Source organism: Hakea prostrata, chromosome 4, assembly GCF_041222555.1.
Source record: "Hakea prostrata isolate BN-2017 chromosome 4, UWA_Hpros_2, whole genome shotgun sequence".
NCBI lineage: Eukaryota > Viridiplantae > Streptophyta > Magnoliopsida > Proteales > Proteaceae > Hakea > Hakea prostrata.
This window is the reverse complement of record NC_142603.1, coordinates 48,987,056-49,039,398: the sequence shown is the minus strand read 5'-3', so window position 1 is coordinate 49,039,398 and position 52,343 is coordinate 48,987,056. Positions and strand designations below refer to the sequence as shown.

At 39.9% G+C, this 52,343-nt stretch overlaps 2 protein-coding genes and 1 pseudogene across 3 annotated transcripts; 2 read left to right on the top strand and 1 right to left on the bottom strand.

Annotated features, from left to right (window-relative positions):
• Positions 1-354: 354 nt before the first annotated feature.
• Positions 355-27,757, top strand: LOC149019312 (chaperone protein dnaJ GFA2, mitochondrial-like). The gene is made up of 18 exons (XM_089153339.1): positions 355-634; positions 727-820; positions 925-999; positions 1,127-1,218; positions 1,353-1,436; positions 1,528-1,566; positions 7,297-7,443; positions 10,850-10,897; positions 11,026-11,113; positions 11,263-11,327; positions 11,420-11,494; positions 19,195-19,267; positions 20,792-20,883; positions 20,989-21,060; positions 22,932-22,988; positions 23,179-23,227; positions 27,119-27,185; positions 27,279-27,757. Exons 1-18 carry the CDS (start codon positions 554-556, stop codon positions 27,376-27,378), a joined length of 1,398 nt encoding a protein of 465 aa, XP_089009465.1. The 5' UTR covers positions 355-553; the 3' UTR covers positions 27,379-27,757.
• Positions 27,758-30,575: 2,818 nt separating this feature from the next.
• Positions 30,576-34,283, bottom strand: LOC149019311 (FT-interacting protein 1-like). The gene is made up of 2 exons (XM_089153338.1): positions 33,782-34,283; positions 30,576-33,506 (listed from the first exon to the last, which is right to left on the bottom strand). The coding sequence occupies exon 2, from the start codon at positions 33,184-33,186 to the stop codon at positions 30,790-30,792; it is 2,397 nt and encodes a 798-aa protein (XP_089009464.1). The 5' UTR covers positions 33,187-33,506; positions 33,782-34,283; the 3' UTR covers positions 30,576-30,789.
• Positions 34,284-37,954: 3,671 nt separating this feature from the next.
• LOC149019310 (pentatricopeptide repeat-containing protein At3g26782, mitochondrial pseudogene) lies at positions 37,955-44,238 on the top strand (annotated as a pseudogene). The gene is made up of 3 exons (XR_016173044.1): positions 37,955-41,260; positions 42,466-42,727; positions 43,679-44,238. The product of XR_016173044.1 is annotated as a pentatricopeptide repeat-containing protein At3g26782, mitochondrial pseudogene (transcript).
• Positions 44,239-52,343: the final 8,105 nt, after the last annotated feature.

The window sequence follows — 52,343 nt, the reverse complement described above, 5'->3', positions numbered from 1 at the left end:
CCAAGGAAAGCCTGAACATCCTTAATATTTTGTGGAGTAGGCTAATGTGTGATAGCCTGTATTTGGTTTTATCCACTTTGAGCCCGTGGGCTGAAATAATATGGCCCAAGTAAGATATATCATGTAGTAGGTTGCCCAAATATACATTTGGTCCGTTTAACATACAATGTCCAAATTCATATGCAGCCATTCATAAAGTAAAGGTGCCAATCCGACGATTCAAAGAGATTAAACAGACCGGTCAACAATGAAGGACTTAAACGTAATTTACTGTTGTAGCAAGTGTCTAATGACTATTTTTTTTTTTTTTTTTTCGGTAATCTGTCTAATGACTATTGACTAACACTGTAACAGGTGACTTCTCTAGACGTTTCTGGCGGAGAAGGAAAGAAGCAGGTGCATCGCAGGGCGGAGCTCAAGCTCTGCACCTCATTCTCCTCTCAATTAGGGCTCTAAAGTGTTTACTTTAGAAAGGTTTTCTATCGATTATTTTAGTTTGCTCTCCTCTCAATTGGATTTGATCGCCTATTTCATTCTCGAGCTTGAGGCTCCAATGGTGCGGTCCGCTAGACTTGTCTACTTGTTTGCTCGACGCTCACTCGGTTCGAAGCTTGGTGACGGTTCTTCGATTATCGTAAGATATCAAATTTTCCCCCTTTCTTTTCTCTGCCCTTGATTGGTCTTTTGATTTGTGTTTTAACTGTTTTTTTTTTTTTTTACGTACAGTTTAATGATTCTTTCGAACGAGGGAGCTCGCGAGGATTTGTTTCAGAAATCTACAATTTGTCTCGTGTGTTCGGGAATGGGAACTTAGAAAATGGTATGTCTTATTTCTGGTCGTGTGGAATTTGGTTTCCTGTTTCTAGTTGTTAACCGAATTCTTTCTTTTTCATGTAATTGATTGCTGCTTTTGATACGCTGCAGTTAAGCGGAGCCATGGCATGTGTTGTGGAAGTTTACATGACAGTACGTTCTCAAAGAGATTGTTTCATGGGACGGGTACTGGAAATTTCTGCTTTCTTGTTTTCCGCGTTGTTCATTGCAAACCTTTGCCGTGTTGTTGTTGTTGTTGGTTTTCCTTTGGGCGCGCTTTTGAATGAATGTGTCTCTTTGTTAACCCTGTTAGGGTCAACCTGCATGGCTGCCAAGGACTATTATGATATACTTGGAGTAAGCAAGAATGCGAGCGCATCAGAAATAAAGAAAGCGTATTATGCAGTATGTCACCATTTTTGAATTGTCATTCAAGTGTAAAAAATAAATATATGTATATATATATATATTTTTTTTTTCTCTTTCTCTTTTCAGCAGTGATCATATTTACCACTTGCACCTCTCGTGGTCCTTTGCAGCTAGCAAAGAAGCTGCACCCGGATATGAATAAGGATGATGCTGATGCAGAGAAAAAGTTCCAAGAAGTTCAGAAGGCCTACGAGGTACTAGATATGCTGATATATTTTTTTTGGCAGAATAGGTCCTCAATAATATTCACAAGATGTGCTTAATGTTTTATCTTATTTTTTCCAGGTCTTGAAAGATGATAATAAGCGTCAGCTCTATGATCAGGTGCACCATTCTTTAGAAGAAAACAGTTATCAATTGTGTTGGCGACATTTATTTTCTTACAAAATGGAAGTGGAATATTGTATAATTTTAGTGGAAATAAATTTAGTTGCAAACAATTTATACACACCGCTACATTTAGGTAGCTTTTATTTTCTCCGCAAGTACATAGTCTCAAGTGATAACCTTGATTGTTCAATCTTATATTCTTATGTGGAATACAACATGAACAATCATAACAGATATATGTGTTGGGTAATTGTATATTTGTATTATAATCTTTTACAGATAACTGAAGTCAGAAAATTGCAATTCAATAATTTATGAAGATCCCTAGCTTAAATGAGAAGAAATCTTTGATCTGATGTTGAATTACCACCACTATAGCCGAATGAACAACCAATTGGTATCATACTTGTAGTGCTACCTTTAAGGGTAATTGATGCCCTTTACTACCAAGGGGTTCCACACTGCTGCTACCAAGATAAAAAAAATATCCAATGAAAACTTAAAGAGAGCCAAAATCTTCAAAACAATGATCTCTAATCTTATACAAAACTGAAAGAAAATTGGAAGGATAAAAGATGAAACTTTGATTGCATAAAGTGTATGTTATTGTAATAAAAAAGGTCAGGTTTGTTTAGACTCAAGAACAACTCTTGCACACCCTGTATTTTTTTGAAGGAAAACCTCCAACTGATGACAAATTTAATTGAAGAATAAAGTCTAGGGCCATGTTTTGGAATAATCCCAATTAAGTCTCTTAACCCACCTCCCCTCTCATGGTTATGACAATGAGTAGCCTTGAAGGTGCCTATGGGATATTAGGACCCTTTAGAGTCCAGCAATAGTAACCTATGCTTGAATTGTGAATTAACCTCATACAAAATTAATCCCAATCAATATTCTTCGCCCACTCCCTACTCATGATAATGACCAGTAACGGACTTTAATCATTTCCTTAATTCCATGGGTCCCACATCATAATGCATCAATAAAGACCATAGAAAATAAAAGATCATTATTGGAAACTTAAAATATTAAGGTTAAACTAAACCTAACATAATGCTGTGTGATGATCACCACCTTCCCCCTCTAGGTAGTCACAGCCAAAAAAATTGTTTATTCTGCTTAGCTTTCTTGGCTTATTGCCCGTGGAAGCTTGTGATTTCCTGATCATCTAGGTCTCACCTAAGACATCAGTTCTCTCAACTCATCCTTCATGATGTGGAACCCAATTTTAGGGTTAGGGTTCCTAACATAAATTCCCTGAAATTTAGGGTGCCCAGAATCTTCCAGCAAATCAGTCTGAAATATTATGGGTTGTTTGTGGATCTCTAAAGAATCTATGAAAAAATGCTAGAGACAAGTTGAGGATTGATATGGGTTATTGACAAGTCTTCCAAGGGATGGTTTGAGATGTCCAAAATTGATAGGGGATGGAAGTGATTAAGTTTGAGGCTTAACAAATTCTCTATGGGTTGATCTTGGATGACTAATATTATTCCTAGGGTTGGTAGAAAAGAAGGCTAATTAATTTGGATCAATATGGTTTGGATCTTGGGAAGGGGAAAAGGATATTTTGTATGCGTTTGGTAACGTTTCCGTTCTGAGAAACCAGTTCTTATGCAAAACCGTTTTTCATTGTTTCTGTGCTAAAAGACCATTCTTTGCTTGAAAATGGGCGTTTGATAAACCCATTCTAAAAATATTTTTATAACACTAATAGAATATGTTGGTGTTTTTTTTTTGTTTTTTTTTTTGGGTTGAAAAATAAATTGGTGTTTGATAAACTTGTTCTAAGGCTTCAATTTGAAACAATTTTATCACTTCCGTTTCTGTTCTTTGGTAAAAACATCTTTTTGGTGTTCTGCAAAAAGCGTTCTTTATAACACTTTTATGACTGGTCCGTTCTTAAAGAACAAGAAGAACAACCGTTTTATCAAATGCCTTTAACCTGTTCTTCCGTTCCCAAAGAACAGAAGAACGCCAAAAACGTTTTTCAAGAACGTTATCAAACGCACCTTTTCTATCTCTTTCTTGTTCTTTCCTCTTCTTTCTTTCTTCTCTTCTTTTTTCTGTTTTCTTGTTCTGCCGCAAGAAAGAAAAGACAGAGAGAGGGCCAAGGGGGTTGGAGAGGGGAGGGAGGTGTTGTAGGGTAAGGGAGTGGGTGGGGGAAGGGTCTTCAGGAATCATGGGGGCAGGAGAGGGGTTATTGATGTACCGAGGGTCTGTGAATGCTGCTGCCCATGCGCGGCAGCAAGGGGAGGGGCTGGGGATGCTTGCGCAGAACAGGGGAGAGGAGGGGAAGGGCTTGTGGGGTTACGGGAGGTGAGGGAGGGGCAGGGGGTGGCTGCGATTGAAGGGGGAGGGTTGGGGGGAGCCTGTGATGGTAGGCGAAGAGGGGAAAGGGGTTAGGGCTTGCTGTGCTTACTTGGATTTGTTTTGAGAGCTTGCTGAAATTTCTGAAGAAGCATGCTAGACAGAGTTGCTGATCATTGAAGAAGAAAGCTTACTTAAAATCTGCCGTGGCCACTTCAAACTGGAACTGCAGTCCTCAAACTCAATATTCTTATTCAAATAATCACATTAACTTTACAAAGAAAGAGTAGGCTTGACTCTAAACCGAAGTGAGACTCCTTTATAGATTAGGATACCATTACATTGAATCACAACCAACCAAATAAATAATAAAATATCTAATGGACTCTAATTGGCACATGCTGAAATAAAATCCTAATTAACTAAAGACTTTGACTGACACATGCTAAATTCTGTTTAACTAGAGACTCTTATTGACATCTGCTGGAATTAAAAGAAAATAAAGGCTCAAGAACCCTTATTTAGCTCAAATTAGACTTCTAACTGACTGAAGCTCTTCAGAAAATAAAAAAGAAAATTCTAAACATAAAAACTAGCAATTATTTAGGGCTGGTTTTGACCAAAATACACTCTTTAGGGTTTGGCCAGCCGTAGATGGGCCCACTTTAGGGTTTCGGCCAAGGGGGGTCAACAGTGTTCACATCACTTCATTTTTAATCACACTTACATATGGTTCTGTATGGCTAATTTGATTGGTTAGTGCTTATTTGGAAGTGTGACAGTTAGGTCTATGTAGTTGCTTTTCTAAGGCCCAAGATTTGAGGTCTCAGTTCTCAGCTGGCTTTGGTCAGCCAACCGAGATGCTCCAAATAACTCAGTGAGGTTTCAGCCATGTTGGTACATTGTGTGTATCAAAACTTTCGCACTTGGTTTTATGGTCATATGACTTAATTAGGTTATGAAACTTGCAAGACAGTCTATTTTCGGCCCTATAAACGTGATGGAACCTTAATTTTTGAAAGTCACATCCAAATGGTAGCTTCACTGAGTCCCTGGGATAGTAGTGAACTCAAACCCCCCCCGCCCCCGCCCCTGCCCCCAAAACTACACACACACACAGATATTCTATGATAAGGTCAATTTCAGTCTTCAGTATTAGAAAAATAATTCAAGTTGAACAGCTCAAATAAGGAATTGGACTGAAAAGCTATCCAAATCCAAGAGTTCCAAACCTTTTTTGGGGGTATGATTTGGATGCATAACTTAGGCCTTGTATACAACAGAACCTCAAGTAGAACTAATTGGAAGGCAAGTATCCATGTAGCTAACCCTATTTAATTGGGATGAGGTTGAGTTGCTGCTGTATTTGGAGCAATTAAGTTTGTTGGAACTGATTGGAAGGCAAGAATCCATGTAGCCGACCCTATTTAGTTGGGACAAGGCTTATTGTTGTTGTTGTTGTAAGTTTGTTGGAACTGTTTTCTTGCCAAACTAGCGATATTGAAACCAATTGAGTTTACCAAGAATTGGTCAAAGTTTCAAGGAATAAAACTTGAATTATGGTTATTTATATACCTGATCCAGGAAAATTACCAAAATTTTGGCTGAGAAAATATATTCTTTTTATTTTGCATCTATCTCAACTTGACCCTTGCCAAAACTGAGACAAATTGTAAGACTTAGTGAGACCTTTAACCATGCTGAGGCTTTAGGTTTCCAACAGTTTTCATATAAGGTTTGAGAGGGTAAACCATAAACAGTGGCTTACTTGTTGCTTTAATTTATTTGATCAAATTTATGTGCACATGTAGTAGAGTGTGTATGTTTTTGTTTACTTCATTTCATTCTTTTATTTTAGTGTTTCAAAATTCAAATACTTTGTGATACTGGGGTCAATTGACTCCACTATAATCTGGTTTGGGTGATTTATCCTGTTTTCTTATTATTAATTATTAATTAATCTGTCGTTGTAATTTCAATTAGTTCCGAAGTTATTTTGGAGATTTATGTTGTCAAAAGGGAATACGGGGACCCATGAGGCCATCAATTTTGAAATATGGTAAAGTAGCTGTGTATGGACCTCTTTTATGGTTTCATGATTGGCATGTTTTAATGCAAGACCTGAATAGTAAAGAGTACCCAAACTTCTTCCTGACTAGACTAAACTTGTAAGGAATTCTGTGATTTCGAATCTTCAGTTATTGACCTGTGACGGAAATCTAGTTTGAGAAGTACGGTTCTGTATATGAAATTTTGTCTTAAAAAAATTAATTACAAAGGGGGTGGATGACCCTCCCTTCTAAATGATTACATAGTTGGTCATGTGGGTGGCAAGTGGAGACAGGTCTTTGTTGTGAGTGTGATTGAGCACAATATAGTTATCAAGTCAAGCTGAACAAGGACAAAAGATGATCAAGAATTGAAGTGGTAGTCGCTACATGATGCAAGAAAGTAGAGTATGACCTTAAATTATTAGGGGGGACGCTGTTCTCTCTCAGAGGTGGGGGTGACTTTGCTGTTGGACTTCCTTCACATTGTTGACTCTTCAAACCTGTTCCCTCAACTTTGTTAGCTCTTCTTTCAGTTTGTGTCTGACGATATATGACTTCAGGCTGAAGGAGAAATGTTATTCTTGTAGACTGAGGTTGAGTTGATCCCCTCTGCTTCCTGATTTTGTGCACCTGTCGTGCTTCCTATCGCTGTGGGTGTTCCACATCAGCAAATTTATTAATCTCTAATTTTTAAGGCCAAAATTTGAATTTAAATTTGAGGTTGTCTGCTAACCACTGGATCAGCCGCCTGATTGGTGGTGCACCCACAGCTGTAAGATCCATCATGGGCACACAAATCTGGAGGTAGAGGAGCTCAGTCCGATCGAGGTATCTTAATGAAGCATAATATTCCACAGCTTACATGCAATGGTTAGATAAGGTTGCTGGGACAGGGACCAAAAATTGGAAAAATAGAAGATTAAAATAATGTATTTGGGAGAGGTCCTTTTACAGGCCGTGTGTTATGTAATGACGACATCGAGGGGAAATTAGTTAAGATGGTTGGTTATGTGGATGTTAAGATTATTGAGTCAGCATTGAAGAGCAAATTTTACCTACCCCCCCCCCCCCCCCAAAAAAAAAAAAAAAAAAAAGAGGAAGGGAAAAAGAAATGCTGAAAGTTGAAAGTTAAAACACTGGTGGGAAAGCCCAAAGGATTTGGAAGTTGAGACGGTGAGAAACGCAAGGCGCTGCTTCTGAATTGTTCTTCAGCAGAAAGAGATACTGAATTATTTGGTTTTTTGTGACCATGCTGTATTCGTATCATTAAATCAATTGTTCAGTTCTTTTTCTTCTTCTCGCCTGTTATTTCTTTTAATGCTGATTAAAATTTTCCCGTCTCTTTGGTTCAATTTAATAGGTTGGTCCTGATGCATTTGAGCAAGCTGCTGCAGGGGGTGGCACTGATGGTGGTCCATTTGGGGGTGCTGGATTTGGTAGCCCTTTTGATGACATCTTTGGCAGTGGCTTTGGTGGTAGTGGTGGTGGTGGTGGTGGATTTAATGATGTAAAAACTCTTCCCTCTGTTTCATAGTGTTGAAATGCCATTCTTGTTGTCAGGGTGTTGTGTTGGTGACAAGGTGGGCCTTTGATGGTCAGTGAAACTATTAGCCTTACAAGACCCATTCAAAAAATATTTGCCTGGAATATGGCGGAACCCCGGGAGGTTGGCTTCATCCACTAGGTGATTCCTCTCCTGGGTGTCATGGCGCCATTGACCATGACTTCCTTGTACCTGTTATAGCTATATTGGAATTTTTCTTTGCGTTGTTTTTCTCTTTTTTAATCTCATTCGTTAGATATCAAGTTTTTTCCTGAGTGTGATGCATGATAATTTGATCCATAATGTTGACAATGTGTGGTAATTGACAACAAGAAAAAAAAAAAAAATGCATGCGCAGTGTGCAAGTTTCCACTACTGTGGGGTCTGGGGAAGATCATAATGTATGCAGCATTCCCCTGCTTCATGGAGAGGCTGCTTCCTATCTTAAACCTAATGCCACTAGTATGCAGTGGAGCAACCTTTCTGTTGTGCCAAGGTCTGGCCTGGTAATTGATGGCAATAAGTATGCGTTAAAAGAAGGGGCTTGTTTGTGGTACTTGAGACCCTTGTTACTATAATTTTAGTATTATACTGACTGGGAAGTGAATGAAAAGAAAACAAGGAAGGTCGTGGATTTTGTCAGGCTGTTGCCACCTTTCTTGCCTTTTCCATAAAACCAGTGTCGTTATGTATCAGATGGATGAAGACACATAAAGTTCTTATTATTTGTCCATTTCTTTTATCTTTGGTCTTCATAAAGTTCAAACTGTTATTCCAGCATGATGATTGAAGCTTCTGTTGGTGGAAGTTGTCACAACCTCTGTGTTTAATTAGGTGATGTTTAAATATATGATGGCTTTTGTTGTAAATAGAATAAGAAGAAAAGAAGAAGTAGGTTCTGATTAAATTTGTGGCCTTGTGGGTAGGAACCAATTGGGTAGCCAGAGACTGTTGGTTTGGGAATATGTAAGTTGGCTGCTTTTAGGCTGCTTGGGATAGTGTAAAGAGGGGGATGGGGGAGTCCTCAACATAGCAGTCAAAGGGATTTGCATGTATAGTTTGATTGATTAAGATTCAGATGTCTTATCCTTAAGAACCCAAGATACCGTCAGTTATAATGATATATACTTCGTTTTTTATTGCGCCACTTTTATTATTATCACGTTGATTTGGCTCTCTCTTATGTTACACTACGCCATTATTAATTGACTGCTTATTCCTTATCCTAGTTCTGCTGCACCTTCATCAGTGGCTAAATAACCCCAAACCATGAGTATCCAGTGGGAGATTAAGCTTCCGACAGGATTGCAGATATAGGGAGGGACCAGACTTGAGAGAAAGATAGTTCAATCAAAGCAATTCAGACCATGTAGAAACTCTGATTGAGTGTTCTAATACTAGGACAGAATCTGCCAGTGGATACTGACTGAAATCCAAAGTCAGATCATCAGCTACTGAAGAATCCTGTAGGATATAAGGAACTAAAAACCTGGTAATGTAGTATTGTATTTGATTGATCAAAACAGTAGCCAAATAGGACCTTTCATATGGAATCAATTTCAGATTTGATAGACTTAAGATGGAACAGAATTCAGATATGAAAGAGGGCTGAAACTAGAGTGGTATTATAAGGATTGAATAGCATAACAATACGGGTTGAATAGATCTTCAAAACAGGGACAGAACTATGATGAAGAAATTGAAAGGAGTCAAGGACAATGTGAGGGAATTGAGAATAAAATTGTAACACCTAGGCTTCACGCCGCAAGATGGATCGATTGGATCGAACACCAACCTACCTTGATCAAACACAAGGATTCTTCATAGGGAAGGAATGCTAATAAAACAATTTGATTTCAATTAATGAGTTGTCTTCACCTCTTACATAAGTCTCTTTACATAGCATTCTAAAGAGATATAAACATCAATGGTAACATCCAACTACTAGCTAACACCACCTGCCTATTAATAATTCAACTACTACCTAACTCTTGACAGAGGAAAAAACTCATTTGACAATAAGTTCTTTTATTTTCAAACCACAATCCCTTTTATTGACTTTTCAAAAACTAGACTTGGGCTTAGGTCTAGACTATGAAGATCAAAATATGTGGGCTAACTTTAACCCACTAAAACAGTCCTAGCCCATGAAAGTCATGGGCTGATTTGAGTGATAGCGTTAGGCCTTTGATGGGCCTAACCCAATGGGCTTCTTCTTTCTTAAATATGTCTTCAATTCTACATCATCTAGGCTGAAACAGAAATTGTTGTAAGGTCGTCATGATTGAACTTAAAACAAAAAGCAAAATAGTACCAGAAATAACTTAGCAAAAGATTCTGAAAATTAAAAAATTTGAGGAATAACTTAGCAAAAGATTCCAAAAATAAAAAATTTGAGGAGTCAGACTTGGAACAGCATTTTGAAATTCCTTCTCCTTTTTTATTTTTCTGGGGTGGGGGAGGGGTGTGGTTGGGGGAATTAAGAGTAAGGTGGCATCTGTGTTTTTGGGCAATAACTAGAGTACCTGATGGTGAAGTTTACCAGAATTTCAGGATTCAACTTACTAAATAGGTATCAACTTGAATCAAAACCTGATACTGGAATTTATTTGAATTGCAGGTATGGAATTGGAAGGTCTAACCTGACCTGTTAAGAAAAGAAGTTGAACAAAAAATATAAAAAAAATATGATATGAATCAGGGATCATCACAGCATGGAAGGTATTGAATCACCATGGAACAAAGGCAGAAGCCAAACATTATTCTTCTCAATTTGTATGGTGGCTTAGCCTCACATGTTTTAATAAAAGAAAAGAAATAAAAGAGGTATAATTTCGGAAACTCCCAATTGTGGATTGTAAAAGAGTGTGCTAAACTGTTAGATGGAGAGTCCCTTAACTGACTCAATAAATAATGACTGAAAACATAACATGATTTGGACTACCTATTTTAATCCCTCTTTCTTGACCAACTAATGCAATAAAAAAGTAAAGATTAAACTACTTTAAGCCACTACATCTGTACAAATAAGATTCCTGTGGTAACCAGGAATATAGAAAGATAGGAGCCATAAGCCATGTAAAAACCTCTAAAGTATCTGTCCCAATCCTGGTTTCCAGAAGAACAGGCTTCGAGCAATCCATAAACTGCAGGGGTTGATTGGATCAGTTGAATCAAAGTAAACCTTACTGCTAGGAAGATTCTTTCTTTTGTTTTCACTGAAAATCTGCATTAGATTTAAGTAGGATTTTTGGGGGGGGGGGGGTGTTTTTGTTCCTGCATGTTTTCTTATCTAGAAAATTCAAATTTAGTATTCTAATTCTGTTTTTATTTTTTGATGGGTTTGGAATATTTCACAATCGAAACCCAGTTTTTCAAGAATTTCTATCAGCGTGGTTTTGGCGGCCAGGATATCAAGGTTTGTGCATCCATTTCCATTAGTTAATGAATAATGTTCTATATTGTGTTTGCTGACTTTGTTACTATTATTTTTTAAATTGTATTATATTTATTGAAAACCATGCTTTGTTATTTGTCTTTCCATAGATTCAACTTGAATTGTCATTCATGGAAGCTGTTCAAGGTTGCACTAGAGATGTGACATTTCAGGCTGCTGTACCATGCGATGCTTGTGGTATGGCATTAATCACCTGATTTAGTGAGGCCCTCTATCTGGAAGCTTACTGCCATTGCAGTGATTGTTTTTCTTTCCAGATGGCATGTTCTTTATTGTTATTTGAGGTCCCAACCAATATATTAATGCCCACGGAATTATTTTGGCAGGTGGTACTGGTGTTCCTCCTGGAACGAGGCCTGAAACATGTAAACCATGTAGAGGTTCTGGAATGGTCAGTTTTCCTCAGAAGTCTTTCTTTTTATGGGTGCTGTTCAGATCCATCTGTGTTCATGGCTAACAGATGAGTTTTTAATTTACACACAGATATTCATGCAGAAGGGACCATTTAGAATACAATCCACCTGTTCACATTGTGGTGGAACAGGGAAAACTGTGACGGTATAGTGTGTGCATTATATCGTTTTTTAACTTGGTGTTTTTAGTTGAAACTAACTATTGTCTCTCTCTCTCTCTCTCTCTCTCTCTCTCTCATTAGTACACTTAACTGCAATTTTGTCTTCTACTGTATCTAATGTTATTTTGCTTCAGTTGCCTGCTTACGTTGACCACATGCTATATGTTTTTTTTATTTATTTTTGGTGGAATGCATTTATTTATAGTCATAATTTCTAAATCTTATAGGCCATTGGAACCTTGATCTGTTAGCTACCTCCTGCTTCCTTAATATGTAATACAATTTTATCTGGGATATGTCTCCTTTATTGTGTTCTTACCAGGTTCCAGAACCATTTGCAAAAATGATGCAATTTCCAAATTTAGGAATGAGAAGCAATTTGCTAACTTCTGGAACGGTTCACATCCTTAACAGTGAAGTAATCAAGTATCAGCTAACAGGACCAATTTGTAAATATAAGTGGGATATAAGGGCTTTTTGATATGCAATATATTAGAAAACAAGCTTTAAACAATCAAAATAGCAGTTGAACTTGAACAAAGAAAAGAGAGAAGAAGAAGAAGAGAAGAGAGATGAAGAACTAGTAGAAAAGACCTATGATTCTTAGCTAAAGAGTCTAGAATCTCAGAGCACTTTTATTTATAGCTTCTAATGAATCTAATATAACTTGAGAGACAAGTAATTGTCCTCTAGAAGAAGGAAACAAAATATTACAGCTTTAGTAACTTCCTAACTCCTAAAATAGAAAGTTCTGAAAATAGAAACTACCACCAAAATAGAAACTATGCTTTCTAAAAAAACTCCCAAAACTTATGTAGCAAGATTCCCACATTAGAAATAGAAAATAGAATCAAAACAACAGCAAAATACTGTTCACGTGAACAGTAAAAACACTGTTCACGTGAACAGTAAACTCCAAATTTATGTATACTTTTAACACTCCCCCTCAAGCTGGAGCATACAAATCTCCCATGCCCAGCTTGCAACAGAGAGACTGAAAACTTGGTCTGAACAGAGCTTTGGTGAACAAATCAGCTAGTTGGTCAGTAGAGCTCACAAAAGGAGTTGCTATAAGCTTCTTCTTCACTGCATCACGCACAAAATGACAATCTACCTCTATATGCTTCGTTCTCTCATGGAACACTGGATTACTAGCAATGTAAGTGGCTGCCTGATTATCACAAAACATTTTCATAGGGGCGGAAACTGGAAATCCTATTTCCTCTAACAATGAACGAAGCCACATCAATTCAGTAGCGGTGTGGGCCATAGCCCTATACTCAGCTTCAGCACTAGATCGAGCAATGGTGGACTGTTTCTTACTCTTCCAAGTCACAAGATTTCCACCAAGAAAAGTACAATAACCTGTGGTTGACCGGCGATCAATGACGGATCCAGCCCAATCTGCATCAGAAAAGGCAACCAAGTCCATACTCCGATTTGGTTGATAGATGAGCCCTATTCCAAGTGCACTCTTGAGGTACCAAAGCACTCTCATCGCTGCATCCCAATGAGCCTTCCTAGGAGACTGCATAAATTGACTCAAAGACACCAACAGAATAAGAAATATCGGACGAGTAACAGTAAGATAAATAAGTTTCCCAATAAGACTCCTGTAACGATGGACATCATCTAACAAGTCACCATCATCACGTCCTAACTTCAACTGAGGATCAATGGGAATGTCACTAGGTTTAGAAGCAAGCATGCTAGTCTCAGTCAAAAGATCTAACACATACTTTCTTTGTGACAAACTTACTCCTTTTTTACTGTGGATCACTTCAATCCCCAAGAAATATTGTAGATCACCTAAATCTTTGGTTTGGAAAGATTTTTGTAAGTGTGCCTTAACCGTATGGATTGCATCAACATCATTGCCCGAAAGGACAATATCATCAACATAAACTGCCATAATGACAACACAATCACCCTGCCATCTAACAAACATAGAGTGATCAGAATAACACTGTATAAAACCAAAAGACTCCACAGTCTTGCTAAATTTCTCAAACCAAGCCCGTGGAGACTGTTTGAGTCCATAAATCGCTTTATGAAGCCCGCAAACACGAACATTGTCCTCCCCCACGAGCAACATACCCCGGAGGTTGCTCCATGTAAACTTCTTCATGAAGATCACCATATAAGAATGCATTTTTTATGTCAAGCTGAAAAAGAGTCCAATCATAATTCCACGACCAAAGATATCAAGACATGGACAGAATTAAGTCTTGCCACAGGAGAAAAAGTCTCAAAATAATCTACACCATATGTTTGTGTATAGCCCTTAGCCACCAAGCGGGCCTTAAGCCTCTTGACCATACCATCAGAATGGTACTTAATTGTATACACCCACCGACAGCGGACCACATCTTTCCCAGGAGGTAAGTTGACTAAAGACCATGTATGACGAGAATGTAAAGCATCCATTTCCACATCCATAGCGGCTTTCCAGCCAGGAATTTTAAGAGCTTCGGTATGATGGGTTGGAATATGAACGGCAGACATAGACAAAGCAAGGCAACGAAAGCTAGGAGGGAGATGAGAGGTAGAAACAAAATTGGAAACAGGATAAACAATGTTAGAGTGTAAAGTGCAAGTACGAGTACCTTTCCTTAAAGCAATTGGTAAGTCATCTAAAGGCAGAGTGGGATCTCCACTAGAAGAATCCGCCGGTGGAGAGGATGAAGAAGGAACATCCGTAGGGCCAGCTTCAGGCTCCACTAAAGGAGAGCCGCTAATATTGTTAGGAGGAACTCTACTATCCACAATATGTTCTGGCAACTTATGTCTTCGCTGATAAACCTGTAGAGGAACATTGCTAGTGGAAGGAACTAAAGAGGGAATAGGAGGAGTATCATCCAAAACATTTTCAACAAACACAAATTGACTTAGATAATAAGGAGTGTCTTCAAAAAAGGTCACATCCGCACTTGTAAATTGTTTGCGAAGAACCGGATCATAACAACGAAAACCTTTTTGAGTGCGTGAGTACCCAAGAAAAATACACTTAATAGAATAGGGGGAAAGTTTGTCCAAAGGATGTGGTATGTGAACAAAACACACAAAACCAAAAATTTTGGGTGGAACTGAAAACGGTTCTCTATTGGGAAAAACAATTGAAAAAGGAGATTTTTCAGAAAGCAAAGGCATAGGCATGCGGTTAATTAAATGACCAGCATTCAAAATTGCATCATACCAGTAACTCTTTGGAACATTCATCTGAATCAAAATAGCGTGTGCAACCTCCAAGAGGTGACGATTTTTGCGTTCAGCCACTCCATTTTGTTGGGGAGTGAATGAACAACTAGTTTGATGAATCATTCCAAGAGAATCACACAAGTTAGATATATCATGTTGCACATATTCTAAAGCATTATCAGACCGAAAAATTTTAATAGGAAGAGAAAATTGAGTCCGAATTTCATGAATAAAACTTTTAAATGTAGTTAAGAACTCTGTCCGATCCTTTAAAAGATACAACCATGTAAGACGGGAGAAATCGTCCACAAAAGTAACAAAATATCGAAAACCATGCCTATTACTAATTCTACAAGGGCCCCAAATATCGGAATGAACAAGAGAAAATAAGGACTCACTACGAGAGATAGAGCGTGGAGGATAGGTGGCACGATGATGCTTCCTTAACTTACACGCTTCACAATTTAATCTATACACTGATTTAAAAGAAGGAAATAAAAATTTTAATCTAGGTAAAGACAGATGACCTAAACGACAGTGCCACTGGAGAGCATCTACACAATCATCAGAAAGAGCCGCAATAGGGGTAGTATAGTCCAGATAGTAGAGTCCGTTCCTTTCACACCCTCCACCATTCGTCTTCCTCGTGTGAAGGTCCTGGAAAACACAATAAGTGGGAGTAAAAGTCACAGAGCAGTTTAGTGCTTTAGTTAATTGACTAACAGATAATAAGTTAAAAGGAAAGTTAGCAACATGAAGTACGGATGATAAATTAAGAGAAGGTGTAGGAGAAACACTTCCAGAGCCTAGAATAGGTGTGGAAGTCCCATTAGCTATGACAACAGAATTTTTAGTGGTAGATTTAGAAAAAGAGCTAAAAAGTGATGACTTATCAGTCATATGGGAAGAGGCCCCTGAATCGATGATCCAAGGGGTGGGAGTAGAAGTGAGAAGTGTTGTGTTACCTGCATGAGAAAGTGTGGCAGCAGAAGTACTAGTGGATATGGAAGCGCCAGTTTCAATATTTTGCAATCGGCGAAGGATTTGGCTTACATCATCTCTTAGAGTCTTAGACAAGTCCCCTGAAGAAGATCCAGAACCACTATCGTTGTTTGCTACAGTATCAGTACCACCATCAGAAACGGCATGATTGGCAAGGTGCTTGGCCCACTTTGGTTTTCCATGTTTGGCCCAACAAGCTTCCACTAAGTGCCCTGTTTTACCGCAATGAGTACAAAGTCGAGATGTCTTATCAGACAGTTGACCACCACGACCTCCAAAAGACCTACTAACTCCCCCTGAACCACGACCACGTCCCCTTCCATAAGAGGTAGTGAAGGCTGAATTTTCTCCTTTAGAACTTTTGTTTGGAGAACTCCCTTCAGGCAAGGCAATATGTTGAAGTCTAGAATATGCTTCACTAAGATTAGGGACATGCTCACCAGCAAGAAGATGTCCTTTGACAGATTTTAGTTCAGGGTTCAATCCTGCAAGAAACTTAGACACAAAAAATTCATTCCGTTGGGCCTTTAGCTTCTCTATATCAGTGGTGAGAGGTTGAAAGACATTCAACTCCTCCATCATGCCTTTAAAGGAGTTGTAATAATCCTGCAGAGACTTGTCAGCTTGCTGAAATTGAAATAGCTTTTCATAAATACTAAAAATCCGAGTCATATTTTTAGCTTGGGAATAAGTCTCTTGCAAATCATCCCATATTCCCTTTGCAGTCTTATGGAACATAACATTCGCTGCAATATCAGGTGCCATACTATTCCACATCCAAATTTTGATGATTGCATCATCTTGGATCCAACTAAAATAGGATTTGTCAGTCTCAGCAGGAGGTTCATCCTCAATGAACTTAAGCTTACCTTTTGCAAGTATGTACACCCGAACCGCTTGTGACCACAACAAGTAATTAGAACTACCTTTGAGCTTGATAGACGTAATTTGAACGTTTACATGATCTCCTTGAGATCCTTTTGATTCAGCCGTACTCATGATTGAGTCACGTGTAAGTGAAGACATTAAACTGAGGTAGATAGCACTCAAATCAGTTTTCCAAAACTTGAAGTAGAATGAGTAGAAATTTTTTTTTTCTGCAACCTTAGGACTGAATAGGAGAAAAAAAAAAGAGAGAGGTAACAAAGGTATCCGAGTTCTGGAACGTGTAAGAGTAAGGTAATAGGTAGAGAAGATCAATTCACATGAATATTTGACCTAACAGTTCATAATATACAGCATTAGGTGGCTGCACGCCAAAGAAACAGAAAAAAAAGAATTCCAGAAGAGAATATTGAGAACAACACTATTTTGATTAAAAAAACTCTGATACCATGTTAGAAAACAAGCTTTAAACAATCAAAATAGCAGTTGAACTTGAACAAAGAAAAGAGAGAAGAAGAAGAAGAGAAGAGAGATGAAGAACCAGTAGAAAAGACTTGTGATTCTTAGCTAAAGAGTCTAGAATCACAGAGCACTTTTATTTATAGTTTCTAATGAATCTAATATAACTTGAGAGACAAGTAATTGTCCTCTAGAAGAAGGAAACAAAATATTACAGCTTTAGTAACTTCCTAACTCCTAAAATAGAAAGTTCTGAAAATAGAAACTACCACCAAAATAGAAACTATGCTTTCTAAAAATACTCCCAAAACTTATGTAGCAAGATTCCCACATTAGAAATAGAAAATAGAATCAAAACAACAGCAAAATACTGTTCACGTGAACAGTAAAAACACCGTTCACGTGAACAGTAACGTGAACATTTATGTCTACTTTAACACAATAGAAATTTGGCCTCACTAGTAGAGTACTTTCTTCTACCTCGCAAAGTTGCAACAGAGCCAGTGTAATACTGGCTTCTTCCTAATAAACCAGGCTTCTTCCTAATAAACCAGCCTTCAGCCTTCTAATCAAGGGATTCAATCCACTGGAAAATTCAGGGAACTTGTACTTTAGGGCCCTATCTAATAGTAAATGCATAACTAAATAGACCTTGAGATCTATGGTATTTCGTTAATAAAATCCTGAAACTGGGATTAGTGGTATGGTTTAATGTTTGGTTCTTGTGATTGGGTTAGTTTATAGGGATAAGGATGTGGGTTTGCAGACTCTCTAAATGCAGCCGGTTGGATACCCAGAATCTTCAGGAGTAAGGGAGAGAATTGATGGAGATCGGTCCTCGCTTGATGGACTGATAGGACTAGTTGTTCCAAGAACAGGAAAAAGGGAATTGTATTGTGGAATACCTGATGTAGATTCATCACCTGAATGGGCTCATGTTCTTACGAATAGGGCAGGACCCTATATGTGTTCGGGCCTTGATATGGGGTTCCCTATGTAATGGTCTGCTTATTAGGGTCTAAAGTAGAGCAGGGTAAATACATAAATATCTTGCTACTAGGTGTTCTATTTGATACCTTTTTTAAGTAGTTTGATTGAACCATGGTTCCATTTGGTTCAATCTGTCTAGTGTGGTTCGTTTTAGATCAAGTATGAAATGAATTTGACATTGTAACTAGGAAGATGCCAGTTCACACATAGGCTAGAGCTTGTGCCTTGTTTTATTTTGTCTTTTTATTCCTAGGGCAATTGGGACTTTCTGTTAAGTTTTTAGGCCTCCTATTTAGACCCTCATCAAGGGGGAGTAAATTGGACTAGCTCAATTGAACTTTGGCTCAAAGCAAACTACTGGCTGCTGCTGCTGCCTTTTTCTCCCTGGCATGAGAAACCTTTCTGCTTGGTGTTTATAATCTAAGCTGGTGGGGTTGGTTTGATTTATCAACTTCTTCACGGTGAGAAGTCTGGAGGTTCTTTTAAGCTTCTCCTTCCACTAGGTTGAGGTCAACCTCTCCATCAAGTTCTCCTCCTTCAAGTTACTGGTTCAAGAGATGTAGCCATTGAAGGACTACAACTGCGGCAAGTGATCTGGATTTCTTGAGATATCTTGCTATTTCAGAAGGCTATACGAGATCAGTGAGGAATACCTGAGCTTGTGAGATATCTCAGTCAAATCTTACTGATTACACATCTGGCACATCTGGGAAAGAAACAAACAGTTTTTACTTCCTCAGTGGATGTTTACAGTCATCTATTACAACTTGAACATGGGCATGTGTTTTGAATGAACAGTATTTTTGTTTTAAAGGAAGGAATCACTTCAGAATTTTCTCTGTATCGACTACCTAGTCTGTTAGACAAATGAAACTTAAGATGTCTATCACATGGTAGACCATACGTTCTTGCATGATGGGAACTTACAAATCTCTGAATTCTCCTAACAAGCTTTTATACATTGTAGTTAAGAGTCTTATTGTCCTATTTATGTGTCATTCAGGTGCTAGAAGATGTTTTCCTTTATTATGCTTTCGATCCAACTACCTTATTTGCTTTGTTAGTTTTCGTTCTCTTTAGTTCCTGAAATATGACTATCTTTTGTGAAATGAATGTGTCTATAAGTTACTATTATGCGCTTTTTGTGCAGAGCTTTTGCAGATCATGTAAGGGAGATCGTGTTGTGATGGGATCAAAATCAGTGAAGCTGGATATAATGCCAGGTATTTCAGTTCACCCCCCCCCTTTTGTGGGGTTTTCTTTCTTTATTTCTTTATTTCTTTACTTATTTATTATTATTTTTTTGTTTTGGGGGGGGGGGGGGGGTGTTGCCAATGTACATAAGCCTGGTGGATATGTTGTGATTTTTTGGATAAGATATCATATCATAGTCAAGTTCACTGTTTTTTATAACTTTATGCTTGCTATTCCTTTTTCTGCTCTTTTTTGCTTTCAAAATAGGGATGTTATCTTTCTTTTTTGAGGCTTGAGATGTTTTGTTCCTTTTCTTTTCCTACTACTGTGTATGCTGATGGAAAATTTTTCTGAGATTCAACTTACCTGTTCTGGGTGTAGTTATTCGATCTCTGGTAATCTCTTTATAGTTTTGACTTGAAATGTATGTCTCTTTCTTTCATCTGATTGCTGCTTTATATGGTTTACTGTCTTAAGCCTGTTGGCCTGAAACCAGAGGTAAGTGCCTTAGTGGTATCTCAGTTGCAATCGTTGAGCTAGTGATGTCAGTGTTAGTTGGTCAATTGCTGCTGCCAAGAAATCTTCAAATCCTTCACAAGAATCTTGATGATATTTCAAATTAAAATTTGGGCATCAGTATATATGCCTTAACTAAGCGTAGTCGTCGCAGAGTGGTTTTCCTTTATAGCTGATTGGAATATTCAGGACAAAGCTTTTACAGAACTGACAAATCCTTGTTTTGAACTTGGTCCAAAGGCACACTTAATAGCCATAACCATTTTTCTATGTTTCAAATGTAAGCTATGATGCTACTCTGGGAGGTGTATGAATTTGTTCTCCACCCTCTTGTAGACATGATATGTGACAGAAGTCACAGAACAGAAAAATGGAAAAACCAAAAAAAGGGCCAAAAGTGTGAATTAAAAATAAACTGAAGTTATCTTAAACTAGCTCTGTGCTCCTCTTTTCGGGAGAACAAAATTGCTATTTTAATTTTCTACTCTTTTCCAATTAGTGAATGACGTGTTTTAGAACTGGCAAATGAGAAAAAAATAAAGATTGAAAATTTATTTATGATCACCTATCTGATTTTCCTCTTTTGGGGAAAGAAGTTCACACTAGAGAATCTAATGCATTGGTTACTGTTAAATTCCCAAAAAAAAAAAAAAAAAAACAAAACAAAACAAAACAAAACTTTCTACTTCCCTCCAGGTCCTTTTTTATTGATAGTTGAAGCATGCCATAGCAGGTGAAGTAAAGCCTTTAATAAACTTCCTCCCAAAATGGAGCAGGGATGCCTCTCTGAAAACTTCACTTAGTGCCTTCTAGTTATATACTTAGTGATGAAAGCTGATAAGTGTGTGGGCGTATCTTGAAGCATTCTCTGCATGAATTATCTTTGATCATGCACTACTGATCATAAATGAAGAGCTTCAACTCTTGACTTGATGAGTGTGTGGGTGTGTCTTGAAGCATTCTCTGCATGAATTATCTTTGATCATGCACTACTGATCATAAATGAAGAGCTTCAACTCTTGACTTGATGTGGGCAGGAATTGATGATAATGAGACAATTAAAGTGTCTAGAAGTGGTGGAGCAGATCCTGATACCAATCAACCGGGCGATCTTTATGTTACCATCAAAGTAGCTCTCCAACATGACCATCATTTTGTTATTGTGTGATTGATGATTAGCGGTTGCTAAGAAGTCCTTTTTCACTTCAAATTCGCTACCATACTTCTTCCCCAGGTCCAGGAAGACCCCGTTTTTCGGAGAAAAGGCTCTGATATCCATGTTGATGCTGTTTTGAGTATTACTCAGGTAGTTCCTACCCTTTACATAATTCGTCCCTTGATGATGTTGAAATGTCCCAATTGTTGAGCCTTGATGTTGGTCGAAAGGTTCTCATGGTTAATGGCTGTGGTTTCCTGAGATGATTGATTGCTGAGGAGGCTGTTTATTCTGCAAAGCTTTATCCTAGAAGTGGTTTTTTTTTGTGTGGGTTTGACTGTCTCAGCATCATTTACCGAGTCTTTTTGTGTTCACAGTGACATTTGTTTGATCTACATTTTATCGGTTTTGGATTTTTATTTGATGTGATAGGATGATGCAATGTGTGATGATTTTATGTGTCATAATGTTCATTTTAAATGAATTCTTGTTTAAACTGTTCACAATATTAAATGAACAATATTAATACTATATATATGCAGAAACGTGTGGTCAAGGTGCTAAGGTTACCAAGGTGTTTGAGGGTCTTCCATAGTGTTTAGGCATTAGGTGGTCACAAGGCGTTGCCTAAATGGTCAAGGCATTCTAGTGTTAATTATTCAAATGTAACTATGATATCTATGGCCATCTTGATATTCGTATTAGAGGAAGCAAGCTTAAAAACGGTGATATCTTCAACGAAAGCCAACAATCCCTGCCTCTGCTTCTGCTTCTGCTTCTGCTTCCTTAGCTTTGTCTCAATCATTAGCTGAGTTCTTTTGTTCCAAGGGAGAGAATGAAGGGTTGGTCAAGCTGAAGCAGCAGCCTTACTGCAAGCCTGGACTCAGAAAAAAGTGAGATTCTGTTCTGTGGTCCAAATATCATACTGAAGTTGTATAATTTATTCCTAGCATGTGAATATGAAATATTTGGCTACAGTGGTGCATTGTTGAAGGGATACCCTCAAATAAGCTTTTGATGGCTTATGGCTCACTTGAGATGCTGGCTTGACCACAGAAGCTTATGATCGAACCCTTTACTATAGAAAGATAGTGAGCAAGCCTGCCCAGAGTGAGAAGGACTTGACTTTGTCTTGCTGGTAGCAAATGATTCCAGTGATCGGAAATTTGAAAGAAGCTTATTGATACACAGCTGCACTTCTCGATGAACAGCATCATCAAAAGTAATCCATCCTATCATAAGATTCATAACATGAACACAAGTGAGAGACTGAGAGTGAAATAACAGAGAGTCAAAGAAGAGGAACAGTGAAATATTCGACCAAAAAGGAAAACAGAAAAACGAAGAGAAGAGGATGAACAACAGAGTCGACGATGAGTAGAGAAAAAAGAGAAACTATAAGCGATATCAGAGGAGGAAGAAGATTGAACAAGAAAAGCTGAACAAAAAATACATAATACTAACAATAGCTTACCAGAGAGCCAAGGCTTGCAGATTGCAGGTTGACAAATTCTAACTTCCCAATGATAGTTTCCAGTTTTAAAAAAGTATAAACTAAGTAATTGATACAGTGCATCTCACTCCCCTTAATATTTAGTAGATGTACGGATCCCCTTAATATTTAGTAGATGTACTCATGTACATCATCGAATCATAACATCCAGATTAGAATCTTTAGTATCAGGCAATAAGAAGATCCAATTTAGAATCTCTAGACTAATAAAAGGAATGCAAAATGTCAGGCATCTAGGCAGTTTAGGCTTCCAAGGTGCCCCAGTCGACACCTGGGAGATGCCCTACCAGCCAAGTGCCCGCCTTTTGTACACCTAAGTGATGCGCACCCAGCCCCATGGGACCCTGCCTGGACTTCTTGACACCTTGACAAATATTTGTGGAAAATTCTTTCCTAACCAATGCATGCCTTCTGTAAAATGGATTGGGTTCAAAAGTTGGAAGTTAATGTATTTATGATTAAGCCTAGTTTCCTGCTTCGTGATGACACTTAGTCTTCTCTTGTGCAGGCTATTCTTGGAGGAACCGTTCAAGTCCCAACTCTTACGGGAGATGTTGTTCTTAAGGTTTGTTTGAAGCACCATCCTATGGTTTGTCTGTAATGAGGTTTATCGTCATGAATAACGGGACTTGAGGGTTTTTTTTCTTCTTCTTTTTAAAACATGAATTCTGATTTTTGATTTGTCAGACTTGGAAGTGTTAAATTTGTTTAGTATACAGTTGGGAGAAATGAGTAATTTGACTTGTGATTTGCAGGTCCGTCCAGGCACTCAACCTGGACAGTCGGTTGTTCTGAAGAGAAAAGGTGTGGTTACTCAAACATATGCTGCTCTTTCTCATTCTTCAGTTTTTTCACATTCACGTTTTATGTGCAGTGCTGGGTAGGGGTTTCATATTGATGTGTCTGTGTTAAGTTTGTACCTGCGGGATTGTGTCTTGGATTGGTTGGTCGTTGAATTGTGATTGTCTAAGTAGCTTAGCTCGTTGTTCTATCTTTCCTGTTGTGATTTAGACTTTGTTGCTAGTTGCTTTACCTCCATTAGGCAAATACTGTGCAATTTTGTCCCTTCCAGAACCTGCAGTAGCAGGAATCTGGTGCACTGGGGATGCTCCTTTTTCCTTTTTCTTTTTTAATTTTCCTACTCTTCCCCCTTCTAATGAGTCTAATTATTAGTTAGCTTACTAAGAGTTGGTTTCCGCATTATAAATGGATCTTGCTGCTTAAATTACTTGATCTGTTGTATTCAACCTTCTCTCCTTTCTCGATTTCCTCCTCCTCCCCCTCATTCCTTGTCTCTGTTACTAGTTATCCAATCATTCTTTCATGGTATCACAGTTGCAATAGTCTACAACTATGGCTGCAATTGTTTGACATCTGATTTGGGTTTGATAGTAATTTGGTGTGCGCTCTCTCTCTCTCTCTCTCTCTCTCTCTTTGGGGTGATTGTATGGGAGGGGGTGTGGTTGCAGCAAGTTTGCTGCCTAATTTATACGTAAGGCCCAAGTGCCTTCTTACATCTATTACCTGATCTTACCTTCTATGGAGATTTATCCACAAAAACTCAAGGTTTATGAGTCACTATATTATGTTCTGGAAAATCTGCTCAACTGCATAGAGGAAATTGAAATAGCTTTCCTCCCAGTGAGCAGATTCTTCTATTCTTTTCAGGAGACTGTTCCACACACTGGTAAGGTCAGTTGACCTGGTTATTGGGAAATAGCTGACTTTTGCAGCAAAAAATTCTGTAGAGACCTGCATACCCAGTTTTACTCTTTCTTTTTTTTCAAATAGAAAAAAAAAAGGTGCAAACCCTGGTGCTGAAGGCTTCCACACAAGCAGAGTACGAGTGAAAGAAAAAAAAGGGGGGGGGGGAAGTTCCTACGCAGCCTTGCCCCCAACAATTTTTGCTGAGAGGCTGTTTCAATAAAGGACAAACCCAGTCCTGAAGGCTTTCGCACAAGCAGAGTCCGGGGAGGCTTGTTTTGATGCCTTAACCTTAGGCTACAACTGTGGTCTCTCTCTCTCTCTCTCTCTCTCTCTCTCTCTCTCTCTCTCTCTCTCTCTCTCTATCTCTATATATATATATATATATATATATATATATATATATATTTATTTATTTATTTTTAAGAATGAATTTTTGGAATTGTTTTGAATCTGTTAATCAGATCGATGCCATCTTTTAGGACATTGTTGTGGGTGCTTTGATCCAACCAGGATATCCATCTGAAACCATATTGCTGCAGTCTAAAATACCCAAACTGTAGTTTTTTAAGGTCCCAGAAATTTTGTTTTGCTACTGTTTTGTTAATCCCTTGAAATCAGTGATACGTGTGAGGCGTGGCAAAAAGTTCCGCCTTGGGGCTCCAGCCCTTCATGTCTTCACCTAATTGTGGAAGAGGGGAGGTGAGTTGTGTGCACCTCACCTTTCTTTAGCTTGTTCTATTTGTCTATTTGAGATGGGACAGGCAGCTGTGGGAGTTTGTATCCTCCACTATCCTACATGTCTTTGAGCTTGGACCATGTTGATATCCAGATAACAAGCATCAAACTCAATGGAGTTTCCAATTATCTACTATGGGCTTAAGACAGTAAAGGTTCATATTGATGCCAAAGGGAAGTTTGTACCTCACATTTGAACCACCCCTGCCGGCTCTGAAGACTCTACTGATGTTAAAGCCATCAAGGAAACATTTATTTGACAAAAACACAGAGGACTGAATCATTACTTAACTGTTATTCATCTGGGCATTTCCTTTATCATTGGAGTTATCAGTGTATTTATGGAGTCATAAACATGCTCACTGAGATGTCACATTCCGGTATATCTTAAATGTGTTCCCGTGAAGACCCTATTTATCAGCATCATAGTCACACTAAAATTGTGGGTTGCTTTGATGCTGTTTGGGGTAATGTTGCCAAAATAGTAGATCTACTACCAAATATTGCGCTTTTGTCGGTGGGATTCATGGAAGACTTAGGTCAAATCCTACAGTTATGACAGGGTTGTCTTGGTTCAACAGGCTACCTAGACAAGGGTTAAATTTAAATAATGTAGAATCTGGGCAGGGCTGAACCAGATTCGGTTGGACCAACTAGACCATTTCAGATCCACCTAGCTGGTCTTCTGGAAGGGCCGAAAAGAGGCCAAAACATTGTTCACTTGAACAATGTCATGGCCCCTTTCTTGGCCTTGGTGAGAATATTCCTAGAAGATCTTTGTGAGCAATTTTTTAACTGCAGCTTTAGAGGACTGAGAGGACTTATTGGATTTATTTAGTTTTTAAAACACTAGTTTCTAATTTTTAGTAATTAGTAGTTTCAATTTATTATTTAACTTGGAGAGCAAGTACTGCAGCTCTCTCCAGCCAATGATAATGATTTGAATATTGATAAATGAAGCTTTGCTGAGCAAGTTAATTTGAGACTTTGAGTGATAAGTAGGGCTAGGTCCTTACTTTGAGAGCTAAACACCTGGAGTCTGGACTTTGTGATGTAGCTTCAATTGGGTGAGGGTCAAACTGCTGGGATCTCCAGGTCATAAGTTGAATATCTTGTCTTGGGTTCATTCAACTTTTTTTTTTATTATAGAAAGCTATAGGATGTCCTTTCATTAGTACTACTCCTAAGCCAATGTGAGAGGCTTTTATAGCAACCTTAGTCACCTGATGAAAATTAGGCAACCAAAGCTTCAGTCATCTTCATATTTTTTCACCACTAGAAGGGGCATATGCACACAAGCCAACGAGGCACCAAAGAGAACAACAGGGAAATGAGAGAAACTAAGAAGCAAAAGGCCTAAAACAAAGGCTTAAGACAAAACTCGGTTGGACTAACAATATTTTTTCCCTATATTTTTCTTTTTCTTATTTCTTGGAGACTTGAAATTGAAGTCTCCATCGACACAGTAGCACCCTTTGGTAGAACAGTTGCTTCTTCTATAGCCATATTATTCCGAGTCATGCAAGAGAGAAGGGGTTTTTTCATTGGAGGCACCCTACCTTCTCACATCTAGGTTATCCTCAATGGTTGCAAGAGAGGATTCTGATTCTCGTTCAGCCCCATGGGTAGGAGACCCCCCACGTGTGGCCTCCAAACAGGGATCAAAATTTTCCACTTGGACCCCAATAGCAGGGGCCACCGGAGGATTATGTTGAAATGGATCGAATTTTTGCATGGATACCTTGTTGGTACAACAAAGTTACTTGTGTCAAATGGGACATAGGCCAGCTCTATTTATAGTTGTGAGGAATGTACTCTGAAATGTATGTAGGACTAAAATTTCTTAATGACAACAGCCATATTACAACAGAACTTTATAGCGAAGTCATAATTATGGTTAACTTTCTTAGCTAAGTAATGGGCCTTGTTCACCTCAAACACCCCACTTTTTTCCTCTTCAAAAAATATAAAATAAAAATAAACCAAAAAAAAGGAAAGCCCCACACTTTTCAATTATATAATGATAGTGGTTTTTACCTTTTACCCAAAATTTTATGTACCCACATGTTTTCTTTATGGGGGTTTACTAGTTGGGAAACAAACCCCTGTCAATTTCGGTCAATAGCTGGACTTTAATATATCTGTGCAGTAATACTGTATTTGTCATTTCTTTTATGCTCTTTCACTGCGGTGTTGTGGACAGCAAGATTTCTGTGCAATGGTTAAAAAGACCTCTGGCTACTCTTTTTGCAGGAATTAAAACTAGGAGTTCTGCATCATATGGGGATCAATATGTGCACTTCAATGTGGTCATGCCGACGTGAGTCTCCTTGTTCTAACCTTCCGTTTATTTATTGTCTGCCTTTTTTCCTTTTACTTATAGGATCCTCATTTCATACGACCATTTTTGCAGGAATTTGACACAAAGACAGCGTATGCTAATTGAAGAGTTTGCCAAGGAGGAGCAAGCAGAGTATGACAAGCACGCTACTGCTTCTGGAGCATCTGGCTGAGTACTGAGATCTTGTTTGTTGGCGTGGTTCAATCAATTAATACTTGTTAACTACACTGAAGAGAATTTTGTAGAAGTTTAGATTTTGTTTTCCTGATCTTATTCTTCTGTCTCTCTTTCAAAAGTTTTGTATGATTTGTAGTTCTTTTCCATTCTTAAAATCACTATTTAGTTTATTAAGGCCACAGATGAGTAGTTCCACTATCAGGAGCTAATAATGTATATGTAATGACGTTTGGTTTATATATTATAAGGAAATGAAGGGGCCCAGATGATTGTGTGCTTTTACACATTTCCATGAATACAGGTAGGTAGATTTATTGCCTTCCAATATCAGGGGAGAATGTTACACTAGATAGGATGTTTTTTGTTCAATCACATGTTTGCTGATCAAGATTGATTTGTATACCTTCATGGATTTAGTGATAATTTGAACCGTTTGATTATGATTGCCATTCCTCCAATTTTACTGGTAAATGGAAAGCTCCTAAGGTGGACTGCTGCAGGAGCATTCCTGCTAAGCTGATCATTTGGGCTGGGCAGGAAGGGGTGATACACTTGCTGGGGTATTATTTATCTCCCCATTTGTGCACAAGGGTAGTGGAGGATTCATTTGTTGAAATCAATAGATCTGGTATGGGAGCCTTAAATGCACTTATTCCCATTTCACTCATGCAGTCCCTTCACCCGTCTTCTTCCTACACTTTGTCATCGTGGACTCTCTGCCGGAAATCATTAAGTCGGAAATATTTGAATCTGCACTGTTAGACACAATCTCTGAACATAAAATCACTAGTCCGACATGTAGGGGCAATCTGATTCATTGTAGAACGGATAAGAAGTGTTGTCGAAAATTCATTTGCTGGAGAACAAGTCACAACTCTTCTGCTATCCTCGCTTTTGGCCGGAGTCTAGCTTCTAGTAAATCTGCTCTGTTCTCTGACCATGGTATTTTTCAGTAGAAGTTCATTTGGTGAATTTTCCCAAACTAGCTAAATAGCCAACAAAGTTGCAAAACCGTTCGTATCAAATCCGAATAACAATAAAAAACTTCGGATTCTCAACGCATGAATGAAATTAAACAGATATTATTAATAAACATGAGTAGTACTAAAAAAGAATAACCCTGATGGGTAGTTCAGTTGGCAAAAGACCAACACTTCCACATAGAAGGTCAAATTCTCAACGCTTTGCCCCTTTCTATATTAATTATATAAAAACTCCCCTGAGGATGTAATCGTGGTGCGCGCAAGTTAGCCAGGATGACGTTGGGAACTGCTGTTAAGGATCTCGTTCTACAGCTTCTATCCACGTGGTCGTCTCAGGACATGCAACGTCAGGTTTTGGACCGTCTACTGATTCTTTGGCTTCTCTGGAATAATTATCATGCTCAGCTTGATGACTCTTCCCCTAGGCCCTTGCCGTCTCGTAGCTTTCACATATGGAAAGGTCTCCAGTTCTACTCCTCTTATAATCACAAGGAGAAGATCAAGTCGATTCGCCCTTTTCATATCACGTGGGTCCCGCCTTTCCCTCTTGTTATTAAAATAAATGTTTATGGCTCTTTTTTCAAGGAAAAAAACTTAGGGGGATTTGGCGGCTTAGCTCGCGACTCCTCAGGAAAGATGCTGTTTGGCTTTGGGAGTGGCTCACAATGCCACGATATTCTAACCTTGGAAGCCATGGCAATGCGTCAAGCCTTAATCTAGGCGAAGGATTTTGTTTTAACAACTGTAGAAGTCGAAAGTGACAACCAAGTGTTGATTGCGATCTTAAAAAAATCGCTTAATGAAGCGCCCTAAAAGATTTATCCTATCATTTCAAACATCCTTGGGCTGGTCCAGTATTTTGACTTTATATCTCTAGCACATGTCCCCCGTGAAGCAAATATGTCGGTTGATTCCTTGGCAAAGGAAGGTGCTTTAACGCAAGATACTCTCCTTTACAGTCAGATCCCTCCCCTGTTTCTTAGTTGGTTTTTGTTGTTTGATGTTTTGAAGTTTGGATGTATGCGTGATTTTTCGTTTTAATAAAATTCTCCTATTACAAAAAAAAAAAAAAAAAAGAGTTAGCAGGATGAACCTCAGATCCAAAACGAAAAAAAATAACACTAAAAAAAATGCTACTCATATAAAATAGATGAAAACCCAAGTCTTTCATTTGGGCATTACAGAAAATTTAGCCAAAATAATAATAATAATAAATAAAAACCAACCTGCAGCAACTTGTGGTTCAATGTTGGTGGAAACTTTGGGAGTGTGAGAGCTGGCTAGATTTTTGTTTGGGGTGGCTACGTGTTATTCTTTGTCTTCATCTACTAAATATTGTTCTTTGTTATATCCTAGGTTGTCTCTATTTGAGTTTTGATTTTAAAATCAACAAATTTGTCTTTTGGTATCTAGATTTACCATTAGTACAGGATAGATTCGAAAATTTCTAACTTAAGAAAAAAAATTCAGCAACGAGTCCACAGTGGCAAGCTTCAACCCACAAAGGATAGAAAGAAAATGGTAAGAACATTTAGTGCATGAGAGTAAGAACATTTAGTGAATTAAATTGAGAAAAATAATGTTATTTTACTATCTAAAAGACATTCCAGTAATTTGTATTTTAAATTTTAAATAAAAATTAAATTATTTAAATTGTTTTATTCATTACTTAACAGAAAATCTTAAACTATGAATATTTGTAATTTTGGGAGTGACTGACAAAAACATTTTTCATTTTCTGTTCAAAAGAAAACGCGTAAAATACAATTTTTGTGGGCCTGTGGCTTTTGTGAGATAGAACATAGAAGCCTCTGAAGACATCGCTGAGGCTCCCAAATTCCAACTATTGCCGCTGCTATTGGTGAAGACATTACGAAGCCCGTGGGTCAATAAGCGTAAATCCCAGACCAACATGAGGTTCTTGGTCTCTACTCTCGTCTTTTTGGTTTTTCAAATAAACCTTATCGTTTTCAGGGTTTCTGTTTTGATTTCATTAGTTCTTAGTTATGTTTGCCCCTTCGATCTGCTAAATGTTTTAGTGTACTCTGGGGATAATTCTGATCGTTTCTATCGAGGGTTACGGCAGGAAATGTTGAATTTTATTCACCACTATCGTTTACTCTACCTGCGACTACTCTGGTTCTTAAAAAAAAAAAGGAGACAAGGCCCATTCCTTCTGAGCGTTTTAACACCAAATTAAGGATGCAAATATTTCATTGGGAAGCTTCAACACTGGGGGCAATGGTTGTTGCCTTGAGAAGTAATGTACACACATTTTACAGCACACCGACAGGAAATGTGAAACCAGTGAATCTACATGAAAGAACAATTTATAATAGTGAAACTTGAAAGGATTCCAATGTAGCCAGCAAGCAGATCACAGAAATGGGATCAATGATTTGATATGGGTTTGTTTTTACTCCTCAGAGCATGCTGTCTACCCGGGCTGGTAGTCTCTTGAAGAAATTGTTGGGAATGGATGGCAATTTACTCCGGAATCTAGGATGGCGTAGCATGACTAGGCCTGTGACAAGAGCCACTATTCTGAATGGTGTAATGTAAAGTGCTACAGCAGCCACCAGACAAAAGACTATGAAGAGGCTGGTCGCCCTTGGGTCTCTCCAGCTGAGCAGGGAGTGAAATCTTTCCCCTTGTGTTGCCATGTCTCCAACTACAGTCTGAATTCTTCCGGCCACACTTCTTAGTCGATCATATCTCAGCCGGACTACGTCTTGGGGCTTAGTTGTTGGGAAGGTGTCAAATTCCTCATCTAGCTCATCTGGGTGGACTGCTTCTGCCCATGAAAGTCTAGTATCCATGTGAGGCGGGTGCCTTGGGCGGAACCTGTAGTTCCATATCCCAATGAGGAACATGTAGAGGAAGACTGTTGGGAGTATAAGTTCTGGGTAACAGATCAATATCAAGAGCAGAACATGAACCAGTACTGTTGTGATTGGGTTCTTCCAGTGGCGAACATCATCTAACCATCTGCTAACAGAAATAAAACCTGACAGTAGCGACATGATCCGAAAGAAGTTCGCTTTGCTTCTTCTCATACTCCACATATGAGAATCCACATCCAACATGTACTCAACAACCTCTCTCCTAAGTGGTGGCTCTGCCCGTCCTAGCCTTGTTGCTACAATGTTCATGGCCTGGTATCTAAGACTGTCTACCTGGTTCACTGTGAAAGGATGCAGGTAATGCATTTTCGGCAACAGTGGATGACCATAGAGGTATATCATGTTAGCTAGAGACAGGCAAGTGAAACGAACTGCTAATTGGAGCTCCCCCATCTTCTTAACCCCAGATGTCTGTAGAACTAGGAGGGGATGTGAGTGTGTGTAAATCCGGTCTGCTTCAAGGGTGGATAGTCGAATTCTTACCTTCCCAATCCTTGAGTCTTTTGTAGGACCTCCACCAGCTGGTTTCTCATTGCCACCTAGGTGGCAGTTATCAAAAATTCCAAGTGTGATTACTGTGCATGGGTCATACACTTCCCATGTATATTGCTCGTTCCATTTGGGACTGGAACTGTCAATTATTGTTCTGGTTCTTACCCACTTCTGCCCATATTTTGCTACGCAGTATGCATCTGTGCTGCCCCGTCCATCCTTTGTCTTCATAGGAGGGAGGTTTTGTGCACTTAAGATGCCTACCTCCAATATGCCAACTGGATGCTTCCAAAGCTGCCTTGCAGTAGGGCGTTGGTCACTTATGTACATGGTTGATTCATCAAGCACATGGTAGCCACCCTCAAGGCAAACTCTGAGGTGGATACTACTTGAAAATTTGAGCTCATTCCTTTTGTCTCCTTCCAATATCCCAAACCCAAATTTCTTTAGGTTGAACCAACGAGAATGAACAGGTCTGTGGTCCAGGCGCTTCTCAAATATGTTGAGTGGCAGACTTATAGTCCCTAGTGAGTCATCTTTGGATGGGTGCACACGGTCAGCAACTGTAAGCACCAACTGTTCTTCAAAGGGCTCAGCTGCTACAAAAACTAGATCTTCATTCCACATGGGGTTGGTGGTATGGGTAGGGCATATCTTGGTTTTAAGAACCTGGTTGCCTACCTGAGCTTTGACATAAGCCTCGGGGAGACGGGTTTTCTCTGTTGGTTGTACATCTTGAGCTTCTATGACATTCACCCTTAGGTACCATAATTTAGGTGAGACATAGACCTTTGATCGGATGTTGAAAATACCCTCTCCATGAACAGAGGCAGCATCTGCGTGCCAGGCATCTGGGAAGGCTTCATCAGCCTGTGTTCCCATCCAAACTGCCAGCATGATCTCACCTTTGACCTTGCCCTCACCATGCCGTTCCTCCAATCTGTACCACTGAGGTGCCAATGGACTATCTGGTGGCACCCTAGTTGGCACTTCATTCATGTCAAAGACCACCTTGCCAAGATAATCATCTCTGCCTACCATCTCTTTATCCTTGACAAACACCTCCAGAACTGATGATTGAATTCGATCTTTTGAGAATGCAAAAACCTGGTTCCACTGAGGGTTGGTCCTCTTCTCTAGGTGCCTTGTTTTCCCTTTGTAGTTGCCAAGTTTCACCTCTGCATACGGATCACAACTTCCAGTGATGGAACTTGGGGGAAGATCTTTGGCTTTGACCACTCGAACATACAGATAGAACATCTGCTCTACAAGGTCATATGTGCTGGTGAATTTTTCTCCACTCATCCACCCTCCAGTGCCACGTAGTCCTCCATTTGGCCATCTCTCTCCTAGGCGGGGGTTAGTGTCCTTCAATTTGTAGTCCTCTTGGTTGCTAGGATGGGCCTGTGGGTTGACCTGCTGCATGGTTTCTGGTACACCTATGAGCAATCTCTCAACCACTGTTCTGTGTTGCTAGGAAGCTTGCTGCTTGTGTGTGTGTTGTCTCAACTTCAACTTTAATTGACCCCTTGTGTCTCTCTTGTCTCTTTTGCAGCTGTAGTGGTATTGGCAGCGTTTCGGTTACTCGAGGTGGAGTAGACCTGTAATTTCAGTAACTGCGTTGGTAGAGCATTCATTCGCTGCAGTAGCCTTAAGAGTACTGACAACTGCAGCTATGGAGGACAGAAGGACTTGCAGGGTTGCTGCTACTAGTAATGCCCCAGTACCAGAAGTTGCTGAAGTATCTGTAGTAGTAAGAATGGTTGTAGGATTATCAGAGACAGGAAATGGTGGTGTGGTAGGATTATCTGAAGCAGGAAATGGTGATGTGGTAGGATTATCAGAAGCAGGAAATGGTGATGTGGAAGGTTGATGATATGTTGGGAAAATTCGGATTCAGATGCAGGTGAAATGTAAATGTTAGGCCAATATCACCTTTGATGGATGAGAAGAACCACGTCCTTTCTAATTTGAAGTGTTGCAAAAATTTTGTAATTATATTTGGGTGAAGAATCCATACCTTAACGAGGAAATTGTCACCAGCCAACAATTTTCTCTCATTGTACAAGTAGACCTCAATGATATGATGATGAAGGCTGTTGGGGTCATTCAAGTTGAAGAGGAGGTTTTGGTTCCTGACAGGTTTGAGATTTTTGTGGATGGTAGGGCTTCTGGTTTTTAGGTTGTGAAAGTCAACGTTTACAAATGAACTGGAGGGTCCTTCACTGTCTTTGGGCCTAAGATCATTTGTCTTCACCACCGCCACTGCCAGCTTCATAGTCTCTTTTCTCCTTGGTTCACTGCTGTGAGAAGCTGCGAGGAAGTGGCCCCTCTTGGAACTCTAGTCTGAATCAAAAGTATCCCAGGTAGGAAAGCAAAAGCTGAAGGAAGGTTCTGGTTTGGTAGGATAGGAAAAAAGAATGCTTTCATAGAACGCTTATTCACCCAAAGGAGGGGCTAAGAGGAAAGGCAAGGAAAGAGGCATATATGAAGCGTCATATAAAAGCTTCAAGGTGGGGTGGGTAGACTCATTAGTAGAAAGAAAACAAATGAGTTGGCCCCCAGATTTCTAATTAGATAAAGGTGATAAAGGGTAAGAAAACAAAATGGGTCTTTTTAGATTTCAGTGGCACATGCTTCTTTATACTTTCACTATGAACTGGACAATATCCTTACTGTTTAAGAATACTTGACTTTGGGCCTCTGTGTTTCATTGACATATCTTTCTCTTTGGGCAGTGAAACCAATGCGAAGGAAAGCAAGTGGAAAAAAGAAACTGAAAAATAAAGATTAAAGCAGAATTGAAGGTGGCAGAAAAGTAAAGTCAAGCCAAAAGCTTAGGGGTTGTGAGCTTGCCAAAGATGCTTTTGCTTTGCTCTCTCTCTCTCTCTCTCTCTCCCCCCCCCCCTCCTCTCCCCTTTAACTATTATCTATTACTTAGCCCACCTTTCTGCAACGAATGATGAAATTCCACACAAACCCTTCTGTAACATGGTGGCTGCCTTTGAATGCTTGAAATCCTTGGGGCTAGTAAGTGGCATTCTCACAGCATTCTATCTTTGGCAATTGCTGGACGCATATTCTATCTATGGAGTCTGGGTTCAAACTTGGGAGTGGGAGGGATTTAACTTTGGTGACATTTGGCATATGATTGATTCTGGCATAATTTGATTGATAAATATTATAGAGCTGATTGATGCATGTACTTCAAGCTAATTAGTGCTAGAGAATATTACTTTTTAAAATTAAGAGCATGTAGAAGAAAACTGGAGGTCATAAGGGTTCCTTTTAAGCAGTCCAACATTCTTGTTCTTTGGATGGAAAAGCTATAAAGTCATTGTTAGCTTGCTTTATTCGATGCATGCTCAGTGGAAATTGAACAACACTGTTCAAAGGCAATTTAACTTAGTATACCTACAGCTGCTCTCAGGTTGAATGATGCTTATCACTTGTTAATGTAATTTGAGAATTAAAAGTGACCCAATTAGTCTGGAAGCCTCACTTAGGGATCTCTGTGTCTTGGATTGGAAACTGCTTAGGCACCAATATATATAGGTAAAGAACCCAGGCTGTTACAATTGTCACTGTGATTTATCCAATGGGATTCACAGTAAATAGTTTGATCTAGAAGTTGCTTGTTTCTAGCTAGCTTCCATGATGGATGCACGTCGAATGGTAGGAATCATTGCAGATGGAGGGATCGCCATGGTGGTGCTTTGCCAGATCAAATTGGGGATCCACCAAAACCAAGTAATTTGGTCTAAGCTTGAAGCTGCCTGAATTTATTGGATGTGCATGAACAGAATACCCACTTGGGCAATGGTGAATCTTGGAGGAGAACATATTCCTATATGACTGAGATTGGAAGAACCCTCCCCTTTTGCTGTTTGTTTAGTTCTGTGCACCAGTTTTGCTTGTAAACCTATTTAAAGTTTAAAACTTTTACTAATGGTGAACCATATCTTCATTTTTCCTGGAATTAACTGGAATTAACTGGATTATTGAACTTGCAGTGAAATATCTTGGACAAAAGTTTGGAGAACAAAGTGAAAAATTCCCCCTTTGCTTTTTTGGTGGAAAAGAAAGTGTTCTTTAAAGCACCGGAAAGCAGAAGCAGCCATATCTAACAGTTCATGGATGCATGGTTGCTGGTTCACAACTAGCATATATATGCAAAGCCAATGAAGAAAGTGGGCAGAGTACGAATCCAATTTCACTTTCTCCATGGCCTTTTGCTTTTGATAAGAGAACAAAGCCAAGATTCTCATAAGATGACAAGGAATTTCAAAAAATAGCGAGGAAAGAAGAAAAAGGGAAAAGCCAACGGACTTAGATTTATTTTCTTATGCAAATCAAGTTCAGCCTGGCATCTGGGTTTTATTCCACACTTCTTATACAAGATTTATGTGCTGTCCACACTGAAATTCGGGAAAATTTTCAGCATCATCTCTTGAGTTATTTTCTAATGTTAATGCCACCCTCTGAGCTATCTGATTAATCAGTCAGAGATCGTATAGGGTGACAAAAATCACAATTAAATGCAAGTTAAAATTTTTGGAAAAATAAGAGTACCCTTAAAGCTTCATGTTCCTTAGATACAACAAGGATAATAGAAAAGAGGAATTGAAGAACTAATGTCAGCTTTATAAGCTTTCTCCCTTCCTTTTCTTCTCAGTTTGTACTTTGTAGCCCTCTTTCAATTGAAAGTTCTCACATGTTTAGGAGATATGATTCATGGGTAGTGTATTTGAACTTAGAATGTGGGGATAATATTAAAAATGGATAAATAAAAATTAACTAGGACTATTGGTATTAGTTAATATGAGGTCAGATGGATAAATTGGATAAGTCAAGGGGTGCATCAACCTTAGAAGATAACTTAGGGATGGAAGCAAAAATTTGGGGTATGCTAGGGTAATTACTATATATTTTTATTTTTTGGTTCGAGGGTAATCATTTTCACCATAAAGACGAGGGAAATTCATGACCCTTGATTTCATGTGTAATTACAACAATGAGTATATATATATACACCAGGGTGGATAAAGGATCTTTTGTGGTATTAGTTGTTACAATAATCTTGCAAAATGGCACCATACCGTTTCATTATTGTTATCACAATAACGAAATGGCATGGTGTCACTTTGCAGGTCTTTGAAACGGCACCATGCCGTTTTAAATTATAAAGGGGACAATTTGTAAAACGGCATGGTGTCATTTCACTAAATGTACCCCCAACCCCTTTAAATTTTAAAACAGCAAGGTGTCGTTTAACTAAATGTACTAAAACCCCTTTAAATTTTAAAATGATATGCGTGCTTTTTCAAACACCTACAAAATGGCATGGTACCATTTCAAACACCTGCAAAACGACATATGGTGCCGTTTCACTTTCCGTATGAGCCTTTATAATTTTAAATGGCACCATACTGTTTCACATCTGCATAAAATGGTACCATGCCGTTTCATATCTGTAGAATGGCACCATGCAGATGTGAAACGGAAAAGAGGAGTCAAAGAACTAAGTCAGCTTGATAAGCTTGAATGGCACCATGCAGATGTGAAACGGAAAAGAGGAGTCAAAGAACTAAGTTAGCTTGATAAGCTTTCTCCCGGATTTTTATCTTCTCCAGGACTGACACCCTCCCATTACCTCCAGTTCTCCAGTAATTTTGCATTTTTAAGGTTGCAATAAAACTAGGTTGGGCTAGCTGGGCTTTTGCCTTAACCTAGAATCAACTTTGTCAAGTGAGGCTTTGCCTAGGAGTGTAAAATCCATCAAACAAAGTACTTGAGAAAGCTCAGCAACCATTAATAGAGAATTAGAGATACATAAGTACAAGTGTACCACCAAGCTTGTGACAATTGGAGCCCAATAAACAAAATGAAACTCTAAATTGCATGGAACTAAAGGTTAAAACTAAATATTAGGGTTATAAGTTGAAAAAGAAAATTACACAAATAACCCAAATACGGTATGAAATTCAGTTTTCTTATTTGGTTTTGCGGTATGGTATGCGATATATACCAACGGTATGGATCCTCATACCATAACTGTACCACTGAATTCAAAAAATGGTTTTCGGTACATACAGTACCGAATTTGAAACAGTATGGTACGGTACGGTTTTAAACGGTGCGGTTTACAGATAAACGGTTTCGGTACCGAATTGACACCCTAATTCGTAAAATCGGGTTAGGGGAAGTGAGAGAGTAGCCGTCGGGAGGTTGCAGGAGGCTCTGGGCGAAGTAACTTTTGAGGTCAGGTTGTTCAAACTATCTTCCTTTGGGAAATTCGGTGACAGAACGTCAATGGAACGAGAACCAATTACCTCTACTAATCGGCTGTCTGGGGCTCTGGTGGTAGCAGCAGCACCATAGGGAGGAGCAGAAATTTTAGGAGCTTTAGAATCTTCATTCGCAAAGTAACAATCAGGAATTGCAGGCTTTTTCGATTGGTCATCATCAGAAGGGTTGACGAAATCCGAGGCAGAGATCAGAGAGTCAAGTATGGTAGCAGCTTTATTTCTCTTTCTTCTTCTCCGATACATATTGGTTGCCGGAGTTGAGTGTCCGACAACCAACGGCAGGCTCACAGCGGCGGAAGGAGCAGCGGACGGAACAGTGGTGTAATATATTTGAAAGAAAAAAATTTAGTAAAATGTTTGGACCCCTCTGTGAGTTGGTCCAGAGATTCTACCTTCCCATCAAATCATGTATGTTTTGGTGGGAAAAAAAAAAATCAGTTGTATTTTCTCCATCGATACAAATGACTGATCTTTGAGCTTCTGATTGCCTCCATCTGTAGCTTCTTTAATGTGTTTTTATCTATTTGAAACAAGGTGGACAGATGACAATCGCTGGCCTTCATGGGGTCGATGGCTTCTGCGTTTAAAACCCAGAAATTTTTGCTTCCCACCTCGTCTTCATGCCTTATCCATTTCTGACTACCTATCGATTTATAATTCCCAAACCCAATAAAATACGGAAGACACCCGCCTACTCATCGCTGTTCTTCACCACCATCGCATCTGCAAATGAGGATACCCTGTTCAAGTTCAAGTTTAGATTCGGTGAATCGATACCCATCATGCAACTACTGCTATCCTACTTGCGTGAATGCTCCGGAAGTCTTTTATCTGTCAAAGAAGTCCACGCCCAGCTTATTATCAACTCTCTTTCATCGGATGAATTTGTTGCTACCAGACTTGTGGTTGCTTATTCTAACCTCGGCATTTTGAGAGATGCCCGCAAAGTGTTCGATCAAATATGTAACCCGACGGTCTTCCTATGGAATGCCATGATGAATGGGTATCTTAAGAATGAGTGTTTCATAGAAACCCTTGAGTTGTATCGGATGATTAAATCCTTTGATTTGAAGACCAATGGTTGCACCTCTACTTTAGCACTCAAGGCTTGTACATGTTTGTCGGATTTTGAAATGGGTAATAGAATAATGGTAGACGCCAAGAATAATGGTTTGTTAAATAATTGCTTCTTTGGGAGTTCGGCGATAGTCTTCATGGTGAAGTATGGGAAAATTGAGGAAGCTCGAAATGTGTTCAATGAAATGCCCCATAAAGACGTTGTTTGTTGGAACTCAATGATTGGAGGTTATGTGCAGTCTGGTTTCCCATATGATGCATTTGAATTGTTTTTCAAGATGTGGGTTTCTGGGATTATACCAACTGCAGTAACTGTTTCAAACTTGATCCAGGTGTTTGGAGGAATTAAGAACTCAGAACTCGGGAAATGTGTTCATGCATTTGTGATTGGGTTGGGGTTGAATGGTGATGTTTTGGTTCTTACTTCTTTGGTTGATATGTATGGTAAAGTTGGTGACGCTGAAAGTTCTAGGAAGGTGTTTGATAGGATGCCCTCAAGGACTTTGGTTTCATGGAATGCCATGCTATCAGGATACGTGCAGAATGGATTAATCTTTGAATCTTTTGAGCTCTTTCGTAATTTCACATCGAATGGCATTGTATTTGACTCAGCTACAATTCTTAGCCTCCTTCAGATCTGTTCTCAGATAGATTGTCTCGAGGGTGGAAAAATCCTTCATGGTTGTGCTTTTAGAAGAGGCTTTCAAATGAATCTCATTGTGTCGACTGCAATTGTCGATCTTTATGCTAAATGTGGTGATTTAAAACTAGCATATTCTGTTTTTAATAGGATGAAGGAGAGGAATGTGATCTCATGGACAGCATTGTTGGTAGGGCTGGCACAAAATGGTCATGCAGAGGATGCACTGAAATTATTTAGCCAAATGCAAGAGGAGGGAGTTGCTGCAAATTCATTCACTGCCGTTGGTTTGATCCATGCTTGTGCCCATCTGGGATCTCTGAAGACAGGAAAGAGTGTTCACGCCTATATGTTACGGCATGGAATTGTGTTTGATGTAGTTAACATCACAGCCTTCATTGATATGTATGCCAAGTGCGGATATATAAACTCTGCAGAGCAATTATTCATCAACGGCTGCATACAAAATGATGTTGCCCTGTGTAATTCTATGATAACTGGTTATGGTATACATGGTATGGGTTACCAAGCTATTAGAGTCTTTAATCAGATGAAAGAGGAGAAGGTCCAGCCAAACGAAACTACCTTCATTTCTCTTCTTTCTGCTTGTAGCCACTCAGGAATGGTAAGAGAGGGGATGCATCTGTTCCAGAGCATGTCCACAGACTATGGCATTTTGCCGAGAGAAAAGCACTATGCTTGCTTAGTGGATCTTCTCAGTAGAGCAGGCCGTCTTGAAGAAGCTGAAGTCTTGATTAAACAAATGCCATTTGAACCAGGCAATCTTGTCCTCGAGTCTTTACTTAGTGGATGCCGAACACATAAGAACATTGCCATGGGTATCCGAACTGCAGATAAATTGCTTAGTTTAGATGCTATGAACCCTGGAATTTACATTTTGTTATCAAATATATATGCTGAAGGAGGGAGGTGGCGTGAAGTAGATTATGTAAGAGATCTTATGAGGAAGAAAGGACTGAGGAAAACTCCTGGATGCAGCTTGACCAAAATAGGAAATCAAGTCCATACATTTTTTGCTAGGGATGATTCTCATCCCTGTTGGGTAGAAATTTCTCACATGTTGGAGAATTTGAGAAGACAGATAGAGGCTTTAGGTTACATGCCAGACACTAGTTGTGTCATTCTGGACATTGAAGAGCATGTGAAAGTGAGGCTTCTGTGGGGCCACAGTGAGAGACTAGCAATTGCATTTGCACTAATAAATACCCCATCTGGGAGCTTGATAAGGATCACGAAGAATCTTCGTGTGTGTAACGACTGTCATACTGTGACGAAGTATATTTCGAAGATTGTGAGGAGGGAGATCATTGTCAGAGATGCTAACCGTTTCCATCATTTCATAGATGGGCGCTGCTCTTGTGGAGATTACTGGTAACATGAATTCATTAAAAGAGAAATGTTTTTCCAGTTTGTCTGGATGACAACATTGAGCTGGAGTCATCTCTATAAACAGGTAACTGAAGCCTTATATAGTAGGATTATGCAATTATTCTTTCTGTTTAAAGCAATGAAATGAGAATAGTCAACCCGATGACCTTGGGCATTCAGTTATTGATGCAAATTTGTATCTTCAATAAGGATTACTTTGTGATAAGTCCCTAAAGTCTCAGGTGCATGCCATGGTAAATGGTAGGGGATCACGGGGGATCATAACCAGTGTATAAAGCAGCTTAAAGAGGGATATGTACAGGTGGCATAGTTCCTTAGCGGGTCCACACCTTAGACATATCAGTAGGTCTAAGCACTGCAGGGTATGTGGCCTGCATGTAAAGGGGTTAATTAGGATTTGATTTGGTTATATTAGGAGTTAGGGAGATGAGAGGTGGGAAGGAGAAGAATTAGTATTGGAGAGGACGATCTGTGCTTGTAGGGGAGTGGAAGACTCTCGGTGGATGTTAGTGCAAGTTTATATCTTCATTTAGGATTACTTTGTATGAGTCCCTAAAGTCCCAGGTGTACACCACAGTAAATGGTGGGGGATCATAGATGATCATAACCAATTGGATATATGAAGCAACAAAAAAGGGACATGGACAGGTGGCATATTTTCATCTGGGGGGCAGCCACACCTTAGACATATCAGTAGGTCTGAACTTCTGCAGGGACTGTGGCCTACGTGTAAAGGGGTGGCTTAGGATTTGTTTTGGTTATATGAGGGGTTAGGGGGATGAAAGGAGGGGAGGAGAAGAACTGAGTATCAGAAAGGAAAAGCTCTGCTCATAGGGAAGAGGAAGACTCTCGGTGGTTGTTAGTGTAAGGGTGATTTAGTGTCTTGTAGGGTGCTAGCTGTGGTGAGTCGTGTTCAGTGTAGTTTATGTTATAACAAGAATAATCCATTTCTATTATTCTTTTGCTGTTATTCCTCATTTTCTACGGCTGATTGCTTCCATTGTAATTGAACAATCTGGTCGTAAAGGAGAAATTTGCAACCAAAAGCATCGGGATCCTGACACTCTGCATATCTGCTTTTGGGGATATTAATGCTGAAAGGATGGCAATTGGATTTACTTTTGCTTTATTTTGTGTGAATCTATATGCATGTGTACTGTTAACTAATCTTTTCATGTCATGGAGAACCATGATGCATGTATTGCATTTCCTACACAGCATAGACATTTATGACTTTTCATCTCAAAATTCTACACAAATTTGTTTCAGCATTATGAAGCACCCATCCCCAGAGTCAGGATTAGACCACTAATGGAAGTGGGCAGGGAAATGCATGATGCAAGAAAATTTGGTCCAATACCATTTCCGAGACTCATCTGGAGGTTTTACCAAATTCGGGTTGATTCCTCACCAGTGGACAGAAGAGTGGAACCACCATTGACATCATGAGCAGCAATGCTATCTTTTTGTAAGACCTGCTATGTGAGCTGCATTGCCTGATAAGTACCAGCCTTCTGTTACTATTTAAGTTGTAAGTACTATGCCTTTAGTGCTCTTTCAACTCTTCTTTAATCACCCTATCATCTGTTTCTTCCTTCAGTGTTTAATTCTGATTTATTTAAGTTTTTATGGTCCTGAACACTTTGGTGGTTAGAATTCTCATTAGAAGACCGAAGGTCTATTTATAAGATAGAGTTTTCAATGCTATTGGGCAGCATTTTTACATGAGAACTCATTGATGACAACAGTCTTAAACTTCAGGACCAATTGCTAATAAAACTCAAGCACTTAAACCACTATACTTTTGGGTTTTTGCAAGTACTTGAATGCTAGTTGAGTAAAAGAAAATTATTAAAATTTCACATGCCAATTAGGTTCATAGTGTTGGTCTTTAAAGTCATCTACCATATAAGCCATTATATATAATTAGCCCAATGGAAAATAGCCTGAACTCCTATAAGGAGGGACACAAATTTCCTGTGCTATCTATGTATCCAATCTAGACACAGATTTCCTGTGCTATTTATATATCCAATCTATCTTGCAGACCAGTTTTAATGCTGTGTTCCATGTGTTGCCAAGATTTTTTTTGGTATTTAGACAATAATGTATAGAGCAAATTACTTATACATCCCTAGAGTTGCGAACTATTACCCGTACTATCCCGTTTAGTGTTTTTATTATATATATATATTCTCCTTTACTTACCATCATTCCTTTGGTGTTTCAAATTTTGTATCTACCATAGTCCTACATGTCTGGATCTACAATTTTATGTTCATATTTAACTTGGACATTGCAGACTAACCCTGTTTATCAGACCATGGGGGTATGATGGTATAAAGTTCAAAAAACTAGAGGGACATTTGTAATAAAAAAAAATTGAAGGGGGTAGTAGGCATAACAGTTTGCAACTCCAGGGTGTATATGTGTAGTTCGCGCCAATTTATATGGTTGATCTGATATTTAAGATTCTGTGCAGGATCGGGGGCCTGTTGACTCTCATTGCTATCTCTGGGTTGACATGCTCTTTCCTCACGATGGTTTGCCAATACACTTTGCAGAGTCAACTTTTTATGTTCACAGTTTTCCTTTGACATTGTCATTGAATGCACTGACATCAAACATAAAAGATGAGGTCCGGTTGGGATTTTGGCTTGCAAGGATATATGCCAACCTTTGGCACTCAGCAGTATAAACTCAAATGTTGGTTACACTTCATAAGATTTCCAAACAGATGGTACTTCTTCTGACTTGCTTATTTCAGAACACACCCACTACAAGAAAACGGGCCTACAGCGGCACTTTGGGTAAGGATACAATGGTGTTTTCAAATAAAACCCCGCTGGATGTTAACTTATAGCGGCATTTCCCAAAAAATGCCGTTGTATGTTAATATATACTGGCATTTTTTTAAAACACCGGTGTATATCATTTTGTCACCATTTGTTACAGCGTTTATCTTAAAGTATCATCATATATATGCAGTTATATACTACTTTATCGCGGCATTTATTGAAAGTGCTGTCATATAACACTTTTTAACGGCGTTTCTAAACGCCATTGTATATAGCTTTGTGACGGCGTTTATAAAAAACGCCGTCATATGTCTCCTTCACTTATGTTGTCAATTTGTAAGGTATTGTATAGTCATATAACACTTTTTAACTGCGTTTTCCAGAAATGCCGTTGTATATAGTTTTGTAACAGCGTTTATAAAACATGGCGTCATATGTTCCCTTCACTTATGTCGCCACTTTGTAAGGTATTGTATAGTTATATAATGCCTTTTAATGGTGTTTTTGAGAAATGCCGTTGTATGTAGCTTTGTAATGGCGTTTGTAGAAAATGCAGTCGTATGTCTCACACTTATGTTGTATCACATCATTTTTTATAAACGCCGTTGTATTTTCTTCGCTACTAAACCCGCCCTTTTTTGGTTACCAAAACACCGTGAGTTTGGAAGACGAAGGTAATCGTCTCTCTCACTCTCTTCAGGTTTAGGGTTTTTTCTTCTCATCTCAGATCATCTCTCTGGCTCCCTATCGTCCTCATTCGCTGCCTCCACTCGCTGTAGAAGCTACTCGACTCTCCACCTTCGGTCAAGCTGGATCTTCTCAGGATTATATTTTAGTGGTGATTGATCGTTCACATCTGTTCATCAAAAGCTCGATTTGTTGTAGAGGCGAAAGACGATCGCCAGCTTCACAGGTACCACGCCTCTCCCTCTCCCCCTCTCCCCCTCTCTCTCTCTCTGGCATTTGCAGGGATTAATAGCTTCCTGTTCCTGTCCATCTGCTTTCTAAGCAAAGTACAAGCAGCATTCCTTTGTAAAGCATTATTTCAGATTTACTCCCTTTCCAATCCGACTTACATGCCTTGCGGTTGTGTCTTTGATTTACTAATATTGTGTTCTTATTACTATTTTTGCAGGTTTCGTTTAAATTGGTCCAGTTCAAGCCGGCTGTGTCTTTCTTCAACTAATAGTTAGGTTTGAATTACAATTTTGTGGTTTCAACAAATCATTTTTTCTGTGTGTTTTATGTATAAATTGAATTCGAATGTTTTACTGTTAAGTATTCCTATATGAAGTTTACTTTTTCAATACATCAATTTCAGCTTCATTATTAAAATTTGCCGTTTCAGTTTCAGTATCCAGCATTTGCTCCCTTGATGGATTAGGATGATTGTCCCTTGCCTACAGTAAAATTCATCCCAGTCAAATCCACAATAAAATAAGATTTATTGTGACCTGAGAGGTGGTGATATATCAACAAATTATAAATCTGTCTGATATGTCCAGTAAAGCCTGTTTTGCCATGTAATTGATAGGCAATTTCTTCTCAATTACAACTCTTAATAAAAAAAATACGTGAACCTTTACAGTATGTCAAAGAAGTCATTTGTGCATCCACACAAATTCGCCACCATTTACTAGTTCTAGAATTGCAGAACAAAATAACGAAATTATATAAGGTTGAAATAAATGAAGTTTTTTTTTTTGGATGAATAAATAATATATTAAGGCAACGATGAGAAAACACAAAGAAATACAAATGAGCTAAGAAAGCGGGGGGGGGGGGGAGCAAGAAGTTCATGGGGGGAGATGAGAGAGCAGCTGAGACCCCAAAAACTAACAATAAGCTTATTTTTGGGGTTATCGACAACAAGGGGATGGGGGAGGGAAAGAAGCCTCGACGAAACATCAAAGAAGATGGCTTTCCAAATCGAGTCAAATGATCGGGATTTGGTAGTCCATCTTCTAAGGTTGCGCTCCCAGACGATCGCAAGTGGAGAATGGCACAAAAGACGAGCTTCTCGACCAAGACCGATCGCAAACAGAATGCCCATGTGAGCGTCTCGTGAACCAAGGCCAATCTGGAAGCAAACCCATGTGAGCACCTCGAACGGGGCCAAATGGGACGGGAAAAGGGGCAAGAGAAATAAAGGTGGTAGATGTCCTCAGAACCATTCCAGCAAAGGGCACAACTTGGGTTAGCAGGGATATGGCGGCTAATGAGGAAAGATTGGGTAGGAAGAGCAAGGTTGAGGGCTCTCCAAAGGGTAAGGGAGTGACGGAGGATGTGACCTTTGAACCAAACTAGGTGGGACCAAGGGACAGGGGGATGGGGGGAGCGGAGAAGATTCCAAGCTGAGGAGGAAGAAAAGGATTTGGAAGGTGAAAGGGACCAAATGGTGGTATCACAATGATGGTTTAGGATAGGGGGAGTGCATTCTAGACATGTGTGAGACTAGGGTGGGGGAGAGGGGACCAGACCCCCTGGGAGATGAAAGTGTCAAGGGTGGCAAACTTGGGGATGCGGGTTTCATAGACTGAGCGGGGACCAAGAAGGGTGAAGAGAATGTCCAACGGATGCCAAGGGTTAAGCCATAAGAGGGTAGAGGAACCGCACGAGACTTGGATAGAGATGGCGGAGAGAGCACGGGGACGAAGGAGAAGGATCTTCCTCCATATCCAAGAAGGATTCAAAGGGCAAGGAGCAGTCTAGAAGGAATCATGTTTGAGAATGTACGAATAGACCCAAGAGACCTAGATAGAGTCATGCTTTGAGGCAATCTTCCAAATGAGATTCAGGAGGCAAGCCAGGTTAACATCAAGAATGCGCCGGATGCCGAGACCTCCCTCATCTTTGGGATGGCAGATCGCATCCCAAGAGATGGGGTGGAGGAATCTGGAAGCCTCTTAACCTTTCCAATGGAAGGCACAAAAAAGGGATTCCATAGACTGGATGATGGATTTGGGGATCGAGAAGATGCCACACCAAGTAAAGTAAGAGGATTGGAGGACAGATTGAATGAGCACCACTCGCCCAGCAAAGGAAAGAAGCTTACCTTTCCAGAGTTGAAGCTTCTTTCTAATGTGATCGAGCATAGGGGAGCAGTGATGGCGGGTGAGACTACCGGGGATGAGAGGGAGACCCAGGTAGGTCATAGGGAATGAGCCAGGGCTAAAGCCTGAGAGTTGAAGAAGAGAAGCTTGGGTAGAATCAAAAACCCCATAGAGGAAGATGGTGGATTTGTTTAGGTTGACTCTGAGACCATAAAGGGATTCAAAAAGGGAGAGGGAAGAGAGAATGGTTGAAATAGATAGATGGTCGGCTTTGGAGAAGATCATGAGATCATCCGCAAAGGCGAGATGGGTGAGGTTAGTGGAACAACATTTGGGAATGGGAGAGATGAGGAGAAGATCCGTGTTCAATTGGAGAATACGGGAGAGGACCTCGAGAGCCAGAGTGAAAAGATAGGGGGAGAGCGGGCAACCTTGGCGGATTCCCACCCTAGAGGAGAAGAAGCCGAAGGGGAGCCATTAGTGATGATGGAGAAGAAGGGGGTGGAGATGCAAATCTCAATCCAATGGACAAAGGCCGGAGGGAATCCCATAGTAGAGAGGACTTCACTAATGAAATCCCAACGGATGGAATCAAAGGCTTTGTGAAGATCTACTTTCAAAAGAACGGCCGGGGAATGGGAAGATCTTTCGAAGCCTCGAACAATTTCCGCACAAAGGAGAATATTGTCCGAGATGCTCCAACCCGAAATGAAAGCAGATTGGTTAGGGCTAACAAGCGAGGGAATAACCTTCTTGATTCAATTGGCAAGGATTTTGGAGATGAATTTATAGATGACATTACAGAGGGAGATAGGACGGAAGTCCGAGAGAGGGAGGAGGCCCCAGGCTTTTTAGAGACTAGGTAGAGGAAAGTTTGGTTTATGGAAGAGAGTTGGGACGGATTGAGGAAGAGGATCCGGATGGAATGGAAAAGATCATCCACGATAAAATCCAAGGCAGACAGGAAGAAGCCCATACTAAAGCCATCAGGACCGGGAGCACGATTTGCTTTGTGGGAGCGAATGGCTAGGAGGATCTCCTCCCGGGAGGGGATAGAGCAAAGGGAGCCAAGGTCGGTGGAAGGAATGAACTTGTTGAGGAGGGAGGGAGGGAGGGGCGGCCGGAGAGAGAGAGAGCAGGAGGGGAGAGGAGGCTGGAAAAGAAAGAAACAACTTCATTCCTGATACTAGGAAGGTCAGTGATCCAGGACCCGTCCCTAGAGAGAAGGCGAGGAATGGAGTTGTAGTTTAGGCGACCTTTGAGGGATCGGTGAAAGTAGGCAGTGTTTGCATCCCCAAGCTCGAGCCATTTGATTCTAGCTTTTTGCTAGAGGAAACATTCCTCCTGGGAGGAAAGGGGAGAGAGTGTAAGGGAAAGAGCTCGCTCTTCCTTGGCAAGAGAGGGGTTAGAGGGGTCTCCATGAAGAAGGTTTTGGATGCTTGAGAGATTAGAGCGGCAAGAGGCGACATGGGATGAGATATTGCCAAACGTGGAGGAATTCTAGGATCGAAGAGCGATCTTAGTGTTCCTGAGCTTGTAGGCCAGAGCAATAAGGGGGAGAGAGAAGCATTGGGTTGGGCGATTCCACGCCTTGATGACCGTAGGGAGAAAGGAAGGACTGGAGGCCCACATATCGAAGAATTTGAAAGGTTTAGGCCCCGAGGAGAGGGGGGCAAGGATATGGAGAAAGTAGGGGGAGTGGTCGGAGAGATTGGGAGGGGAGAAAAAAGCATGAGAGGAAGGGAAGATGGAAAGCCATGACTCATTGACAAGGAAGCAATCTAGCTTGGAGGCAATACGGGCTTAACCAATCCTTCGGTTCTGCCAAGTAAGAAAATGGCTAGACCATCTAAGATCCGAGAGGCATGTATCCTCAAGACAAGAATTAAACTCTTCCATAGCCACAGGATCCGGGAGGCTGCCACCAACCCTTTCCTGAGTGTATCGGACGATATTAAAATCACCACCAATACCCCAGGGGCGGCCTTCAGTAGAAGGAGCGAGAGAGCGAAGATCCTCCCAGAGAGGAGAGCGGTCGGAGGGCCAATTAAAGCCATAGATGATAGTGAGGAAGAAATGAGAGGGTGACGATGGGGAGGCAATCTGGAGGTGCATGAATTGAGAAGAAGAGGAGAAAAGAGAGATTTGGAATTTTGAAGGGTCCCAAAGGATCCAAATGCGGCCATTGGGGGCAAGACTAGAATTGGTGAGGAGGGACCAAGAAGGGGCAATATCCTTGGCAATCCGATGGGCATTATCAAGTTGAATGTGGGTTTCAATGAGAGCACAAAGGGAAGCTTTAGACTCACGGATGGAGGCTTTAACATCTGCTTGCTTAGAGAGGGATTTAACCCCCTAACATTCCAAATGATGATGTCTGACATAGACATAGACATGGTTACTGACTGGGAGAAGGAGGGGCAATGGGGTGGCTAGGGGGATAAAGGGCAGTAGTCTCACACAAAGGGGAATGCAGGGGTGAGGGAGTTTCAAAGAGGTTCGGGTCAATTGAGGAATCTGAATAGGGAGAAGAAGGGAAAAGGGGGAAAAGGGGAGATCAACTGGAGGAGACATGCTTTGGTTGAAGGAGGTAACAGAGGTAGAGGAGGACTGGTTCTGAGGACAATAAAAAGGAAATGGGTGTTTTTGGGCCTGGAGAGGATGGTCACGGGATGGGTTAGAGGTACATAATGGGATGGCATGGGGGTTGGACTTAGGTGGTTGCCGCTAGGCTGGGCCAGGGTTTTTTGAAGTATTTATAAGTTTAAAAGAGGTTGAGGGAGTTGAAGGGGTTGATGGGCTAAGAGGGGTCGGCCCATGATAGGATGGGATTGGTTGGGTAATGGGTTGGGAAATAGATAATGGTAAAGGAGTGGGGACCACCCCACCGTCAGCATTTAAGGGATAAGGATGTTGAGGTGAAGAGGTAAGCGATGATGAAACAAAGGCTTGAGCTTGAAACGATAGGTTTTGAGGGAGCTTTTTGGTTGTAGGTATGGGTGGAGGATGAACAGGTGCAACATCTAGGTTGTCGAGCTTGGCCTGGACGAGAGGACTCTGAACCTGCGATGATCTGGAGGCAGAAGCTGCATTTGAAGAGCCTTTAGGGTGAGAAATGGAATCATTTGGCAGCGATGTAACAGGAAGAGAAACGTCGTTCCCGTGAGAAGCAGGGTTTGCAGAAGTCAGAACAGTCTGAGCAGCAGAGCCAGGAGAGTTTCGAATTTTTTTCTCTCTTTTTTTTTTTTTGATTTCTCCGGTAAGTTTTGGTCGCCGGAGCAGATGACGGAACATTTGACGGAGCAATTGATGAAGGTGGAACAACAAGAGCTACAAGTACTGAGACTTTATCTAACTTGTCAATCAGTAGAACATGGGAAGAGTTAGAGAGGTCCTCTTCCATTCTTTCCTCTTCAAGGAGAAAAGTTGCACGATTCAGACCAAATTGCTGAGGATTAACAGTGGTCGGCTTGGGCAAAATACCAAGAGTTGAGTTGCTATTTGGGATCCCAACTTTGCAGGCGGATTCATCGTGACTGAAGGAAGCACAAACATCGCATCTCGCAGGAATCCAGTCATAGGCGATGATTTGCTTGTAATGCAGACCATTATCGTCTTCAATAAAAATATGAGGGGGGAGGGGCTTGGCAACAGAAACATCTACACAAATTCTAACGTACGAGAGACGTTCAAGCTTAGAGGTCTTCGAGTCAGATCGGATAGGACGACCCAGGGCAGAACCGATCCTACTGAGGCAAGCTTGATTCCAAAAATCCAGAGGAATGCCCAGGGAGGTTGATCCACAGGGGAATAGTGTTGAAGTCGACCCTGCAGAGAGGAGTAGAGGGCTCCCAAGGCTTGACGAAGATGGGCGATTTACCCACAAACCATGGAGATCCTTCAATGGCAATTTAGTGAAACCTACAAGATCAAATCGCTTCCAATATCTCCAAAATGAATTTGTTCCTAGCTTTTCCAACTCCACCCTTTGTGATCCAAGACAAACTCTGATATATAAGGTCAATAGCTATATAAACTTTACCAAAGTATAAGAACATATCAACATTATGTGCATTGTTTTCATTGATTTCTTACTACCAGCTGGGGTTTGTGGATGTTAGATTGTATTTCTCTACAGTGGCTTCTATTACTTGATTTGGCCGATATCCAAGGCCTCGTATTCCTCACTCATGGCTTACTTGATTTTGTGGAACTGAATGCTATTTGCTGCCCAAGAAGACGCAAGGTAGAAACCTTATGGTAAGAAATAATAAAGTTCAACCTCAAGAAATTCAAAACCAAGAGGTCCACCACCAATATCTCTCACAAACTCATACTTTTCCATTCTCTGTTTTGGCTTCTCCCCTGTTTTCACCTTAGTCTGATTTCCTTACAGCTTACAAAAGACTAAATGAATGTCTTACCAAAAAAAAGGGGGGGGGGGAATGAATGTCTTCATCTTTCCCTTTTATTCTCTCTTGACATGATGGGAAGTGCAAATACTTGGCATTTATTGGACTCTTATCTGAACTCTGGCGATTTTAATTCAGAATTTCACATGAAGAGAAGATGGGCTTGTTATTTTGGGTTTGGTTTACTGAGTTGGCTTAACTTGGATGCCCAATGGGTTATATGGCTATGAGCTTAGTATGTTTGAGATCTCTAGTGTGATGTGATGGGCCAATTCTATAAGTTGATATACTAATGACTTGTTAGTTTACATATAATCTTCACCAAAGACCTAAACATGGCAAAGGTATATTGCATTATAAAAGTCCAGAAAAAGGCTTAGTGTCTCACTTCTAGATTACTCACTTCCTTTGTCCATTGATATTGAACTCCAATGGCTTGTATTTGTTTCTATTGACCGGAAAAGGATATTATTGCTGCTGCTCCCCTGTTATTTGAGATTGTCAGGCGTGATTATTAGTTTTGGTGGATTGACATTGCTGTTGTTAGGTATCTTTTTCAATTGGGGGTGTTCAGAGGTCCGTTTTGAAGACATTTCTCTTGCTTCCACAGTATTTGGGGTTTAATTTCTTGTGACATTCTGTTTTGAACACATTCCTATTGCTGCCACAGTATTTCAGACATTATTTTTGTGGCTAAGTGTTATTGGTTAATTGGAAAAGAAGACATTTTAATTGTTGCATTGTTTTTCAATTGCTAAGCTCTTTTTCCAGATTGGGTTGTGCTATTATTTTCCTGGACAAAAGAAGGGTTGGGTTTCCCTTGTGTGGACTAAAAGTAGTATTACCATGTCTGAAACTAAACCTAAACCTAAAACCACAGTGAC

Coding starts and splice junctions, on each gene's coding strand:
- LOC149019312 (XM_089153339.1), top strand. CDS start 554: ATGGTGCGGTCCGCTAGACTTGTCTACTTGTTTGCTCGACGCTCACTC. Junction 20,884..20,988: donor ATCTTTATGTTACCATCAAA/GTAGCTCTCCAA, acceptor CTTCTTCCCCAG/GTCCAGGAAGACCCCGTTTT. Junction 23,228..27,118: donor GGTTGTTCTGAAGAGAAAAG/GTGTGGTTACTC, acceptor CTCTTTTTGCAG/GAATTAAAACTAGGAGTTCT.
- LOC149019311 (XM_089153338.1), bottom strand. CDS start 33,186: ATGCAGCAGGTCAACCCACAGGCCCATCCTAGCAACCAAGAGGACTAC.